Below are 72089 nucleotides of genomic sequence, written 5' to 3'. Positions count from 1 at the left end.
TTTTCTGCCATTTGTATATCTGGTAGTATGTGTGGACATGCATGTTCCACATAGTCCCTCTCAAAATTTTTTTCTTCTGTAAAAACTAATTGGAAATTCTTATTTAGTGCTTCACAAATATCTTTCTCTTGTGTATAAGTGATTCCCTCATCTGTAATTGATTGTATTATATCTTTTACTTTGGTTTTGCTTCAGATATAGCTGTAAAACAGCTTTGGTTGATCACAACTTTTATTTATTATATCCTCCTCAAACTGTTTTTGGGCTTCCCTCCTTATTCTTGTATAATCGTTTCTTGCCTGTTTGTAATTATTATATGCCCTTTCACTATTGTGTCTTCTGTATCTATTCCACAACAAATCTCTTCTTTCTTTTGGTTTTTTACATTCTGTATTGAACCATTTTTGTATTTTCTTATCTGCTTCTTTGTGCTGTGGGATGTACTTCTGGACTCCTATTTCATAAAATTCACAGAATTTTTTATATACTGCATTTAAATCTTGTCCTCTAAGCTCATTTTCCCAATTAACTTCAAAGAAATACTTCTTTAGGTCTTGATAATTTCCCTTTTTATAGTTTAGGCTCTTTTTGTAACTGTCATTGCTGTTTACTATGTCATATGCTATCCTGAAGTTATAATTTAGTACTGCATGATCGCTTTTGCCGAGTGGAGGGTGATATATTAAACTGTCAATATTATTTTCTTGCCTAGTAAATATTGGATCTAGCATTGAAGGTACATCAAGTCCTCTTTTTCTGGTGGTTTCCCTCACATGTTGCGTTAAGAAAAACTCTTGCACGAGATCCAGGAGCTTTTGGTCCCAACAGCTTTCTTGGCTAATTATATCTAGAGTATTCCAATTTATATTTGTATTAAAATCCCCAGTTAGTATAATTCTTTCCGATTTCTCTTCCATTTTTTGTAGTAATGATCTTAAACTCTGAATTGTACTCTCTGCCAGGTCCTCATATTCGTCTCTTTCCCATGTGTTTGATCTGGGTGGCATGTACAAATTGGCTACAATTACTTTACCTTCAGATGTGTTGATCTCTACTACAATCAGTTCTACTTGTGATGGTATATCTAGTTTTATTTCATTGACTTTTAGATTTTTCTTAGTTAATATTATAATTCCTCCTCCTTTTTTAAAATTTCTGTCTCTTCTCCATATATTGTATTCCTCTAAGTTTAGTATGTCATTGGATATCCTTGGTATTAATTTTGTTTCAGCTAGGCATATTATTTGTGGTTCATATTCTCTGACATAATCATTCATCTCCAGTAATTTAGATACCATTCCATCCACATTTGAGTACATCAACTTTATCATCTTGTTTATATACTTGTCATGACATGGTTCTACTACCTTCCTCCTTTTTCTTCCATCCTGTTTGTGTACCACTTTCGTACCTGCAATCCTATTACTGTGTAAAAAAAAATTTTCTTCTCCTCTTCTGATCTTCCCTCATTTTTTGTTTTTGCTTCCTCCCTTTTCTCTTTCAGCAATTCCAGTTCCTCTTGTGTTAGGCATCTTTTTATCCATACATATTTGAACTCCTCTTTTTCCATAAGATTCTTTGCATTTTTAGTATCTCTTCCACAGTGTTTACACTCTGGAAAGTCACCTTTAGAGGTCTTGTCATGCTTTTCTCATATTTCCCTAACCTTTTGTGTTTCTCTGTGTCTTTACTACAGATTTCCTCTGATACTTCTTTCAGTAAGCTCATTACGTTTGCCATCTCCTTTTTGTCTCTTGTGACCTTGTTTTTTACTTCTTCCTCTTCTATACCAGTGATTACTATAGATTTGTTTATATCTACTGAATCTCTGACTAACTTTGGATTGTTTTGGATTATTCTTTTCACTTCCTTTTTAATGCTTTTTTCCTCCACCCTTGTTTCTAAGTCTTTCTTTACTTTCACCAATTCAGCATACTTGGTTTCCACATCATTTTTGTAGCTTTGCACAGCTTCATTCACCTGTGTTATCTTCTCCTCAGTATCACTGCTCTGGTCTATAAGACTACATACTTGCCTAATTGTGTGTGTTCTTACCTAACTACCTAATTGTTCTTACCTAATTGTATCTTTACAGGAATGAGTCAAGCTCGTATTGTCCCGTGTCTTAAACCATATTTATTGTACATATCCTTAAATTTGTGAATTGTTTTGGCACACACTATTTCATTCGGTAGTGCATTCCATTGATCAATTGCTCTGTTTGGGAAACTGAATTTCCTTACGTCTTTATCACCTCTCTTCTTATGCAGTGTTTTGCAGTGTCCTCTTGCTGATGCTTCTCCATATGTTAATTAATCATTTATGTCTATTTTCTCCTTTCCTGATATGCACTTATATAGCATTATCATGTCACCTCTTTTCCTTCTCTCCTGTAGTGTTGGTAGATTCAGTTTATTTAGTCTTTCTTCGTAGCTTAGGTCCCTTAAGCTTGGTATCCATCTTGTAGTGGCCCTTTGAACTTTTTCAATCTTGTCTATGTGCTTTTTGAGATGAGGACTCCAGACTACTGATGCTTATTTCAGGGTTGGTCTAATGAATGATGTTATTATCCTTCTTAGCATGTCTTCATTTATGTATGTGAATGCTATTCTCATATTTGCAAGCAGTGTATACATGTTCCGTACCTTCTCGCTGATGTGGTCAGCCGGAGATAGTCTGTTATTGACAATCACACCTAGGTCTTTCTCTCTTTCTGATGTGTATAGGGTTTTATTTCCTAACTTATAATCCAATCAGGTCTTTTTCCACTTTTACCAAACTTGATTACATGACACTTGTCCACATTGAATTCCATTTGCCATGTACTACTCCATTCATGAAGTTTATTTAATTCTTCTTGTAGCTCTGTACAAGAGTCTGTGTTAGTAATTCTCCTTTGTATTTTTGCATCATCTGCAAACATATTCAGATAGCTGTCATTTCCAGTGTTACTGTTTATATCATTTATATACACTAAAAACATGATTGGTGCCAGCACTGAACCCTGTGGTACTCCACTAGTCACTTCTTTCCATGATGAGTAGTTTCCTCTTAGTACTGTTCTCATTTCTCTTTTTATGAGAAAGTCTTGCATCCAACAAAACAGTTTGCCTCAAATTCCTCCTTGATGGTACAGATTCCATAAAAGTCTTTGGTGTGGTACTGTGTCAAAAGCTTTCTTGAAATCTAAATAGATACTGTCCACCCATCCTTCCCTTTCCTGTATTGTGTTTGTTATTCTGTCATAGTAGCTCAACAGATTAGTAACACATGATATTCCTTTTCTGAAACCAAACTGTCTTTCTGTTATCATACTGTGTTCTTCTAGATGATTTACCCAAGCTTATCTTATAAGCTTTTCTAATACCTTGCTTACAACACTGGTCAGTGATACTGATCGGTAGTTGAGTGGATTTTGTCTATTTCCTTTCTTGAATAAGGAGATAATATTTGCTTTTTTCCAAATATCAGGTAGTTTCCCTTGACTCAAGGATTTCTTGAAAATTAAAAATAATGGTTTACTTAACTCCTTTGCATATTCTCGTAGTACCCAACATGAAATTTCATCTGGACCACTTGCTTTTCCTCTGTCTAAAAAATGAAAAATAATGGTTTACTTAACTCCTTTGCACATTCTCGTAGTACTCAACATGAAATTTCATCAGGACCACTTGCTTTTCCTCTGTCTAATCTACTTAACTCCTCCTGTATTACCTTTTCTGCTATTTGTATATCTTGTAGTATGTGTGGACATGCATGTTCCACATAGTCCCTCTCAAAATTTTTTTCTTCTGTAAAAACTAATTGGAAATTCTTATTTAGTGCTTCACAAATATCTTTCTCTTGTGTATAAGTGATTCCCTCGTCCGTAATTGATTGTATTATATCTTTTACTTTGGTTTTGCTTCAGATATAGCTGTAAAACAGCTTTGGTTGATCACAACTTTTATTTATTATATCCTCCTCAAACTGTTTTTGGGCTTCCCTCCTTATTCTTGTATAATTGTTTTTTGCCTGTTTGTAATTATTATATGCCCTTTCACTATTGTGTATTCTGTATCTATTCCACAACAAATCTCTTCTTTCTTTTGGTTTTTTACATTCTGTATTGAACCATTTTTGTATTTTCTTATCTGCTTTGTGCTGTGGGATGTACTTCTGGACTCCTATTTCATAAAATTCACAGAATTTTTTATATACTGCATTTAAATCTTGTCCTCTAAGCTCATTTTCCCAATTAACTTCAAAGAAATACTTCTTTAGGTCTTGATAATTTCCCTTTTTATAGTTTAGGCTCTTTTTGTAACTGTCATTGCTGTTTACTATGTCATATGCTATCCTGAAGTTATAATTTAGTACTGCATGATCGCTTTTCCCGAGTGGAGGGTGATATATTAAACTGTCAATATCATTTTCTTGCCTATTAAATATTGGATCTAGCATTGAAGGTACATCAAGTCCTCTTTTTCTGGTGGTTTCCCTCACATGTTGCGTTAAGAAAAACTCTTGCACGAGATCCAGGAGCTTTTGGTCCCAGCAGCTTTCTTGGCTAATTATATCTAGAGTATTCCAATTTATATTTGTATTAAAATCCCCAGTTAGTATAATTCTTTCCGATTTCTCTTCCATTTTATGTAGTAATGATCTTAAACTCTGAATTGTACTCTCTGCCAGGTCCTCGTATTCGTCTCTTTCCCATGTGTTTGATCTGGGTGGCATGTACAAATTGGCTACAATTACTTTACCTTCAGATGTGTTGATCTCTACTGCAATCAGTTCTACTTGTGATGGTATATCTAGTTTTATTTCACTGACTTTTAGATTTTTCATAGTTAATATTATAATTCCTCCTCCTTTTTTAAAATTTCTGTCTCTTCTCCATATATTGTATTCCTCTAAGATTAGTATGTCATTGGATATCCTTAGTGTTAATTTTGTTTCATTTAGGCATATTATTTGTGGTTCATTTTCTCTGACATAATCATTCATCTCCAGTAATTTAGATACCATTGCATCCACATTTGAGTACATCAACTTTATCATCTTGTTTATATACTTGTCATGACATGGTTCTACTACCTTCCTCCTTTTTCTTCCATCCTGTTTGTGTACCACTTTCGTACCTGCAATCCTATTACTGTGTAAAAAAAAATTTTCTTCTCCTCTTCTGATCTTCCCTCATTTTTTGTTTTTGCTTCCTCCCTTTTCTCTTTCAGTAATTCCAGTTCCTCTTGTGTTAGGCATCTTTTTATCCATACATATTTAAACTCCTCTTTTTCCATAAGATTCTTTGCATTTTTTAGTATCTCTTCCACAGTGTTTACACTCTGGAAAGTCACCTTTAGAGATCTTGTCTTGCTTTTCTCATATTTCCCTAACCTTTTGTGTTTCTCTGTGTCTTTACTACAGATTTCCTCTGATACTTCTTTCAGTAAGCTCATTACATTTGCCATCTCCTTTTTGTCTCTTGTGACCTTGTTTTTTACTTCTTCCTCTTCTATACCAGTGATTACTATAGATTTGTTTATATCTACTGAATCTCTGACTAACTTTGGATTGTTTTGGATTATTCTTTTCACTTCCTTTTTAATGCTTTTTTCCTCCATCCTTGTTTCTAAGTCTTTCTTTACTTTCACCATTTCAGCATACGTGGTTTCCACATCATTTTTGTAGCTTTGCACAGCTTCATTCACCTGTGTTATCTTCTCCTCAGTATCAGTGCTCTGGTCTGTAAGACTACTTACTTGCCTAATTGTGTGTGTTCTTACCTAATTACCTAATTGTTCTTACCTAATTGTATCTTTACAGGAATGAGTCAAGCTCGTATTGTCCCGTGTCTTAAACCATATTTATTGTACATATCCTTAAATTTGTGAATTGTTTTGGCACACACTATTTCATTCGGTAGTGCATTCCATTGATCAATTGCTCTGTTTGGGAAACTGAATTTCCTTTCGTCTTTATCACCTCTCTTCTTATGCAGTTTTTTGCAGTGTCCTCTTGCTGATGCTTCTCCATATGTTAAGTAATCATTTATGTCTATTTTCTCCTTTCCTGATATGCACTTATATAGCATTATCATGTCACCTCTTTTCCCTCTCTCCTGTAGTGTTGGTAGATTCAGTTTATTTAGTCTTTCTTCATAGCTTAGGTCCCTTAAGCTTGGTATCCATCTTGTAGCGGCCCTTTGAACTTTTTCAATCTTGTCTATATGCTTTTTGAGATGAGGACTCCAGACTATTGGTGCATATTCCAGGGTTGGTGTAATGAATGATGTTATTATCCTTCTTAGCATGTCTTCATTTATGTATGTGAATGCTATTCTCATATTTGCAAGCAGTGTATACATGTTCCGTACCTTCTCGCTGATTTGGTCAGCCAGAGATAGTTTGTTATTTATAATCACACCTAGGTCTTTCTCTCTTTTTGATGTGTATAGGGTTTTATTTCCTAACTTATAATCCAATCAGGTCTTTTTCCACTTTTACCAAACTTGATTACATGACACTTGTCCACATTGAATTCCATTTGCCATGTACTACTCCATTCATGAAGTTTATTTAATTCTTCTTGTAGCTCCCTACAAGAGTCTGTGCTAGTAATTCTCCTTTGTATTTTTGCATCATCTGCAAACATATTCAGATAGCTCTTATTTCCAGTGTTACTGTTTATATCATTTATGTACACTAGAAACATGATTGGTGCCAGCACCGAACCCTGTGGTACTCCACTAGTCACTTCTTTCCATGATGAGTAGTTTCCTCTTAGTACTGTCCTCATTTCTCTTTTTATGAGAAAGTCTTGCATCCAACAAAACAATTTGCCTCGAATTCCTCATTGATGGTACAGCTTCCATATAAGTCTTTGGTGTGGTACTGTGTCAAAAGCTTTCTTGAAATCTAAATAGATACTGTCCACCCATCCTTCCCTTTCCTGTATTGTGTTTGTTACTCTGTCATACCTTTACACACATGAATGTTTTTCTCATGCACCACCTTTTTGTCTAAGTCGTTCCATATATTTAAGAATATACTTAATTGTGATATACACGGAATGTACTATGCTCGTGGGTTTCCGTCGCTGTTTCTCAATAAGTCAAATTTAACTTTAAACTCGTTTAAGTTTCTAGACTGGACGATCTCTTTGTCCAGGCTATTCCATAAGTCTATACTTCTGTAAGGAAAGCTATATTTCTTGATATCCTTCAAGCAGCTTGACTTTTTCAATTTCATTCCATGTCCTCTTGTTGTTCTCTTATCCCATACAAACAGATCTTCTTTGTCAATTTTATCTACTCCCACCATGGTCCTGAACACCGCAATCATGTCTCCCCTCTTTCTCCTTTCCTCTAATGAAGGCAAATCCAGTTTTTCCAGCCTCTCTCTCTGTATGACAGGTCTGTCAGACTGGGGATCATCTTGGTTGCTGTTCTTTGTATTCTCTCAATCTTGTTTATATCTTTCTTTTTGAGTGGGCACCACACTACCGCTGCATATTCTAACCTGGGGCGGATCATGGCCACTATCAATTTTTTCATCATTTCCTCATCCATATAATGAAATGCTACTCTTATGTTAGTCAAGAGCTTATAAGTCTCTCCAACTATCTTGTTAATGTGTTTTTCTGGTGACAAACTATCTTGGACCAGCACCCCCAAATCTTTCTCTTCTCTCCTTTTTGTGATTAATTCATTACCCAAAAAATAATTCAGTGATGGTCTCCTGGTACTTTTACCCATTTCCAATATTTTAAATTTCTTTACATTAAATTTCATTTCCCACGTCCGGCTCCAATTGTATATCCTATCCAAATCCTCCTGCAGTATTTTACAATCCTCCTCAACCTCTATCTTCCTCAAGATCTTTACATCATCAGCAAACAGACTCACATAACTGTTCACTCCATCTACCATATCATTTACGTAAATCAGGAACATTTCTGGCGCCAACACTGAGCCTTGAGGGACTCCACTTGTTACTTCCCTTCATCCAGACATCTTTTCCTTTATTACTGTCCTCATTTGTCTGTCTCTCAAAAAGTCTCTCATCTATTCCAGAAGTTTCCCCTTTAGTCCTCCTATATATTCTAGTTTCCACATTAGTCTCTTATGAGGTACCTTGTCAAAGGCCTTCTCTAAGTCTAAGTACACACAATCCACCCAACCATCTCTCTCCTGTACCACACCAATCGCTCTTGAGTAAAAGCTCAACAAGTTAGAAACACATGACCTTCCACTTCTGAATCCAAACTGACATTCAGCCAAAATATTCATCTCTTCCAGATATTTTATCCATCTTTCTTTCAGGATTCTCTCACACAATTTTGCGACCATGCTGGTTAGAGACACTGGTCTATAATTCTGGGGTTCTTCCCTGTTTCCTCCCTTGTAAATTGGTACCACATTTGCCCTCTTCCATTCTTTTGGCACTTTCCCCTCTTCCAGTGAGCATACAATTAAGCTGTGAATTTTATCCACCAGTTGTTCTCTGCATTCCTCCAGTTCCCAATTAGAAATTCCATCAGGTCCTGGGGCTTTCCTTACATCTTGAGTTTCCAGTAATTTATACACTTCCTGCACCTCCACTTTTATATCTTTCATCACCGGAACATTTCTAATCACTCCCTCCCCTTCCACAAGCTCCTTTTCTTTAGTGAAAACTGACTGGAAACGTTTGTTCATTATTTCTGCTTGCATTGCCGCATCCTTAAAGACCTCTCCATCTACTTTCAGCTTGGTGATTCCTTCCTTTTGTTTCAGTTTGCCATTAACAAATCTATAAAACAGTTTGGGTTTATCCATGCATTTGTCAATTATACCTTTTTCAAAATTCCTTTCTTCTTCCCTACGTATTCTTGTGTATTCGTTTCTTGTTCTTTTATATTCTTCCTTTGTTCTGTCGTTACCTCTCTTTCTCCAATTGTTCCACGCCTTATCTCTCTCTTTTTTGGCTATCATACACCTTCTATTAAACCACTCCTTTTTCCTGTTTTCTTTCCCTCTTACTCTTGGTACAAATTTTTCCACTCCCAAATTATAGAGGTCTAGAAAGATATCCCACTTCCTCTGTATCTCTCTTGTTTCTCTGAATTTTCTCCAATCCGCATTTTCAAAAAAGTTTCTCAATCCTGTAAAATTTGCTTTGCCAAAGTTGTATCTTCCCTGTCTATGAAGCTTGTCTCTTGGCTCGACGTTTCCTATTAACATCTGGAACTCAATGACCACGTGATCACTTTTTCCCAAGGGAGAGAGATATTCCAATGATTCTATTACATCGGGTTCTTTGGTGAACAGTAAATCTAACCTTGCTTGTGTGTCCTCACCTCGAAACCGTGTCTCTTCTTTGACCCACTGCGTCATCACATTATTCATTATTATATTTAATAACATAGAGCCCCATGAATCCTCGCCCCCTCCCGAGTACCATTCCTCCCAGTTCACCTTTTTACAATTAAAGTCACCCACTAAAATTATATTATTGCTTTTCTCAATTATTTTTTGGAAGTAGCTAGCCATATCTGACAACATCTCATGGTATTCGTCATCCTTCCATGCTCTCGTCTTTGGGGGAACATACACTACCGCCATATCTCTCTTAACATTCTCTCCAGTTTCTAATTTCATATATATCACTTCAGCCCTGCCTTCTCCCATTTCCACAGTATCTACATTTATGTTGTTCTTCACTGCTATCATCACTCCTCCTCCCTTTTTTTCTTTTCTGTCTTTTCTCCACAGTTTGTATTTACCATCTCCCAAATGAACATCAATATCTTCTCTTAATTTGGTCTCTACAAAGCACATGACATCAGGTTCATGTTCTCTCAAGAAATCATTAATTTCGATCCTTGTCGATATGAAACCATCAATATTAGTATATATCACCTTCAAATTATTTTTGACATTATTAATACCCTCTTCTCTCCTACTCTCTGTCCGTACCACTTCCTCAACTTCTAATCTTTCACAACCATCCCCCCTAGTTTCCTTCACTTCTATTTCCTTAAATACCATTTCCTTACTTTCATATCCAATACTCTCCAAAAAAAATTATTACGTTCTTCCTCTGTCCTCTTATCATTTTTTTCCTTTACTTCTTCCTTTAATGATTTTAAAACTTCTCTTTCTCCTTCATTCAGATCTTTTCTTATTATAATATTTTCCATCCCCGCCTCTTTGCTTAATTTCCAGGTCACCTTAAGTATCTCATTTATTACACTTTCTGATGTAAACTTGACTCTCATTGGTCTTGTTTCCCCTTTCTTATAAGGCACTATCCTCCTTACTTCCTCAGTTTCTTTTACCCACTTGTCTCCTTCGGGGTCAATCTTGCCTAATATTCCTCTCACCATGTTCGTATCTCTCTCGAGTCTTGCGAACCTAACCTTTTCTTCCTCTTCCCTGTTTCCAAATACTACCACACATCTGTTCCTTTCTACAGTTTCTCTCACAATTTTCTCTTTTTTCTTCAGTATTTTCACTACATTTTCTTCCATTTCTTTCTTGTTCATTTCCCTTTCTTCCTGGATGATCTCTCTTAAGCTGACCACTTCTTTCTGTTCTTCTTCTACGTGTGCCTACTTTGCCTTATGTTCTTCTAATACATTACTCACCTTCTCCGTTTTATTAGTACTCTCTTCAAGTTTCCTCCTCAGTTCAACATTTTCCCTCTTCAAATTCCTAATCTCTTCATTGGCTGTTTCGTTGGACTGGATTAGACTCTGTATGGTGGTTTCCGTATTTCCTGACACATCCTTTATCACTAGAGTCTCTACTTTTTTTTCGAGTTCACTAATCCTCATTATTAATGTTTTCACCAGGTCTATGACATTAGTATTAGCATCAAATCCTTGAAATTCCATTCCCTCATTGTTTACATTTTCAGCCATGTTTAATGTAAAGTACCTAAACAGCTGTTACCGAATAAGCCACAAACATTCATGTATACTATTGCCAACAAATCTTTACCTTTTTGGTAGGCTACTAACTTTCATTATTTTAAAATTAAAGAAAGACCCTAGGAGACAGGACAGACAAAATTCCTGAAACTACTCAAGGTTAGGAGCGATGCCTGGGACGTCCGCTCTCTCCGGCTCCGTGTGTGTGTGTGTGTGTGTGTGTGTGTGTGTGTGTGTGTGTGTTTGCAAAGCAGTGCACCCAACACAGGAGGCCTGACGTGGCCATTGTTAATGTTTTTGTGCATTAATTTCTTGCTGCAACATGTTGATAGTTATATTCTTTTAATATATCTTAATGTTCTTTGTATTAGTAGTGGGACCAAGAGTGTTAAGCATGAAATCAGCTTGAGATGTAACTGCTAGTTAAAAATGACAGGTGGGGTGAGGGGTTGGGTAGGGGTATGGGGGATGGTTGGGAGCTGGGGTAGTGGCGGGTGGAGCTCGTTTCATCCCCCCCTCCCCTCTTCCTGAGTATTCTGAGGTAGGAAGGGGGCACCCCTGGGCAGATATTAGTGAGCGTGAGTGTACCTGTACTGTAACTAATACTGAATAATGTACTTTATGAAATAAAGTCCCAAGTTTGGTACTGTTTCATTTTTTGATCTCCCAGAAAATTTCTAAGAGTAACATTCGATTATCCAGAAAATTCCATATCCGGAATGGAAGAATCCCCATGCATTCCGGTTAATCAAGCTTTCACTGTAGCTATTTATTATACACCACTGATAATAGTAGTAAAACACCACTAGTTATTAAAATATTGATTCTTGAATTCTGATCAGATACAGTGCTACAAGTCAAACATAAATATATCCTCCTCCTTCATCATTTATTATTGATAATTTCCAAATAGAAAGTAGAGTTGTGGAAGCTTTGATATTATTGTCCTTTTGCCTACAGATGTAGATCCATACTTTAGCAAATGTCTGACTGATAGTGTTTTACTGCCTCTAGTTGCTATTTTTTGTGCACAGTTCTTGCCATAGTAGAGTGCCACTGTAAAGATGATCTCGATGCTGTGTGCTTTTGTGTAATGCAGCCAGTCAGCATAGTATAGGTATTCTTTTTTAATGTATGTGTTAATCACTCCTCTGTAATTTAGTCCATCTTTGTATCGCTCCCAACAGTACACTTCTTCACGTTTCCTTGTTCTCGCTGACTACAATGCAATGGGTGGCTCAGAGGTCAGTCTACGAGAAGGAGACCATGTAGACTTAATCAAGGTTGGCTGTGCGGGATGGTGGTATGTAAGAGTTGCTGGGACACCATATGAGGGATGGGCACCTGCAGCATATCTGGAGAGGGTGCTGAAGAAGAGCAGTAGATCCTCACCTTCAGTCAGCAGTCAGGAGTCTTCATCTGGGCTCAAGCATGCCACATCCAGGTAAATTCTTGCTAGATGGAAGGGGGTTAACTGAGAGAAAAAGGGAAAGCAGAATGAGCTACAGTCTTCTACTCACAAACTGTACAGTTAAGAACAACTTGTAGCTGTAAACACTGGTATGGAAGATGCATCCTTCATTTGGAGAGGGAAAAGGAATTTGAAGGCAAGTATAAATGTCATTCATTGTATACAGTAGGTACCCACATTATGCGAGTTCAGAGTACGTGATCCTCGTTGTACGCGAGGACCTATTTTTTTCCCAAATTTTAGTGTATTTTTTAATAGTACGCAAATTGAACTCGTTGTAGGCGAGACAGCAGCGAAGGGTGGCCCAAATCCGGGGTTTACCCTGAGCACGCGACAATGCCATCCCAAGAAGCGCCGACAACCAGTGATAGAGAGTGGAGACTTGTCGATGATGGAGCTCAGCTGGGTACTGTGTGCCCTAGATAAATTCAAGGAAGAATTCAAGAACATTGAACACTGTTGGCTGCGAGTGGAGGAAGTGGTGACTTCACTTTGAAGGGTTTATGAACAAAGTGAGTGCAATAGGTGCGAAAGTGTCGAAAGTGCTCATGATGAGAGTGGTGTGTCAGGTGGTGTGGTGGGTGGTGCACACTAGGGTTCCGAGAAAATTTGCCATCAAGTCAGTTCGCGATCAGACACTAATTAACTTGTTTCCTTCTTGCTGTAGTTGCCTTTGAATACATATTCTAGCATCACCCATAGCTGTCTTCATTAATGATGGCAAATTGTCTTGTTATTGTTGTGTTGGTGAATTGACTTGACGGCAAATTCTTCTGAAACCCTAGCTAGGTGCCTCACCCTGCCTTGGATCCCCTTCTTACCTCCAGTAAGCCTTTTGTCCTCTTGGGTTAAGGTGAGCAGCCATATTCTTGTTGGTTTAGTTAAACCATATCCTTGTTGATCTTAGGTAATATGTCCTAGATAGTTTCCCTGCACAGTACAATACTTAGGTCTGAAAGGAGTCTCAGGGATTGCCCATGAAGGGGGATGCCGCCCTTATGCAATTTTTCTCATAAGTTTATGTATTCATAGTACATGAATTCCTAGTACGCGACGACCTCTGCCACCCATATACTCGCGTACTGTGGGTACCTACTGTAATTATGTATGGGCAACCTCCAGTATCCAAATGACTGATATCCAAATTATCGCCAACCTGAATTGCTATTTTTTAAAAATCAGTATTTTCATATAACCTAGTTCCAGTACAAAAAATACTGCAGTGAGAGATTTTTTTCAACTGTTACAAACTACTAGTCTAAAGGTGAATGTAGGGAAGAGTAAAGTGATGGTCTTTGAGAGAGGTGAAGTCAGTGAATGTACAGCGAGGTTGAATGGTGAGGAATTGGAAAATGTGAGTACGCTTAAGTACTTGGGTAGTGTGATGAGTAAGGATGGAGGTCTGGAGGGTGAAGTGCTTGAAAGAGTACAGCAGGGAAGAAATGTTGCTGGTTCTTTGAAAGCAGTGATAAGAAACAGGGAAGTGAGCATGGAAGTGAAAAAGTTATTACATCACAGTATTGTGATACCAACTCTAATGTACGGAAGTGAAGCTTGGACATTGTTGGAAGGACACAAGTCAAGAGTGAGAGCAGTGGAAATGAGTTATTTAAGAGGAGCCTGTGGAGTCATATGGAGAGACAGGCTGATGAATGAGGATATAAAGGAGTGTTGTGGTGTGGATGTAGATGTGATAGGAAGCATTATGAGGGACACACTGAGGTGGTTTGGCCATGTGGAGAGGATGGAGGGTGAAAGACTGACGAAGAGAGTGTATGTGAGTGAGGTGGAGGGGGAAAGAGGGAGGGGGAGGCCGAGGGTGAGATGGAGGGATGGGGTGGAGAGGTATATGAGAGAGGGGGGGTGTGAGTTGGGAGCAGGGCAGTGAAATGGCGGGGGACAGGGCGACTTGGAGGTGATTTGTTTGTGGTCACCCCAAATGGGATTGAGGCATCTGGCAATAGATAGATAGATAGACAAACTACTAGACACAAAGAAATGCCCAGCCAACACTGTAGAAAGTGTCCTTGTACTGTTATAGTATATGATAGCTGTACATCCAGATTCATATGTGCCCATCATGCTCCATTTGTTTATCATCCTCAGTACACCACTTGCCTCCTTCACGCATCCACAGGGTTGGAGAATGTAAATGCATGAGTGGAACAGTTGACTACCAATATGACAACGCCAGAAGGAGGCGTATCAGTGACAGGGTCAAATGTTTTATCTGGCCTTGTTTGTACTAGCCCTTTTAATATCTTAATATCCTGGGCAGCCGAATCTTCCACAGGATTACCCTCTAATTTTTAACAGTATTGTTGCGTCTCTGTCCCACACTGCCACAAGCTCCAACAGCAGTAGTTCATTATAGGAAGGACATTGCCGAGTGAGATGTTCTTCCTATGGTCAGCCTTTCGATGTACAGCACACAAGATCAGCTCAGGTGTCGTGAATAAACACTGGCTTCTTAAGTTCACTGTCGTTATATTCCCAGTAATTACGCATAATGCTTTCCAACTTCACTGTTTTCACAAGCATTGAAGATACACAAACTGCACCAACACTTCACTGTCTGCCAACAACACTTCACTATTTTCACAAGTACCACTGATATACAAACTGCGCTGACACTGCACTACACTCAAACTGAACTGAAAACTGACTGAAACTCCTCTAGTCTCTTCCCCATCCCTATATAAGGTTCCTGTATTCCAAAATGTTCTACACTTCTCCACATTTCTTGTGCATTCCTGAAGGGGACAGCGGTTACAACATTTACCATCTCGGAGACATCTAAAACATGGCAGAGTTTTCTTACACTGCATAACACTCTAAATTCTTTAGCATACACATGTAAATTAAATTACATAATTTAACAGGCAATCACATAAATAAAACATTATAGAGAAACAGAGCACAAAAATTAATGAACAACTTACAAAATAACTACGCATACAAACAGCAGGCTAACTGGCAACTCTGACATGTAGTGGAACTATGGCAAACATATGGAGTTCTCCAGAACAATCTAGCTAGCAATCCAGCTTCTCAACACTACCCCTTCCCTAATCCTTTTGTTGACCTGACAAAACTACACAATGTATACAAACTTAGTCCTCAATCCGAACTAAACATTTAATTATACACAAAGTAATCCTTAAACTTATCAGGTCTTCTCCTGTGCCGTTTCCGATGATGCCTCTGCTCTTCCACACAGTCCGCTTCTCGTGGAATGTCTTGGTCCTCTTCCTGATGCACTTCTTCTTCTGGGAAACTTTCACCATCCTCTTGGACTTAAGCTCCTTGGTCCTCCTCTACGTCCTTCGCTGCGGGTGACCACTATCCCACAGAGACATCCTAGCTGTACTCTCCTGGCCCATGGTACTGCCACAGACAATTCACGTGTACCACCTTTGGGCAAGACTTCTTGCCTCCCCGAATCCGATATGTTACATCCATCCCACGGGCTCTGCAGCTTCGGTGACTGTCCCTTCTTCCACTGAGGATTGTATAACCAAACTCTGTCACCATCCTTGATGCTTACCTCACTTGCCTTGGCATCATACTTGCACTTCATCACTTCTCCTAAACTCTTAAGGGCTCCTCGCACTGGATGATGTACCTCAGCTACCCTTTCCTGAAGATGCTTTGCACAGCTGGAGGTGTCTGTAGGCAACTTTTCACCAGGTGGTCTTCCTATAATTAGCAAGTCAATGGATAAGCATAACTCTTAACCCAACATCAGTTTTGCAGGGGTGTAGTCAGTAGACTCATGGGATGCATACTGATATGCCATCAACAGTGCAGGTAATTTCTGGTCCCATTCCATTTGTCCCTCTATGCAGTACTTGGCCAGTTCTTGTCCCAGAGTCCAGTTGAATTTCTCCACCATCCCATCTGACTGTGGCCTTAATGGGGTCCTCCTGGTCTTCTTGATCCCCAGTAACTTGCAGCACTCACAGAACACAGAAAACTCAAAGTTTCTACCCTGGTCTGAATGTAGCTCCTGTGGCATCCCAAAACGACAGAAAAACTGGTCAGTCAGCACCTGAGCATCAGTCACAGCCTCTTGATCAGTGATAGCATAGGACATCTGGCCACTTTGTGAAGTAGTCCATGGCAACACATATGTACTGCTTTCCTTTTTCAGTGAGTGGCAGAGATCCAGCAATGTCCACTGTGACGTTTTCCATCAGTGAACCCACTTGGTACAACTGAAGAAGGGTGCAACCACGTTTCTTGGGTCCCTTCTTGGCACAGCATACATCAGAGTACCAACACCATTCTTCAACATCCTGATGCATGCCAAGCTAGTAGAGCCTCTCTTGCAGCCGGCTTAGAGTTTTCTTCACTCCCAGGTGCCCACTAAGTGGTCTGGTTATGAGACTCATTCAAGATCCCAGACCTCATTTTCTTCGGAACAACCAGTGCCAATATTTGCTGAGGCCATCAGGTGTCTCCCACTGATGCTTCAGTAGTCCTTTGTTCAAACGAAGAAGGTTCCACTGACCCCAGTAGCTCTTGGTTGCAGGGCTGAATCTAGAAACCTCATCCCAAGATGGTTGCACTTTGCTTTGCTGCAGCCACTCTAGCTCTGGTTGTAAATCTGCATCCTCTTCAGGTCTTCTTCATCTGACGCTGGCCCTGTCACAGCAGTACAGCAGCATTTCTTACCAAAATTCCCATTCCTACTACTCTGCTTGCCATCTGTTCTTCTGTCTTCTTGCACATTATTCATCAAGGTTTTCCTGCATTTCCTCGATGGTGGGGCTTCTTGGGAAAAACTGGCTGGTTGTTGCACGGAGAGAGCATTATAGCCGGTTGTTGAATGAGAAGTTTGACTAGGTCAGGGAAGGTTTGGAATCAACAGATCCAGTGTTTGGCCCTTGGCCTTTGATTGACTCTGCTAATGTGAGTGAGGCAATAGGCAGGATGCTGGTGGGAAAGGCAGCAGGTGTATCTGGGTTGACTGCCGAAATGTTGAAGGCCTCAGGGGATATAGGGGTAAGGTTAGTCACTGACCTGGTAAATATGATTATATATGAGTGTGTTGTCCCAGGTGATTGGCTGAAGAGTGTAATTGTACATGTGTACAAAGGGAAGGACGATGCTTGTAGATCAGATAATGAAGGTAATCGAGAGTGTTCTAGAAGGTATGATTTGAGAAAGAGTGAATATTGATGAGATGCAGTTTGGATTTATGCCAGGCAGGGGGACCACTGATGCCATATTCATTGTTCAACAGCTTCAGGAAAAATATATTGGAAAGAAAAGGGATCTGTGTTTTGTTTTTGTTGATTTGGAAAAGGCCTTTGACAGAGTCCCTAGAGAGATGGTGAAGTGGGCAATGAGAAAGCTGGGGTTAGAGGAGTGGCTGTTGAGGGTGGTTATGGCCATGTATGTGGGTGCTGGCACCCAGGTAAGAGTGAATGGAGATTTGAGTGATGAGTTTTCCATGAATGTTGGCATGCATCAGGGGTCAATTTTGAGTCCCATGTTGTTCATCTTGGTACATGAAGCCTTCTCACATGACTTCAGAAATGGACTCCCATGGGAGATGTTGTATGCTGATGGTTTGGTGTTGATTGCAAAGAATGAAAGGGAGGCAGAGGAAAGATTTTGGAAGTGGAAAGATGGTACGGGGCACAAGGGCTTAATATCTAGGGTTGGTGGCAGTACAGTCAGAATAGAGGGTGAGTGGCCATGTGCAATTTGCCACAAGAGCGTGAGAAGTAATTCCATCTCGTGCAATGTTTGTGATAAATGGGTGCACAAGAAATGTAGTGATATTAGAGGTAGACTCCGAGATAATGCTGATTTTATGTGTGCGGCATGTCGGGGAGACCAGATGGAGATTGTCAGGTGTGAAAGGATTGAACTTGCTGGTGAGTCTCTTGAGTGCGTGGAAGAGTTTTGTTATTTGGGAGACATGTTATGTGCTGGAGGTGGGGCTGGACCTAGCTCTGTGGCTAGAGTGAGAAGTGGTTGGAAGAAGTTCAGGGAGCTGTTGCCTCTCTTGACATTGAGAGGACTCTCCCTATGTGCTAAGGAGTCTTTGTATGCAGCACATGTTAGGAGTGTGATACTGTATGGTAATGAGACGTGGGCAGTAAAGGAGGAGGATATACGCAGGCTCAAACATACAGAAATGACAATGATTAGGTGGATGTGCAGTGTGTCCTTGCATGCAGGGCCTGGGGGGGGGCTGGGTTTACAATGGAAGAGTTGAGAGGTAGGATGGGACTGGAATGTGTTGGTGATGTAATGAGGTGAGGTAGATTAAGATGGCATGGGCATGTGGAGAAGACAGGGGATGATAATTGGGTGCAGAAGGTGAGAAATGTTATTACTGGGGGTGGGGTTGTGAGGGGCAGCCGGAGAGAGACGTGGGATGAGGTCATTAGGTGTGACCTCAGGGTGAAGGGACTGAACAGGCAGGCTGCCATAGATTGAGCAGCATGGAGAGCTGCCATTAGGTGACCAAGGCCGACACATGCAAGCATGTTGAAACCTTCAAAAACTAAATGAAACAATCCTTCTCATTTGAACACTCATAACTGAGGTGTCCCACCTCACTGCATGCCCAACACCTGTTTGTTACAATTGTGGATTTCCTTGCACTGTTCCGTTCTTGCTCCTTTTTCCATTTGTAACACCTTCCTGTGTCCCAGCTTCCTGCAGAACCAGCAACCTCCTCCAGTCTTCTCCTGTTCTCTCTTCCACTTGTTGCAGTCCACTTTTCGATGTCCTGACTTCTCACAGGACCAGCAGCTTCCTCTGATTTTCGGTTCCCTCATCCACTTGTAGCAGTCCTCTTTTCTGTGTCCTGGTTTTTCACAGTACCAGCACCTTCCTTCAAAATTTTCCACTTCACGTACCTGCGCCTTTCTTGCCTTGAATCCTGCACTACGACCAGCCTGAAAAGTGGATGTACTGGATGATGTAGGACTCATATTCTAGAGCCCTGGCTAGTGCTTCTTGCATGCTTCTTGGTTGTGCCTGCTTCACTTGCGCTATCAGCTCTGCACTGTCAAGAGCATCAATGAACTGGTCCCTCAGAAGAATAGCCAACAGGTTAGGTGCTGCTCCAGGGTATGCCGTGTATACCATACTGTATAGGTCATGAGCAAGCTGCTGTAGGGATTCGCCTTGAGCCCGTACACGGCTCCGAAATCTTGCTCTGTAAGCCTCAGTCTGGTCTGGTACATGGTCCCATACCAGCACTCCTGTGGGAAATATTTTCCCTCAGAGCAGTTGCGCTCTCTACTTTTAAAATAGTCGTCCCTGGTTAGAGAGCAGAGGAAAACCTGAGATCGTTAATACCTATTCAAGCGGTTTTGTAGCAGCCGTGGCTCCGAAGGGTCGGAGGATCGAATCCGCCCAAGGGTCATTGGTAGACATCAGGAAGGTCATCCGGTCATAAAATGCTACACGCTCCAGTCCAAAAGTCCTCTACCCAGGGGCAACGCCTTAGCCTTTCGGGGATACCTGGGGCAAAACCAATTTTTTTTTTTTTTTTTTTTTATAACCCAGAAATTACTTTCTCTTTAATAATTCTTATTATTAATAAATTAAGTGCTACTGCGTCTAACCCTCATGGACAGTTATCTTGTAAATACATGTAATTACTTAGAAAGTTCCATTGACCTAAACTGCATCTGCACGTTAGACTATATGTCCTGAGGATAAAAAGGCCCTTAGATAAAAAGCAGGTGTAGGTTTAACATATTTACATAGTTAAAGGGAATATTTGGTTTGGCTTTAGTTTAATTAAACCTAAGATTAATTAGTTAGATTCACCCTATATATATATCAAGATGTAACCTAACTGTATTTAGCATTGTAATTAATTAATAGTTGGCACCTTCAAATCCTATGAGGGAGAAAGAAGCTTGCCATGTTGCTCACTCTGCTCCTAGAACTCGTTGAATTAGCACGCTGTAAATACGCACCTTAAGGACGCTTGACAGCCCAAGTAACCGACATAAACGCCAGGCTCGACATCATCTGCTGTCCAACTCTTTACCGCCTGGGGGAGGCGGTGGCTGAATCGGTAGAGAGGCGGCCTGCAGTCCTGATGGACCCAGGTTCGATTCCCGGCTGGGGCAGGGAACAGTTTAAGGATTTGAATTTCATAAAAGCACACTTTCCTGATCTACCAGATGACCCGCCGACATGTCATAAAAGTACCCCCGCTAATACCAATACACCAGTCCTGTATGAGACAGCCCTAGCATGTATTCAATATGGACGGTGGGTGTTAGCGCCGAAGTGGTGACATGTGGAGGTGTAGGAGGACTGCTGGGCCTTGGGATAGGCTACTGCCCTCGAGATATAGGCCCTGAAGCCTTTGCCCAGAGTTGGACCAAAAAAAAAAAAAAAAAAAAAAAAAAAAAAATCTCTCTATCTATAGCCGGATGCCTTAATCCCCAAAAGGGTGGCTGCAGACAAAACACTTCCAAGTCACTCTGTCATCCACCATTTGACTGCCCTCCCCCCAACTCACTCCCCCCTCCCTCTCCCTCCCTCCACCTCACCTACGTACACCCTCTTTGTCAGTCTTTTATTCTCCATTCTCTCCACATGTCCAAACCACCTCAGTGTATTTTTCCTAATCTCATCCACATCCACCCCACAACGTTCCTTCACATCTTCATTTGTCAACCTGTCTCTCCATGTCACTCCACATGCTCCTCTCAAATATCTCATTTCCACTGCTCTCACTCTTGACTTGTTCCCCTCTTGCAAGGTCCACGCCTCGCTTCCATACGTCAGGGTAGGGATCACAATACTGTACTATCATTCAGTGACTTCTTAACTTCCATACTCTCCTCACTGTTTCTCATCACTGCTTTCAGTTAACCAACAACCTTCCTTCCCTGCTGTACCCTTTCACTCACTTCATCCCCCAAAGTTCCTTCCTTACTCATCACACTACCCAAGTACTGTACTTGAATGCACTCACATTCTCCATATCCTCACCATCCAACCTCACTGTACATTCTGTGACTTCATTCCTCTCAAACACCATAACTTTACTCTTGTTTACATTAACTTTCAGATTCCTCTTCCTACACACTGTCCCAAATTCATTCACCAAATCTTGCAACTCCCATTCATCTTTACTCAACAATACTGTATCATCAGCAAACAGCAACACCGGAATCTTCCAAATCTCACCCTCATTCATTAGAGCCACCCCTACATCCACTGCCCTACCTTGCACCTCCTTTACAACCCCATCCATATATATATTAAACAGCCATGGAGACATCACACAACCTTGTTTCAGTCCCACATTGAGATCAAAGAACTCACTTAGCTCACCATCCACTTGCACCGTAGCCCTAGCTCCTTCGTACATACTCTTCACAGCACTCAACAATTTCCTCTCCACTCCATATATTCTTAATACCTTCCACATACTTTGCCTATCTATAATTGTCATAAGCTTTCTCCAAGCCCATGAAGGCAGCAAACACTTTCTTTCCCTCCTCTAGATACTTCTTCACTAAACATCTTAGAACAAATATCTGATCTACACACCCTTTTCCCTTCCTAAATCCCCCTTGTTCTTCTCCAACTAGCTCCTCAGTCATATGCCTAACCCTATCAATGAGTATTCTACCATATATTTTTCCAGTCACACTAAGAAGGTATATACCCCTGTGGTTACCACATACTTCTCTCTCCCCTTTTCCTTTGTATAAAGGAACAGTTATACCTGATTTCCAATCCTCTGGAACCCTTCCCTCTTCCCAAGCCAATCTACACAACTTCCATATCTACTCCACAACAATCTCACCCCTATACCTCAGCATTTCACCACACACTCTATCAATTCCTGGGGCCTTTCCCATCTTAATCTTCATTGCTTCCACTTTTGCCCTACTGATCTCTTCCTCCTTCCTCTCATCTCTTCTTCTCCCAGCCATTCCCCAACCACATACTCACACTGCTCTCACTCTCTACATTTAACAAATCCTCAAAGTGCTTCTTCCATGTCCTCAATTTCTCTCTCTTTTCCACCATAAATCTATTATTCCCATCTTCACTCCCCTACTATTTCCCCTTTTACACTGCCTTACTTTCTTTACCTCCTTCCAAAACAATTTTTTACTCTCTCTCCATTTCACACTCAGATTCCTCCCAAATTCTTCATCCACTTTCTCCTTACTCTCCTTTACCAGTCTTGTCACCTCCCTTCTCCTGCTCACATATACCTCTCTCTTCTCTCTCTCATCTTCTCCCTACCTCTACTCGCTAGCTATTCATTATATGCCTTCTTCTTTTGTTCCACAGCTCATTTCACCTCATCATTCCACCATGCTGTCCCTTGCACACCCCTGCATCTCCTCCTCACTCCACAAACCACCTCACACGCTGCGCCTATCTCTTCCGTGAATATCTTACATACGTCTTCCACCCCTTCCATCTGCTGTAACTCATACCTTCCCAATCATTCTTCCATTATGCTCATATACTCTGCTATTTTCTCACTGTCTTGCAACTTTTTCACTCTTCTCACAGGAGCTGTTTCCTCCTATCTTCCCTTTCGTCTCTTCACCCATTTTCTTTGCAGCTTTACCTTGGCCATCACTAAGTGATGGGTGGATGACTCCATTCCCCCACCCTCTCTACACTCTTGCATCCGACACTTGTCTTCTCATTCGCTCATCCACACACACGTAGTCTATCATTGCCTTTCGTTCAACAAGTTCACCATCCATCCTCCTCATTACTCTCCATGTATACCTGTGGATCATCTTATGCCGAAAGTAGGCGTTAGCTATTGCCAACCCCTTACCAACACAGATGTCCACCAAAGCACTACCATTCCCATCTACTTCAGCTGACACACCCACTGACCAACCACTCCATCCACTCGTACATTCCTAACTTTGCCATTCATGTCTCCAATCAAAAACACTCTCTCGCTCCTCTCAAATTTGTCCATACATGCTTCTACACTCACCCAAAACTCATCTTTCACTCTTGCCACTCAGTCCTCTGTCAGCGCATTCGCACATACAGTCGCCCATGCTTGTATACCTACTTTCATCCTCACCCATACAATCCTTGCATCCACTGTTCCATACTCTCTTATATTCTTCTTCCACTTCTTGCATATCATCAGACATACTCCCACTCTTGCCCTCTCATTCTCATTAACTCCCGCACATATACCTAAACCATATTCCCACTCTCACCCTTTCACATGACCATTTAGTTTGTCAATCCACGTATATCCACTCTTGCATCCTCAAGCACCTGAACAATCTTTCTCTCTTTCACTTCATCATTCACTTCTCTCACATTCCATGTCCCCACCATCAGAATGTCCTTTGTCCGTTCCTTAGTTGTCAACGTATGGTCCGTCCTGGTCCGAGGTGCTTTATTTGCTTGTTTAGTTAGTTCATTTTACGAGGTGGGGCACTAACCCACCACCAACCCTTGTAGTCGCCTCGTACAACAACCAGGGATACTGGGGGAGTATTCTTGAAATCCCCCTACCCCCAGGGGGGCTGAGTAACCTCTACGAATTGGCCAATTCTATGGGGAATTAGCTAGGAGATAGGAGATAGGAGAATAATAACTAGGTGAGTTGGAATATCAGTTACACCTGATCCTCCTAAGAGACTTACGTGAATTTACTTAAGGTTTTCTTAGATTAAAACACATCAGACAAAGGAGTGTATAAGAATTTTCTGATGCATCTTTGGTGTCTCGAGTGAGGATACTGACTTGAATAAATAAAATTTCTGACATTTTGGATAGCAGATGTGTGCAGAAGCATTGAATGTTTTTAAGGTTGTGTAAATTGGGCATAGCCTACTACCACGTTCTACTACCACGTTCGGTACAAGTGGATGATGTGGAAATATGTATATAATGAGCTCCGGGTGGAAGGGCAAGTTCCTTTTCCGATGATGAGAGGCTAAATGCCGTATTAGTTTGGGAGCATGACCATACTATCCTTTTCCTGGGAAGAAATTATATCAATGAAGAGGTGGAAGTTAATGAAGTTGTGGAAAACATTCTTGCCGTGGTAGGAGCCATAGAAGGTTCATGTAAATCCTTGGTAGCCATAACCTTTCTTGAGCCTAGAAACCTACCATATGGCTCTCCAGTTTGCTATGGTACATATAAATTAATTAGTAGAGCTGTGAACAGGAAGTTGCAACAAATTAGGAAGGGGAGGGATTACATCCTCTTTAATGCCAAGCCTTTCCAAACAACATTGAAAGCAGATGGCATACACTGGAACTGTCATGGCAGAGAAGTGGTTCTGCAGAAATTTATATATTATATATAGAACTCAAGAAAGGACAGTTCTATGCTATACAAGGTATGGGTGGGCCTATGGTATACTAGGAGATAAATATTTTGAGCTTGGGGAATATGAGTATTTTAGAAATTGAGTGTGGGGATAAAATATAACCCTAGACGTTTAACAACCCATGGGGGATAGCCTTTATATTGCGGACCTAATCCTTACACTCTTCAAAATTTAAATAATTAGATAATTACTGAGCTGGGGTAAATATGTGGTTGAAATTAATGGTTAAATTATTAAATTAGAAATCAGTCAACATGTCTAGTTTCCTTGTTGCAGAGATCTTCTAGTAGTAAGGCAGGATGGGTAACAAGAGCCATAAATGATAGCAAACAATCATTAGATGAAATACCTCTGTCCAGGGAGAAATTAAATAGTCTCCTGAATATACTTAAAGACTGATGGACTAAGTATGAAGATTATATATATTTAGAAGCGGCCATAGTAAGAGCTGATGATAAGGATCTCTTAGAGTCAGAGACTGCAAAATTTGAACGTAAATTAGAAGAATATTTGACCATAGTGAAGTTACTAGAGTCAAATTTGGCAGAGACTGCCGCGGAAATACAAGTTGTGGAACAGCGGAGTAAAGTTGTTCATTCATTTATTGCCAGACGCCATGTATCCCAAACGGGGTGACCAAGGGCTTAGAGTTAATAAGTGTTCCCTGGCGGTCACCCATCCAAGTACTAACCAGACCCAACGTTGCTTAACTTCGCTGATCGGACGGGAAGCGGTGTACTCAACGTGGTACTACCACAAATTACGCTTGATGGGGAGCAAAATTGGAAATCCTTTTGGGACCAGTTCAGATACTTAGTTCATGATAGAACAGATCTCCCTAATGTGAGCAAACTCACATATCTGTTGGGACAGCTCAAGGGAATGCCTTGTAAGCTGATAAAAGAATTACCAGTGGAAGAAAACAGTTATGGGGTGGCCTTGACTATCCTTAGACAAAACTATGAATACAGGAAGCAAATTATCACCCAATTACTGAAGGCTGTAATTGAATTACCCATACCTAAACACGATTTTGATTCCTTGCAAAATTTTAGAAATGCAATGAGTTGTAATTTAAAGGCCTTAGATACTTACGAAGATATTAAGGCATCAGATTGGGTGCTTTCAAGAATTGTGTCCTTAAAGCTTCTACCAAAAACCAAGGATGCCTTGTATGGTAGGTACTAAAAGGATAATTTCTCCTGTGAAGAGATTGAGGAAGGCTTGATGCAACTCTGTAAACATTTGCAAGGAATAAAACAGAAGACTGAAATAAAGTAAAACCCGCCAACCAGCTGGTTGGGAAACCTAAGTCAGAAATGGCTAAGTATGTGCCTAAAGAAGAGGTAGGTACTTTCCTTAGCTCTTTAAAAGCCGAGGATAAAATATTAAAGACAAGGAATAGACAAGCTGATGAAATTAAGGAAGTAAAACATTCCATGGTAAGGGACAGGAAAGTTTGTGCATTTTGTGCTGAGCAACATTCCAGTGCACCTCGTCAACATTATCCTGATTATGCTTCTAGGGTAGGAAAGCTTCAGGAACTGAGATGTTGTATAATCTGTATGAATTCCGAATACACTTCCGCGGACTGCAAGACAAAATTAAATCTTTGTTTAACCCTAAAACGCGGCCATGGACAGCCGACCCCCCCCGTGTGGCAAGTTGGATCGCGGTCTGAGTACCTGTAGGAAAATATTAGCCAAATATCAGAGATTAACCCTAGAACATTATACTTGGTATGGCAGATAGTACTTACATTCAGCTTTCTCCAGAGACAGGTGTTGAGCCTTCATGGACTACCCAAGGACTTGTGGAGACTTGCAAAGTTGGGTAACAAAATCTTCACTTTCACACCTTCAGCAACCCGGTTTCCCCTCTACCACAGCCTCATTCTGTCACAGTAAACTTTATACTGCAACGTACAGGTAGTTTGGAATCCGTATTTGTACAATAAGCACTGAAAATAAGGCTACAATCAACAGATCGTATGGCCGACATGCAGCGCGGCAGCGGTCTTCCCGCCACTCAACAAACATTTCCATTTTCACAGCTAAAAACACGTTTACTACATTATTTTCAATCATAGTACTTCCCAAAAGGCCACCGCGGCGCGCTTTTATTCTGTCTTACGCCCGTCACTTTATCCTCGTTCCTGTCGGCCGCTCGCACTGACTCGGAAGAGCTAGAACTCGCCATGTTGTCACTTTGAAAGCCTGCGGTAAACTGATGCTAAACAGGGGAAAACCGCGCGAAAAAAAGCTAGTGTGACAACTGGTTAGCATAAACTGCTTGTGAGAGGAGAGCGCAGATTTACAGTTCTGAGCAGTCAGTGCGCTGCCATATATCACAGCCAGGCTGGCCGGGCCGTGGGGGGGGGGGGAACGCGATACTTGGCAACAACGGAGGTCAGTAGTACAAAGGTCAAGTATGCTAATTGTAGCTAAAGGGTGGCGGTACTGATAGACAATACCAGCTGGAACATCCTTGCCCGCGTTTATTCAAAATTAACTCAAATCGCAAACGTGATGATCCGCCGTTATGTCCTTTTTGGCAATCGACGATCTGCGTTTAAAGGGTTAAATGTAAAAGGGATGAACATCATAGTGCTCTATGCCCAAGGATGAAAAATGAAGTTCCTACACCTGCAAGTGTCAATATGACAATTGCTAAAGGGAATACTCCAGCACTAATACCAGCTGCAGTTCCAATAGCAGATGTGAAGGTAGTGATTGAGAATAGAAACCTATTAGCATGTACTCTTTTTGATACGGGTGCTAAGAAAACCTTCATTTCTGCTGACATTGTGGAGAAATTAAAGTTACCTGTTACTGGCAAGGTAAATCTAGCCATTACAGGATTCTTAACTACAAAGGATGCTCAGTCTTTTGATTTAGTTAGACCTGAAATACAACTAGGCAGATATAAGTGCCGTATAACAGCAGCTGTACTGGATAACATGGAGACAAGTATATATATATATAGAAGGACTGAAGGAAACCTCTGATCATCTACAAAGCTCAGGGATAAATTTGGCTAAACGAAATGTAGAATCAGATACTGTGGTCCCATAAAAATGATAATTGGTTCTGATTACTGTGGGAGATTCCTACATAGGACTTTCAAGAAAAATAAAGTACAGTTGTTCAAGAGTCCAGGAGGTACGGTAACCTTTTTATGGGTCGGTTACCTTTTCCAAAACAAGTTAAAGGAGAGGCCAAACTAGTAGACTCAGTCTTTGTTACCCCCACACAGTCATTAATGGTAGATAAAATAGGTGCAGAACTAGAACCTACTCAGATAAATGACTTGGATGAAAATATTGAACCTGTACACAAATTGTGGGACCTGACAGTGTAGGAATGCACTCTGAGGAACCAACCCCTGAAGACAAAATAACTTTGGATTTGTATAACCAGTCTGTGGAACTTAAGGATGGACAGTATTGGGTAGGATTACCATGGAAACTAAACCATTCAGAGTTACCAACAAATTACCAAGCAGCTAAGGCTCAGTTAAATTCTCTTCTAAGAAAGTTGAGAGATAAACCAGAACATCTAACCCTATATGGTAATATTATAAAGGATCAGTTGAAGAATAAATTTATAGAAGAGGTTGAATTCCCTGTTAACCACAAAGAAGGACATTATTTGCCACATCATGCTGTAAGCAAGGATTCAGTAACTACTCCCATAAGGATAGTTTTCAATTGTAGCAGTAAAGCGTCCAAGGGATCAGCTAGCTTGAACGATTGCTTATACTCTGGACCTACACTAACAGAGAAGCTAGGGAATGTGTTACTAATAATTAGAGAAAAACCTTATGCTAATACAGCAGACATTAGTAAGGCTTTTCTCAGAATAGGACTGAGAGAGGAGAATAGGAAATTTACAAAATTCCTCTGGCCTCAAGATCCTCAAAAGGAGGATAGTCCATTGAAAACTTACTGTCTCCGATCGGTGCTCTTTGGCTCTTGTTTTAGTCTTTTCCTACTTTGCAACACTTTAACCCCTTAACCGCGGGGCGTCACTTGCGTGATGCTCGGGAGCAAGGGATCATACTGCGGGGCATCACTTTTGTGATTCTGTGTTATTTTGAATTCACTCGGGCTTTCAACTGGTGGCTTGTATCATCTATCAGTACTACCAGCGTCCAGCTATACTCAGTTCTGCGAATGTCATCTGTACTCCCATCCACTGTTGACAATTTAGCCATTTTCCCCTATCCTTGACTCTCCTCCTTATCTCCCCTCCATTACCCTCTCCTCCCACCTGCCCAGCTGCACTGTGCTACGCAAATCCTGGATGGATTTTTCCACTCATTTTATCCATTGAAATGTGTCCTATGCCCTATTCTTATACAAAATAATATATCAAAGAAAGAGAAAAGGTAATTGATCTGGATTGGGCTAATTATCACCTGGCAACACCCCACATGCACTTGTTTGCTAATTTTCCCTGTTTATTTCCCCTTGAAATATGCTGTATGACCTATTTTCGTAATAAAAATATATATAAGAAAGGAGGGGAGAAAGTGATATTTACATTCACCTGGAACTAACTAAGTTATTATGTATTGTCTACATTTGCTGCCAATCATTTCATAGCATATAAATTAGCAGCTGTCACCACTCTGACATTGTCAACCCTTCCCTGCCCATAATACGCCACATCATTCAGTTTACTGTCGTCTTTCAAGGTGGAACCACGTCGGATTCGCGCCTGTCCAACTTTAGCCCCTTGCAAGGGACCTGTGGCCTCTACCCATACTAAACCTCGTGTGGGAAGGGGTAAAGGGCTAAGTGACTGCTGTGGAACATGAACTGGCTATTTTATCACTGATAATGATGGAAAGTGACTACGATCTTTCTGGTGACTCTAAAACAGTGCAAGTGGAAATGTAAATAATGTGTAAATAGCAAGTGAAAGCGATGAATGTAAATATAATTGAACAGTGGAAAATAGTTTTATAAGTTACTGCAAGTGACAGTGCATAACATAGTGTAAATAAAATAGAAATGTAACTAATGTAAATAAAATAGAGAATGTAAATAAAATCGTAAATAATTACTGTAGTAATATACGAATACGAGTATAAATACTTGGAGTAATGAAAGTGAAAGTACGCTAGTTTACTGAACGAGAAAGTGAATGCCTGGCGTGAAAATAAACTACTAGTACTGAAAGAAACTTATGGACAAATATTGTATATATAAATAAGTGTAATAAAGTACTAGGAATATAAAGTATGAATGTGTTTATAAATAATAAATGACAGCTCCGCCTCAGAATACCATCGGTGAATGAGCGCGGGTGGAAAGCTCCTGTGCACTTGTAATTTACATTGCTCTCACAATTTTTTTTTTTTTTTTTGAATAAGGATTCCAAACTACTTGAAATTCATAGAATAGTGTTTGTAATTATAGTATCAGGCAGTGGTAACCATACAGTAGTATGGGTTATCGGAAAGTGTAAAGTGGAGACTTTGTTACTCAACTTCAGAAGTCTCTACAAGTCCTACGTTAGTCGACGAAGGCTCAAGAAACATCCCAGGAGAAAGCTGAAGATATGTGCCGATTGCTTATGTAATTATAATATTCTAGGACTAATAACTGATTTTTGGCAAATATTTTCAAAAAGTCAGTTGGAGCACGATTATCCCCGTGGTACGCGCATGGCACACTCCCAACATCCCCACAGTAAAGGGGTTAAATCATCATTTTGAAAATGCCAAATGCCCAGTAATAGGACAGGCTTTTTACATGGATAATTTGCAAGGTGTTGCTGATACAGAGTCGGAAGCATTGAAGGCTTATGAAGTAGCCAATTCCAAATGTGGGAAGGCAAATTTGCCATTACAGAGCTGGAATACAAATTCACCGCTTTTGAGGAATAAAATACAAGAGGACTATCCTGATTCTGAGATTCCCATAATTCAAAATGTGTTGGGTCTTAACTGGGATACAATAGCTGATGTAATAAGTTTGAAACCAATTACGTTCTCTGCTGTCACTCTCACCAAGAAGTCCTTGTTAAGTCAGGTCCCCACGTTATTTGACCGATTAGGTTTGGTCAGTCCTATAGTTATTAGGGGCAAATGTTTAGTGCAGGAGGCTTGGCAAGAAAAGTTAGACTGGGACAAGGAATCAGGTGAGACATATGTTGAACAGTGGGAACAGATTAGAAAGGAGTTTGAAACCACATCAGGCATATGTATTCCTAGGGAAATAAACAGTAATGAGAAGTCACACTTACACATATTTTGTGATGCTTCTCAAAAGGCATATGGAGCAGTAACTTATTATGCAACAGGAGAGGATAGTAAGATTATTATGTCCAAAGCCAGAGTTGTGCCAATTAAGGGAAGAACCCTACCTCAAATGGAATTGGCTTCCATAGAAGTAGGAACTAAATTGGCCAGGTATATAACCACTACTCTTAATACTCAATTTGAGGATATTTATATATGGACTGACAGTGAGATTTGCCCTTACTGGATAGGAAAGGAAGACAATAAAATTCCTTTCACTGACAATAGAGTGAAGACTATCAAAGAATTGTCTTCCAAATATAAATTCATGCATGTATCCTCTAAACAAAACCCGGCTGATCTGCTCTCGAGAGGTTCGACTGTAAAGAGATTGATCAAAGATACCTTGTCGTTTAAAGATTCTAAATGGTTACTCACTAAAGCAGTGATTTTCAACCAGTGTGCTGCGGCACACTGGTGTGCCGTGAAGCAACTGCAGGTGTGCCGTGGGAATTGGGGAAGGAAGATTGATCCTCCCTCAAACAATGTGCACATGGCAAATGTGACATCTATGAGTATGACACTATCATGTGTCATGGCTTAATGACAATGAATTTAATTAATTGTGAATTTATATTATACCCTATTTGTGGGGGGCATATCATACTGTATGTACGAACTGGTAACCCTTATTCCGCCGGGCCTACGGGCTAACGGATTTTCTCAGCCAGATGGGCCTTCACCACAGCGGCACTTTGACGCGCTGCCCGGTGCCCCTCTTCCTTGTATACGTCTTAAAAGTAAAGATCAGGAGATATGGATAGATTTGTAATTAAGAAACGAACGTTAGAAGATGAGGGCAGTGAAGCTAGTGTAGCCGGAACTAGTTCTGGAAGGAAGACAATTAGGACAGACAGTATTACTTCCAAATCAGTTGTGCGACAGTCTAAAGAAGACTACTTGTCCTTCGGATTCACTTCATCTAGAGAAGAGGAACCACGTCCTGTCTGTGTTGTTTGTGGCGAAAGACTAGCGAATCAAGCGATGGTTCCAAGTAAACTTAAAAGACATCTTCAGACAAAGCACTCTCATTTATGTGAGAAATCAACTGAATATTTTAAAAGGCTTATCACTGACCAAACACTCCAGTCTCAACAAATCACCAGAATCACGACTGTATCTGCCAAAGCTCAAGAAGCAAGTTATGCTGTTGCAGAAATAGTTGCCAAAAAAATGAAATCACATACAATTGCAGTCAGTAATATTACCAGCATGTAGCAAAATGTGAACATCATGTTTGGTGAAAAATGTGAAAAAGAGATTTTGAAAATCCCAATGTCAGATAACACCATCAGTCGTCACATTTCTGATATGTCTCAAGACGTTGAGTCACAAGTCATAGCTCGTATCAAAGAAGTGAGAATTTTTGCTATCCAGTTGGATGAGTCAACTGACATCACTGGAAAAGCTCAACTTTACCATTTATCAGGTTTGTTTGTAATGACGACATAATTGAACAATTTTTATTTTCCAAACCACTTCCAGAAACAACACGAGGTCAAGATATTTTCGAGGTGGTTGACAGCTATTTCAGCTCAAATAATTTGTCATGGAAATCATGCATGAGTATCTGCACAAATGGTGCCGCTTCCATGTCAGGGAGCATAAAAAGATTAATTGCACTTCCAAAACAGAAAAACCCTGGCATTGTTTTTACACAATGTTTCCTGCATAGAGGGGCCCTTATTTCAAAATCATTAGTTCCTGAATTGCAGCAAGTATTAGATGAGACAATCAGAATAGTTAACTATATCAAAAGTAGACCATTAAAATCAAGGCTTTTTTCAAGTTTTTGTTCTGCCATGGAATCTGCTCACACACAACTGCTACTGCACACAGAAGTGAGGTGGCTATCTCGAGGGTGAGTTCTTTCAAGGTTTTATGAACTAAGAGAGGATCTTCTTATATTTTTAACTTCAGAAGGGTCTCAACTGGCTGACCTACTTAGTGATGAAACCTGGTGCAATAAAGTGGCACGCCTAGCTGACATTTTTCAAGCACTGAACACTCTCAATAAGAGTATGCAGGGAAAGAACAAAAACATTCTTACTTGTACAGATAAAATTTATGCATTTAAGGAAAACCTAACGTTGTGGGGATCCAGAATAAAAAAAGAGAAAGTTGAAATGTTTGAATTAACAAAAGATTGCAGACTGGACAAAAATCTTCTTCCGTTGATTCAACAAAGCATGTCGCTACTGAGTAAGAACATTGAAAAGTATTTTCCATCACTTGAGATATTGTGCTTGGACTGGGTAAGAAATCCGTTTGTGGCAAGTACGTACGAGTCATCAGAGCTAACAGTTAGCGAAGAGGATGAGCTGACAGAAATGAGGAATGACAGAGCACTAAAACTAAAGCATGAATCCACAAACATGACTACTTTCTGATTGTCCCTTCGAGACGAATACCCTACCATTACTAAGAAAGCAGTTGGAGCTCTTCTTCCTTTCTCAACTTCCTATCTGTGTGAGGCTGGCTTCTCTGCAATGAACACAGTAAAAAACAAGAACAGGTCGCGGCTTCAGATACTGGAGGTGGACTTGAGGGTATGCCTCTCCACCATTCGACCTCGGATGAGGCACATTATGAAACAACACCAAGGTCAAATTTCCTATTGATATCTGTATGTATGGAGAAGGCTTTTATTTTTAGTCATGTTTTTACTTAAATGAAATCAATATCTTCAGCTTTAAATTTTCATGTACATTTCTAATGGCTAGTAACTTTATCAAGGACATCATGTTTCATTTCCCACTGATATTTCTGTTTGAATTGGCCTTTTATTTTTAGTGGTTATTGTGCTCGAATAAAATTAGTATCTTTAGTTTCAAATCTTCATTTTATTTCTAATGGCTAGTAACTTTATCAAGGCATCATGTTTTATTTCCCAATGGTATTTGTATCCATGAAAAGGCCATTTATTTTTACACATGCTAGTGCTTGAATAAAATCACTATCTTGTGTTTTAAATCTTCATAATTTTTATTGTGTTTGATAGCTGGTAACTTTGTCAAGGACATCATAATTCACTGTAATTTTGGAGTGATAAATATGCAGAAGAAAGTGATATTTTGAAAACCATGATAATCCATAAAAAATAATAATGAACAGCCTAAATGGCTCACTTGGTAAGCTGCTGTACTCACGCAGTTATAAGTGCTAGTTCGAATCCTCGCAATAACCCCCTGGGGGTAGGGGGGTTTCAAGAATACTCCCCCAGTATCCCTGCTTGTCGTACGAGGCGACTAAAAGGGTTGGCGGTGGGTTAGTGCCCCACCCCGTAAAAAGAACTAACTAAAAAAGCAAATAAAGCGCCTCGGACCCGGACGGACCATACGTTGACGACTAAGGAACGGACAAAGGACATTCTGAGGGTAGGAACATGGAATGTGAGAGGAGTGAATGATGAAGTGAAAGAGAGAGAGATTGTCCAGGTGCTTTAGGATGCAAAAGTGGATATATGTGGATTGACTGAAACTAAATGGTAAGGTGAAAGGATGAGAGAATGGGAATACGGTGTAGGTATATGTGCGGGAGTCAGTGAGAACGAGAGGGCAAGAGAGGGAGTATGTCTGATGATAAGCAAGAAGTGGAAGGAGAATATAAGAGAGTATGGAACAGTGGGTGCAAGGATTGTATGGGTGAGGATGAAAGTAGGTATACAAGCATGGGCGATTGTATGTGTGTATGCTCCAACAGAGGATCGAGTGGCAAGAGTGAAAGATGAGTTTTGGGCGAGAGTAGAAGCATGTATGGACAAATTTGAGAGGAGCGAGAGAGTGCTGTTGATTGGAGACATGAATGGCAAAGTTGGGAATGTACGAGTGGATGGAGTGGTTGGTCAGTGGGGTGTGCCAGCTGAAGTAGATGGGAATGGTAGTGCTTTGGTGGACATCTGTGCTGGTAAGGGGTTGGCAATAGCCAACACCTACTTTTGTCATAAGATGATCCACCGGTATACATGGAGAGTAATGAGGAGGATGGATGGTGAACTTGTTGAACGAAAGGCAATGATAGACTACGTGTGTGTGTGTGGATGAGCGAATGAGAAGACAAGTGTTGGATGCAAGGGTGTGGAGAGGGTGGGGGAATGGAGTCTCGGACCATCACTTAGTGATGGCCAAGGTAGAGCTGCAAAGAAAGTGGTTGAGGAGACGAAGGGGAAGACAGGAGGAAGCAGCTCCTGTGAGAAGAGTGGAGAAATTGCAAGATAGTGAGAAAATGACAGAGTATAAGAGCATAGTGGAAGAAAGATTGGGAAGGTATGAGCTAGAGCAGATGGAAGGGGTGGAAGACGTATGTAAGATATTCACGGAAGAGATAAGTGCAGCGTGTGAGGCGGTTTGTGGAGTGAGGAGGAGATGCAAGGGTGTGCAAGGGACAGCATGGTGGAATGATGAGGTGAAACGAGCTGTGGAACAAAAGAAGAAGGCATATGGTGAATGGTTGGCGAGCAGAGGTAGGGGAGAAGATGAGAGAGAGAAGAGAGAGGTATATGTGAGCAGGAGAAGGGAGGTTAAGAGACTGGTGAAGGAGAGTAAGAAGAAAGTGGATGAAGAGTTTGGGAGGAATCTGAGTGTGAAATGGAGAGAGAGTAAAAAATTGTTTTGGAAGGAGGTAAAGAAAGTAAGGCAGTGTGAAAGGGGAAATAGTAGGGGAGTGAAAGATAGGAATAATAGATTGTTGGTGGAGAAGAGAGAGAAATTGAGGAGATGGAAGGAGCACTTTGAGGATTTGTTGAATGTAGAGAGTGAGAGGAGTGTGAGTATAAGTGGTTGGGGAATGGCTGGGAGAAGAAGAGATGAGAGGAGGGAGGAAAAGATCAGTAGGTCAGAAGTAGTGGAAGCGATGAAGAAGATTAAGCTGGGAGAGGCCCCAGGAATTGATGGACTGTGTGGTGAAATGCTTAGGTATGGGGGTGAGATTGTTGTGGAGTGGATATGGAAGTTGTGTAGATTGGCTTGGGAAGAGGGAAGGGTTCCAGAGGACTGGAAATCAGGTATAATTGTTCCTCTGTACAAAGGAAAAGGGGAGAGAGAAGTATGTGGTAACCATAGGGGTATTTGCCTTCTTAGTGTGACTGGTAAAATATATGGTAGAATACTCATTGATAGGGTTAGGCATATGACAGAGGAGCTAGTTGGAGAAGAACAAGGGGGATTTAGGAAGGGAAAAGGGTGTGTAGATCAGATATTTGTTCTAAGATGTTTAGTGAAGTATCTAGAGAAGGGAAGGACTTGGAGAAAGGACTTGGAGAAAGCTTATGACAGAATAGATAGGCAAGGTATGTGGAAGGTATTAAGAATATATGGAGTAGAGGGGAAATTGTTGAGTGCTGTGAAGAGTATGTACGAGGGAGCTAGGGCTACGGTGCGATTGGATGGTGAGCTGAGTGAGTTCTTTGATCTCAATATGGGACTGAAACAGGGGTGTGTGATGTCTCCATGGCTGTTTAATATATATATGGATGGGGTTGTAAAGGAGGTGCAAGGTAGGGCAGTGGATGTGGGGGTGGCCCTAATGAATGAGGGTGAGATTTGGAAGCTTCCGGTGTTGCTGTTTGCTGATGATACAGTATTGTTGAGTGAAGATGAATGGGAGTTGCAAGGTCTGGTGAATGAATTTGGGACAGTGTGTAGGAGAAGGAAGCTGAAAGTTAATGTAAACAAAAGTAAAGTTCTGGTGTTTGAGAGGAATGAAGTTACAGAGTGTGCAGTGAGGTTGGATGGTGAGGATATGGAGAATGTGAGTGCATTCAAGTACTTGGGTAGTGTGATGAATAAGGATGGAACTTTGGGGGATGAAGTACGTGAAAGGGTACAGCAGGGAAGAAAGGTTGTTGGTACACTGAAAGCAGTGATGAGAAATAGGGAGGTGAGTATGGAAGTTAAGAAGTCACTGCATGATGGTATTGTGATCCCTACCCTGACGTATGGAAGCGAGGCGTGGACCTTGCAAGAGGGGAACAAGTCAAGAGTGAGAGCAGTGGAAATGAGTTACTTGAGAGGAGCATGTGGAGTGACGTGGAGGGACAGGTTGACGAATGAAGAAGTGAAGGAACGTTGTGGGGTAGATGTGGATGTGGTTGAAAAGATTAGGAGAAATACACTGAGGTGGTTTGGACATGTGGAGAGAATGGAGAATGAAAGACTGACCAAGAGGGTGTATGTAGGTGAGGTGGAGGGAGGGAGAGGGAGGGGTAGACCGAGGATGAGGTGGAGGGATGGAGTTGAAAGGTATATGAGGGGGGGGGTGAGTTGGGGGGAGGGGAGTCAAATGGTGGGTGACAGAGTGACTTGGAGGCGTTTTGTCTGTGGCCATCCTTTGCGGGATTAGGGCGTCGGGCTATAGATAGATAGATAGAATTAACATGCTTGACGTATGAAGGTCATTAGTTCTACTTTGAAATACTGATGGTGTGCCTCGCCCATTTTACGCCTGGCTTGGTGGGCCGTGAGAGAAAAAAGGTTGAAAACCACTGCACTAAAGATTGGCCGGAGCAGAAACAGTATAGTATTGCGGAAGTTGGTTATGTAAATTTGGATCCTGTAGTACCAGAACCATAAGTAATTGACATCACCCGATACTTATCAATAAGACTACTTATTAATACTGCTAAATTAGTTGTTGAATTTTTGAATAAGAAAGTGGGGTTTCAGAAGTTAGATCCCATGGCATATTGGCTGACAAGGATACAAAGGAAGTATTACGGAGAGATATATGACCTTATAGGCCAAGGCACTGGGAACAAAAATAAGCTGATAAGAGATTTAGGCTTGTTCTTAGACAGAAAGGTTCTAATTAGATGCCGGGGCCGAATAGTAAAGGCTGATTTGCCTCTCCAAACTAGACATCCCATATTATTTTCTAAGAAGGGATATTTTGTACAGTTAATTGTAAAGGAAGCCCATGATTTGACTCTTCACGGAGGTGTGCCGCAGACTTTGACCCGAATCCAGGAAAGGTATTGGATCCCTAAGAGTAGACAGGTCATAAAGAAATATACCAAAGGTTGCATCACATGTAGGAGGTATGAACAATGACCATATGACTATCCAGGACCACCTGCCTTACCAGGGGATAGGGTAAATGTGAGTCGGCCCTTCAAGGTAACTGGAGTGGATTACACAGGGGCTATAACTGTTACTGGCGAGGGAACTCCCCATGAGGTTTATATATGTCTATTTACTTGCACCTACACAAGGGCAGTCCATCTAGAAATGGCAGAAGATCTGAGTTCAGACATTCCTGAACATATTTAGAAGATTTGCCGCTAGAAGGTCTTGTCCTAACAAATTAATAAGCAACAACAGAACCAAGTACGTTGGAGCAGCACCTCTACTTTTGAACATAATGAATGACCCAAAGGTTAAGTCGGCGCTGGGAATCCAAAATTGTACCTGGCAGTTCATAGCTCCAAGAGCACCATGGCAAAATGGATTTACCGAATGAATGATTGGTATTGTGAAGAACTGCCTAAGGAAAACATAACACAGAGCTCAGATCATAAGAGAAGAGTTAAGAACAGTGATAACTGAAAATGAAACTACAGTAGGATTAATAATGGACCCCTAACCTATTTAGATGACACTGGCGTTTCAATTGAGGCCTTGACACCAGCTCATATGTTATATGGCAGGAAGCTCCATCTGGTGCCTTGTGTGGATATCCAAAAAGAAGTAAATGATCCTACCATAGAAAATAATGAAATAGGACAACATCTGCGGGAAGGATATCAATGCCTGAAAGGGGTATTGGATACTTGGAATGGACATTGGAGCGTAGAGTATCTTTTGAGCCTACGAGAAAGATTTTATGGGGCTCAGGCTGCCAGTAACGAGTCTGCTATAAACATAGGAGATGTGGCCTTGGCGAAGACAAAACAACCATGATCCCAGTGGCCATTAGCTAAGGTGATCTCCATGCAGCCAGACTCAGAGGGGGTGCTGAGACTCGTAAAAAATAAAATGTAGGGGACATACCAACATAAAAACTTGATAAACTGGTACCCCTTGAGTTAGCGGCTACCTCGGATACTGGGCATGGTGGAGATCAAATGGGTCAAGATTCGCGACCTAGAAGGGCCGCAACACAGGGTTCTCGAGACCAATGGAGAGAACTCCTGGCCCCAAAGCTGTGGGAAATATTTTCCCTAAGAGCAGTTGCGCTTTCTGCTTTTAAAATAGTCGTCCCTGGTTAGAGAGCAGAAGACAACCTGAGATCGTTAATACCTATTCAAGTGGTTTTTATAACCAAGAAATTACATTCTCTCTAATAATTCTTATTATTAATAAATTAAGTGCTACTGCGTCTAGCCCTCGTGGACAACTATCTTGTAAATACATGTTATTACTTGGAAAGTTCCATTGACCTAAACTGCGTCTGCACGTTAGACGATGTATTCTGAGGACAAAAAGGCCCTTAGATAAAAAGCAGGTTTAGGTTTAACATATTTACATAGATAAAGGGAATAATTGGTTTGGCTTTAGTTTAATTAAAACTAAGATTAATTAGATTCATCCTGTATATATCATGATGTAATCTAATTGTATTTAGCATTGTAATTAATTAATAGTTGGCACCTTCAAATCCTATGAGGGAGAAAGAAGATTGCCGTGTTGCTCACTCTGCTCCTAGAACTCGTTGAATTAGCATGCTGTAAATACGCACCTTAAGGATGCTTGACAGCCTGAGCAACCGACCTAAACGCCAGGCTCGTCGTCATCTGCTGTCCGACTCTTTCTAGCTGAGTAACTTTTACAAATTGGCCAGTTCTATAAGGAATTAGCTAGGAGATAGGAGATAGGAGAATAATAACTATGTGAGTTGGAGTATCAGTTACACCTAATCCTCCTAAGAGACTTATGTGAATTTACTTAAGGTCGTCTTAGATTAAAACACGTCAGACAAAGGAGTGTATAAGAATTTTCTGACACATTTTTGGTGTCTCGAGTGAGGATAACGACTTGAATGAATAAAATTTCTGACAGCTCCAGTACTTATACTAAGGACTGATAACTGTTCCTCTCCTCTACTGACATCTGGCACAGAATTTCCATTGCAGCACCCTTAAGGCTAGTAGCAAGCTGCACTGCCCTCTGCCTATCATCCCAAACATTCTGATCAGCAAGTAACTCAAACTGTGCACGGTAAGCTTCCCCATATACTCTGCCATCAAATTCCTGAGGTTTCCTTTTAATTGAATCCCCATTATAGCCATGCACTTCACTGGTTTGGGGCCTAAAATCTGGGGCATCATAGTTAAGTCCAGAACTGAAAATTTCTACATTCTGATTATTCAGCTCTGTAATGCTACCTTTAGATGCCTGGGATTTGTTAAGATCCACCATACACTGTCATTTTTCATATGCTCCCCGTACACTTATCTGAGGCTCAGCAGTACATTATTTCTCTACAACCTCAATTCTCTCACAAATTATCATCAGATGGCCATCTACATGCTTAAACTGGTCATCTACATGCTTCAGCTGGTCATCTACATGCTGTCTGCACTCTACCACATTATTGCTTACCTCATACTTCCGCTGCTCTAGCTTGGCATCTATTTCCTCCTTAAGCTGTTGCTGTTCTTCCTTCATTCCCCCATGAAAGCATCTAGTTGTCTTTGCATCCTCAGCTGTAATTCCCTCTGTTGCTCCTACAGTGCCTCTTGAAGTTGTTCAAGTAATTCTTTTTGTTCTTCATGTTGTGTCTCTAGTTGTTCACTTTGTGCTTGCAGTTGTTGTTTGAGTTCTTTATATCCTTCATTCTTTGCCTGTAATTGTTCTTTGAATTCTTTCTGTCCTTCATTCCATGCCTGTAATTGTTTTTTGAGCTCTTTCTGTTCTTCATTCTGTGCCTATAATTGTTCTTTGAGTTCTTTCTGACGTTCATTCTGTGCTTGTACTTGGACACTTTGTGCTTGTAAATGCCTGTAGTCCTTCATTCTGCGCTTGTAGTTGGACACTTTGTGCTTGCAGTAGCTTCATGATTGCAGCCAAAGACTCCTCGTCCTCCTGCCCAGCTCAGGATCTTGTCTTCACACCCCCTTGCTCCATGTCGAAGTTTGACTCACTGCAGCACTTAATCCACACTCCCGACACCAGTGTTACGTCCCCGTTCCACACTGCCACAGGCTCCAACAGCAGTAGTTCAGTGTAGGAAGGATATTGCCCAGTGAGTTGTTCTTCCTGTGGTCAGCCTTTCAGTGGACACCACACTGGCTCAGCTCAGGCATTGTGAATAAACACTGGCTTCTTAAGTTCACTGTCTTTATTTTCCAAATAATTACACTTAATGCGCCTCCAGGGGGTGGCGGTGGCCCAATCGGTAGAGAGGTGGCCTGCAGTCCTAACGGACCCAGGTTTGAATCCCGGCTGGGGCAGGGAACAGTTTAAGGATTTGAATTTCAGTAAATCAGGCTTTACTGATCTACCAGAAGACCCGCTGACATGTCATAAAAATACCCCCGCTAATACCAATATACCAGTCCTGTATGAGACAGCCCTAGCATGTATTCAATATGGATGGTGGGTGTTAGCGCTGAAGTGGTGACATGTAGAGGTGTATGGTATGTAGGAGGACTGCTGGGCCTTGATAGCAGGCTGTGAAGCCTATGTTGAGAGTCGGACCAAAAAAAAAAAAAAAAAAAGCTTCACTTCACTTCACTCTTATCACAAGCACCGAAGATACACAGACTGCACTAACATTTCACTCTCTGCCAACAACACATCACTATTTTCACAAATACCGATGATATACAAACTGCACTGACACTGCACTACACTCAAACTGAACTGAAAACTGACTGAAACTCCTCTAGTTTCTTCTCCATCCTTAAATAAACTTCCTATATTCCAAAGTGTTCTACATTTCTCCACATTTCTCATGCATTTCTGAAAGGGGCAACAGTTACAACAGTTACCAACTTGAAAACATGGTAAGAGTTTTCTTACACTGCATAACACTCTAAATTATTTAGCATACAAACTTAAATTAAATTACATAACTTAACAAGCAGTCCCATAAATAAAACCTCATAGAGACAAAGAACACAAAAATTAATGTACAACTTACAAAATAACTACACTCACAAACAGCAGGCTAACTGGCAAGTCTGACGCATAGCGGAACGACGGCAAACATCGGGAATTCTCCAGAACAATCTAGCTAACAATCCAGCTTCTTGCCTTCATGCTTTCCTCGTCCTTCTGCCTGTGGGCAACTCTACACTGAGTGACAAGCCGAATGGTTTCCTGTACACCAGGAAACCATTTACTACGCTCGGTGGTAACCATATAACCAAATTATGGTGCCTGGTGGTTTTGTGGGTAATTAAGGTGCTCCAATTGGTGTGAGCCTGTGTAGGTTTATATCCAAGGGTTGGTTGGGGTTAATTGCTCATGTAATGCCACTCAGGGATGAGTGAGGCTTGTAACTCTTCAATGTCAGGACCAACTTGCCTAGCCTGGCTTCCTACGCTCCTCATTGGGTGACATAGGATTGCATGGACAGATCCAGCTCAATCCTGCATCATCTTTAAACATGCTTGGTGTTTCATTCTCTTGGGATTTATATTGGAAAGATCATATTACCGCAATTGTAAAATCTGCATCCATGATATTAGGTGTCCTAAGCCTACTCTGTGCCTTCTTTACCCCTGCACAATTGTTGACTTTATACATGGGGTTTATTCGTCCATGTGTAGCGTACATGTCACGTGTGGAGAGGCTCCCCACGTATGGCTCTTCTCAACAAGGTGGAGTCAAAGGCTTTTTATCTCATTAACTCTCCTCCTCATACTGGTTTCCTTCAACCTCTGTCTCTTGGCTGCACTGCTGCATCTTTATCTCTTTTCTGTCACTAATTAAATGGTCGCTGGTCCTCTGAACTGTGTGCTTGCATGTCTTCACCACTATGGCGGGTGTGTAGCACCCGTCTAGCAACAAACTCTCATCCCATTTCTGTTCAGCTCTCTAATGCAAGAGTTAACCGTTATTCTAAGTCATTCATGTATGCAACAGGTCAGCTGTGAAACTGTCTCCCTGTGTCTGTATTTCATACTGTCTATGATTTCCAGTCTTTCAAATGCAGTGTGTCCAGGCATCTCGAAATGAACGGATCTTGAATTTGGCTCTCTGTTATCATTTTTTTTTTTTACAGGATTAATTTGTGGGCTCCTGGTCTTTAGTTCTTTCTTCCTTGCATTAAGAAAAAAAAAAAAAAATCTGATGAGTTTTGTTGATTCATGCGGGCTGATGATAATGATACTTGGCCGGATAGTGCTAAACACTCAAGGAGGAACCTCCAAATTGCAGACAAGCACAGGTGCTCTGCAGACCACCACTGTAAACATCCCTTTAGGTCAAGATGTTTCAAAACACCAGTTCATCAGGTGAGGCTGTTCCTGCTTCTGAAACATCATTGATGAGGTTTGGCAGGGCTAATGAGTTCTTTAATGGCCAAGGACTTCTTTTCTTCATTAGAAAAGGCTCTTGACACAAAGATCCTGGACATCTGTCCAAACAAAAAGCTTGGCCTCCTTGCTGTAGCCACTAGCCTTAATATTAACGATGCAAAACTTCATGAAATAATTCAGATTAACAAGCTTGGTGACTGGGACATGTGTGTTTCTCTTCCCATGAACAAAAGTTTGCATTTTGGCGTAATCAGTATCCTTGATTCGATAAGCCAGGAGGACATTGTGGAAGGGCTTAAGGACTGGAGGTTCAGTCAGTAAGACGGTTCAAGAGGAAGGTCGATGGTGAGCTAGTTGACACCCCAAGTGTTCTGATAACATTTCTCAAAGAACTACTCCACAATATCACTCTCTGGAAGCAGATATTGCAGGTAAAACAATACATCAGACCCCCTAAAAGTTGCAGGAAATGTAAAAGAATAGGACATGTAATAAATGCCTGCTGTGCAAGGGTGATCTGTTGTGCAATGTGGCAAACAACATCCAACAAAGGGATTTACAGCTACTGTTCTCAAATGTCCAAATTGCTTTGAAGGTCATCCATCTACTTCTAAGAAATATCCAAGTTCCTGGAAGCTAATTATACCACAAAGGTAGTAAGGATGGGCAAAAATCCATATAGTGAGGCACTAAAATATTACAGGGTAATCCAATCTGTGAATCAGACTGCAGTGTCTCACACTCAGCTGACACAGGAGAAAAGTTTCCCATCACATTGAATCTATTTATCTTAGCCCACCAGAACTAGGTCTAGGCATTCTATGGCACCGCTACCTACTGACTTCCATCATTCCACCACATCACGGACACCACTAAAACACCATTCAGCACTAGCAAGACATGCGGAAGTAAACACTCAAGTGACTACTCTCATTTCATCCTCTAGTGTAGATGATCAAATTCAGGTACAGTAAGTCCTCCCATTCAGCATCTCCAGGACCAAGCAGATGCTGAAAGAGCAGAAACTGCTGGATGACTGGGAAAACCTGCCAGAAAGTTTCTAGCAATCATGGTCGTTCACCCCAATGCAATCACAGTGTCTAGCAAGTATTACTGGTCAACCCTAAGCACTAAATATTTAATAAACAACTTATATTTAATGTATTTAATGGTACAATACACATGAACTTACCTTAACCTAGGTGTACCTGTATTTACATATGTATAGTCATGGCCATAAATAATCACCTATCCTCCTGAACCCCGTGCCTCAGACTGGCTCGTTTATGCGCGGCATGTCACACTGGAGTAAGAGGGGCTGAGAGGGAGGGGCCAGAGAGAGAAGGGAAGGTGGGTGGGGGGACGAATGATGGTGCTGGGGTGGAGTGAGGGAGGGGAGGGAGGGGAGGTAAGGAAAGGAGAATGAAATGTGAAGTTGTGGCCACATAATTTGTCAACTTTTTTTCATTCAGGGCATCATATAAAGGTGTTACTATTTTGTAGATAAAGCTGCATTACACCTTGTATAGTGGCGGCAGATAACAAGCTTTAGATAGGTGGTGATATCAAGGGCTGGCTTGTGAGAGAAGTATACTGACATGACAGAAAATATAAGTAAAAATAATACCCTCGCGGTATACACCCCCTCTATACAGTCACCATCATATCAATTCAGTAATTATTTAATGACATCTGTATATGAAAGGCTATTTAAAATAATTGTGGATAAAAGGTAAATAAATCTGATGTCTTTGTCCATTGGTGGATATGATAAGGGTATCTCTCATAATCTGTTAGAGGGAAAATGAAACAAAATCCTACCCAAACTCCCAAAATATATCTGTGTTAAAGTTTATTGACACTGGTCAAGCCAAACCAACCAGGAATGCCTTAGTAAGTAGTCCAGTGGCCTCCTGCCTTAAAAACTTCATGCAGGCTTCGTGGCACCGGTGAAACAATGTTGTTGATGGTTTGCTGGTTTCGTCTGAACAGCTCCCACTCGTCTGTGTGCCGGAGGTAGGCCCATGCCCTCTTGTTCTCTGGCTTCCTTGCATTGACAAAATCTGGGCCCACACAATCTCGATGGCTCTGCACTAATATTTGATCTGTCACGGCAGTATATTTCTCTCATGAGCCAGCCCTTGATATCACCACCTATCTAAAGTTTGTTATCTGATGCCGCTATACAAGGTGTAATGCAACTTTATCTACCAATTAGTAACACCTTTATATGATGCCCTGAACGAAAGAAAATAGACACATTATGTGGCCACAACTTCACATTTCATTCTCCCTCCCTTACCTCCCCTCCCTCACTTCACCCTGCACCATCGCTCGTCCCCCCACCCACCCTCCCTTCTCTCTCTAGCCCCTTCCTCTCAGCCCCTCTTACTCCAGTGTGACTTGCCATGCATAAATGATCCAGCCTGAGGCACGGGGTACAGAAGGATAGGTGATTATTTATGACCACGACTGAATGTGATGTAGTTTCTTGGAGTTTTACTGCTGGGAAGATCCCTCAGCAGTAGAGAGTCCTGCAACAGGATGGGAGGGATCCTCAACCGGCAAGGAGTCCTCGAAGGGCTCAGGTTCAGTGACCTCCTCTCCCTCAAGGTCAACAACCTCCATTGGATTGATCAGGTGTGGGGATGTAGCAGAAGCTTCAGAGGTTTTTGCTGGCATTGGTCATAGAGCATTTGATGATGAGGCTCTTTTGCCAGCTTGAGTGATGCTGCCCATTTTTTTTTTTGGAACTCCTGGTATAGCTGGTGAAACTGCATCACTCTGGCGGTGGTGTAGTGAGAAGACCTCTCAGTGAACCCCAGGAATGTCTCATAGCCCTCTGCTGCTGCCTTCCAAGAGACACTCCCAGGCTCGTCCTCCTCCTTATCACTGCTGTGATCGTCCCTAGTCCCCAGAGCCATGGGATTCATTACATTCATTACATCTGGTCGTATGTCTGCTCCTTCACCACTGGTGCATTGTTGTCACTCTCCACCCACACAGCAATTTCATCCTGTGAGAGGGTGCTCAAGACATTGGATGGTGAGGCATCCTGAACTGTTTTTCTGATGGATTGGTAGTCACTGGTATGCTTGTCACCAAAGCCATCAAACTCCTCTTCTTCCTCATCCTCATGGCCTTAATTTCCTCCAACACCTTTGCAACATGACATTCTTAATATCTCTCCATGCAAGGGCAGCCATGTAGATTGCATCCTTGATATTGAACCCCTTTTGGAAATTGGAAACAGAAGCAGAGGAATGCAATAGTTGTCACGTAAATGATGTATGGTACGAAGACAAACTTTTGTATCACTCGCTGGTCCATAGGCTGTATGAGGGACATAACATTTGATGGTAAGTACACTACAGAAATGTTCCCGTTGATCAGTTTGCATGCAGGAGGATGTGCTTGGCAGTTAACAAGTGGGAGGACAGCCTTTGAGTCAGTAGGAAGACCTTCCTTCTCCAAATTCATCTTTGGTATCGGGACAAAGTAATGGTGGAACCAGTGTGAGAAGGCAGCTGCAGTCATCCAATCATTGCCTTGTGCATTGTACCATACAGGCAAATGCTCCACATTTTTCAAGGCCTTTGGTTTCTTGAATTTACCCACAATGAACAGTTTCAGCTTGTGGGTTCCCAAGGCATTTGTACACACTAACACTGTTATCCAGTCTTCGTTCCATCTGAACCCCTTAGCAGTCTTTTCATCAGCTCCTGCCAAGGTTTTTTCTGGTACACTTTTAAAAAATAGGCCTGTTTCGTTGGCATTGTGTATTTGGCAAGGCAGCAGATCATGTTTGTAAATGAGGTCCGAGAATGTGTGGCTATAATGTTCTGTGGTGTTGGCATCAGCAGACTGAGATTTACCACTATCATCCAGCTGCCTGATGCCATGGCGCTGCTTGAAATCCCTCAGCCAACCATCTTAGAAAGCACATTTTCTGTTTTGTTCATTTCCTCATAAAACATTTTTGTTTTCTCTGTGACAGGCTTGTCCTCAGACTGCATGCCAACAAACCACTTGTACAACAGTAGATCTAGCTCCTCTAACTTTGGTTTCTTCACAATTCTTCATTCTCTGGATGTTCCTTGTGATACAGACTTAAACAGATCAGGCTTCTGTTTCTTAAGGTTGTATATAGTGGAAGAGCTCACACCGAAACCTTCCATTATCTTCTTCCAAGGAGCACCCACCTCCAATTTTTTCAATAATTCAGTCTTCTTGGTGATAGCCAACACCTTATGGGTGCATTTTTTCAAAACACCAGTAGGCTTTCCACTAGTAGTGGCCATAGTGCAACACGAGAACAAGAGGATTACTGTAAAATAGCAAGACAGAGTTTCCAAGCTTCAAAAGGTCGCAGACACAAAGCAAGACACTTGTGAGTCACGAAGGCTGTTGACACATGCATTGTTGGCAAGCAGAAATCTTCAAAAGCGCTAAGCTCAACTTTAAAATGCGCTAAGCTGTAGGTGAACTGTTCAGACTTTCACACTAAATTGGACTTCAAAACGTGATTGGTATAGAGGAAAATCTAATATTTATTGGCACAAAATTATTATGAAAAGTGCTAGATCTAGTGCCAGCAGCACCAAATTGGCAACTATGGGCGCACGGCATCGGTACCAGTATGGGTGCCAGCAGCGAGCTGGTGACCCTGTCGCTGGTGCTGATCGGCTCAGCATATGTGGGGGAAGTGCAGAGAACTTTCATAATGGGACTGTTTATGAAAACCTATGAAAGACAGGAAATGCTGTAAGACCAGATGCCGAATGAGAGTACTTTTACTGTATTGGCTTCACTTGTATATCAGCTAATGTCAAAAATCGCCTCTACCAGAGCAGCTCATACAGCTGGCTCCTGAATCCCACAGACCATTGCAGTTGCCACACAAGCACTATCAGCACCAATGGAATCCACTTAACCCTTACACCCCGGGCATGTTTCCCAATGTTTTGCGTCTCCCGCGGGGTTATTTGGGCTCCAACAGACTCTCAAAAAATATTTGCCAAAAATCAGTTATTAGTCCTAGAATATTAAAATTATATATGCATATGGCACATACCTTCAGCTTTCTCCTGGGATGTTTGTTGAGCCTTCATCGATTACCATAGGACTTGTGGAGACCTCTGAAGTTGGGTAACGAAGTCTCCACTTTACACTTTCTGACAACCCGTAATATGATTACCACAGCCAGATATTAACACTATAAACACTACTCTATGATTATCAAGTAGTTTGGGATCCATACTCCAAATAAAAACCACTCTGAAAGCAATGAAAATTACAAGCGCATATGACCTTCCCACTTGCGCGAGTTCGCTGTTGGTATTCTGTCATTTATTATTCATAAAACCCCTCACACTTTATATTTCTATTACTATATAACACTTATATATATCTACAGTCTTTATCCATAAGTTTCTTTCAGTAGTATTAATTTATTGTCACTGTAGGGATACAATTTCTTTCAGTAAAATACATAGCATTCACTTTCTCGTCCTGTATACTAGCATTGAGAGTGAATGTCACTTTCACCTTCACTCTCATAACTCATAGTATTCAGCCATGCTTGAGTGAAACTTTCACTTTCATTACTCCTAGGGTATATACTCGTATTCTTATAATACTACTCATTTACATTTCTATTTTTACGTTATTTACATTTCTATTTTATTTACACTGTGTTATGCACTGTCACTTGAAGTAACTTATAAGACTATTTTCCACTGTTCACGTATATTTACATTCATCACTTTCACATGCTGTTTACACATTATTTACACACTATTTACAATTCCACTTGCACTGTTTTACTCAATAGAAAGATCGGAGTCACTCTTTTATCAATTGTCAGCCCTTTACCTCTTTCCACACGAGGTTTAGTAGGGGGTAAAGGTCATAGGGCCCTTTGCATGGGGGTGAAAAGTGCCTGAAGTTAGCAGGAGCAAACAGACGTACCTTCACATTGGAAGATGAGAGTGAACTGATAAGGGTGGGCCGGGGTGGTGGCCTACCTAGGGAAATGCATTACTGCCAACGTTAGCCTCTTGACAACAGCTAATATATAGCAGTGAAATGATTGGCAGGAAATCTAGATAATACATTATAAATTAGGTAGTTCCAGGTGAATGTAAATATCACTTAGGCTTCTTCCTTCCCTCCTTCTATGTATATTTATTACGAAAATAGATTATATGGCATATTTCAAGGTGAAATAAACAGCGAAAATTAGCGAACGAGTGCACGTGAGGTGTTGTCAGGTGATAATTAGCCAATTCCAGGTGTATGGCACTCTCACTTACCTTATTTCTTTCTTGTATATATTATTTGGTATAAGAATAGGGCATAGGGCTTATTTCAGTGGATGAAATCAGTGAAAAATTCCAGGGAAGATTTACTTAGCGTAGCACGGCCGGGCAGGTGAGAGGATAGGGTAATGGAGGGGGGTTAGGGAGGGGAGTCAAGAACAGGGAGAAATGGCTAAATTGTCAACAATGGATGGGAGTACAGATGAGATTAGGAGTGCTGACTAGTGTTGGACATTGGCAGTACTGATAGATGATACAAGCCACCACTTGAAAGCCCGGGTGAATTCAAAATAACACAGAATCACAAAAGTGACGCCCCGCGGTATGATTCCTTGCTCCCAAGCGTCACGAAAGTGACGCCCCGTGTTAAGGGGTTAATGAGGCTTTACCTAATACAGATGCTACGGACACTGATGACAATGGTCCCAGCATTAAACCCTATCCCCAGACACCTCACCATTAGTGCAGAGAAACAGTCCAAAATCCCAAGGCTAAACAGTACAGTCGCCACCCATAATATGAACCACATCACAGATGGAGACCCATCACCAAAGGCAGCCAGTAAAACTGACTTTGACCTGCCAATTTGGCAACCAAGCTCCAGTACAGTATCTTCACCCCTGAAAGCTCCTGATACCAGGAGATCATCTATTCAGAGTCCTTCACCTTAGCATACCTTATGTACTTAACGATCCATCCAATGCAATGATCCAAGAGATTAGCTTCTCTAGAGAGAAGGTGGTGAAGTGGGCAATGAGAAAGCTTGGCTTGGAGGAGTGGCTGGTTAGGGTGGTTATGGCTATGTATGTGGGTGCTCGCACCCAGGTAAGAGTGAATGGAGATTTGAGTGATGAGTTTTCTGTGAATGCTGGTGTGCATCAGGGGTCAATTTTGAGTCCTGTGTTGTTTATCATGATACTTGAAGCCCTCTTACGTGACTTTAGTCCTATGTTGTTTATCATGATACTTGAAGCCCTCTCACGTGACTTTAGAAATGGACTCCCGTGGGTGATGTTGTATGCTGATGATTTGGTGTTGATTGCAGAGAACGAAATGGAGATGGAGGAAAGGTTTAGGAAGTGGAGAGATGGTATGGGGCACAAGGGCTTAAGAGTAAATGCAGATAAAACAAAAGTGATTATATCTATGGTTGGTGGCGGTACTGTCAAAGACAAGGGAGAGTGGCCATGTGCAGTTTGCCACAAGGGCGTGGGAAGTAATTCCATCTTGTGCAGTGTTTATGATAAATGGGTGCACAAGATATGTAGTGGTATCAAAGGTAGACTCCGAGATAATGCTGATTTTATGTGTATGGCATGTCGGGGAGAGCAGGTGGAGATTGTCAGGTGTGAAAAGATTGAACTTGCTGGTGAATCTCTTGAGTGTGTGGAAGAGTTTTGTTATTTGGGAGACATGTTGTGTGCTGGAGGTCGGGCTGGAGCTAGCTCTGTGGCTAGGGTGAGAAGTGGTTGGAAGAAGTTCATGGAGCTCTTGCCTCTTCTGACTTTGAGAGGACTCTCCCTACATGCTAAGAGGACTTTGTATGCAGCATGTGTTAGGAGTGTAATGCTGTATGATAGTGAGACCTGGGCAGTAAAGGAGATGGATATTCGCTGGCTCAAACGTACAGAAATGACAATGATTAGGAGGATGTGCAGTGTGTCCCTGTGTGCAAGGTCTGGGGAGGCTGGGTTTACAGTGGAAGATTTGAGAGGTAGGATGGAGTGTATTTATGTTGTGATGAGGAGAGGTAGATTGAGATGGTTTGGACATGTGGAGAGGATGGGGGATGATAATTGGCTGAGGAAGGTGAGAAGTGTTAATATTTTGGGGTGAGGTTATGAGGGGTAGACCAAGAAAGACATAGGACGAGGTCATTAAGTGTGACCTCAGGGTTAAGGGACTGAACAGGGAGGCTGCAATGGATTGTGCAGCATGGAGAGCTGCCATTAGGTGACCAAGGCTGATGCATGCAAGCATGTTGGAGCCTTTAAAAACGAAACAAAACAAAACAAGAGACCAGACAAACTCAGCCCCAAGATTCTGATACTGGCTCCATGCCCAAGCTAACCATCAAAACCAAGCCCCCTAAAAAAAAAAAGTACTGTATCATTGAGGCAACCCCTTATTATTGCCGCTTGAAATGCTGATAATTTTATATTTTTTTTTTAATGCAAGGAAGAAGGAACCAAAGGCTGAGCCTGCAAAACAGTTCCTTCCAAGGAAAAAAACAAAAAAAACAAAAGAGAGCCAAATTCAAGATCCGTTCATTTTGAGATGCCTGGACACACTGTGTTTGAAAGACTGGAGATCATAGGAAGTAGGAAATACAGACAGAGGGAGACAGTTCCAGAGTTGACCTGTTGCATAATTGAAGGACTAGGAGTAACGGTTAACTCTTGCATGAGAGAAGTGGACAGAAAAGGGATGAGAGTTTGTTGCTAGATGGGTGTTACGCACTCGTCGCAAAGGTGGAGGGATGCAAGCAAACAGTTCAGAGGTGCAGTGACCATTGAAGTAGCGACAGAAAAGAAATAAAGAGGCAACAGTGCGGTGAAGAGACAGAGGCTGAAGGGAGCCAGTAAGAGGAGGAGAGTTGATGAGACGAAAAGCCTTTGACTCCACCCTATTGAGAAGAGCTGTATGTGGGGAACCTCCCCACACATGAAAGTTGCACTCTAAACAGGGGCGAATAAAATCCGTGTATAAAGCCAACAACTGTGCAGGGGTAAAGAAGGCACGGAGTTGGCTTAGCACACCTAATCTCTTGGAGGCAGATATTACAAGAGATGCAACATGATCTTTCCAAGATAAGTCCCGAGTGAATGAAACCCTAAGCAGGTTTAAGGATAATGCAGGATTGAGCTGGATGTTATTAAACATTAGTAGATACTCCTGTGGAAGATTTTGATGGGTTGATAGGTGTAAGAAGTGAGTCTTGGATGCATTAAAAACAACAAGATTATTTTTACCCCTGTCAGAGATATGAGCCAAGACAGACATTAGGTGTGCCATAGCCTCATCCCTTGTTTGTAACTGCTGAGATGGACGTTGCAGAAACCGAATGAAAAGGTGAAGGATGGAATCATCGGCGTATGAGTGGGTAGGGTTAGATGTACGGCTTAGAAGATCATTGATAAATAAAAGAAAGAGAGTTGGTGATAGGACAGAGCCCTGAGGAACAACACTGTTGATAGATCTAGGAGAAGAATGATGGCCTTCTACAACAACGGCTATAGAATGACCAGAAAGGAAGCTATAGATGAAGGCACAGATAGAAGGATAGAAACTGTAAGAGGGCAGTTTGGAAATTAAAGATTTATGCTAGACTCGATCGAAAGCCTTTGAGTTGTCAAGTGCAATGGCAAAGCTTTCACCAAAGTCCTGAAAGGAGGATGACCAGGAGTCTGAAAGGTAGGTGACAAGATCGCCAGTGGAGCTTCCCTGACAGAGCCCATACTGACGATCGGAAAGAAGGTTGTGATAGGAAAGATGCATTAAAATTTTTTTTGTTAAGAATAGACTCAAAAACTTTTGAGACACAGGATGTTAAAGCAATTGGATGATAGTTACAGGGTTGGGAGTGGTCACCCTTCTTTGGGACTGGCTGAATGAGAGCAAACTTCCAGAAGAACTGAAAAATTACGACCTAAAAAAAAAAAAAAATACTGTAATATTAACTGAAGCTTGGCTATCCCATAAATACAACCCCAGATTTCAGAGTTATAACATCCAATGAAAGGACTGAAAGAATAGGCCTGGTGGTGGTATCATACTTTTGACCAAACAGTCACCTACTGCTCAACCAGTAACTCTCAACCCATACCCAAATGGAAATCTGGAAATATAAGCAAAAGTGATCCCCTATGACTCAAACCATCTTTCTGTCATTGGTGTCTACAACCCAGGGGGCTATATCCACCAACCAGAGTTAGATTTCCTTATTTCCCAGCTCCCCTCACCTTTACTGTTTATTGGTGATCTTAATACAAATCACCCATCATGGAGCCATGGCATGCAGAACATAGCAGGAATGGATTATTTAACTTCTTTAATACCAGTGATTACTCTTACTTTTGAATCCATGTATCCCCACATACTATATACAGTATGCATGAATTATACATCTACAGTTGACCTTTGTTTTAGAACTGCAGCCATCTTCCCATAATTACTGTCAACAGTCAGACCAGACCTTGATAGTGATCACTTGCCTCTTATAATGGCATTTAATAACTTTATACCACTACAACATCTTGTCTGTATGCCAAAATGGAAATTGTCACCCAATTTTGATTGGAAAGTCTGGATATCGTCAGTCATTCTTCCACAGTTACCAAGCAACATGGATGACCCAAACCTCAACAGTGCATTAATTGGCACAATGATCAACACAACCTCCAAACTCTTCCACTATGTAATGGGTCAACCCTCCCCTGAAGCCCTGGTGGAATGAAGAGTGCTAAGAGGCAGAGGCTATCCATCGCAGAGCTGTTTAGGCTGAACACCAGCATAAATCACTGCAGAACTGGATTAAAATTAAAACGGCGACTGCAAATGCTAAAAAGTTATAAACAGAGCATGGTGATCATCATGATGGTCCTACTGCAGCAAAATAATCCCTTTCACTTCAGCAGCTTCATTATGGCACACATTTAAAAGTGTTACTGGACGACCTTCCTTTCCCTCAGACCCCAAAATAGTAAATGGCAACTAATGTCACACACCAGAGGAATGAGCTGATGCCATAGCAGGACATAGACAGACCATACAACCCTCAGCACCTGTCCGTCCACATGATACTCATATTCATGAAGTCCTTGAAGCTGCAAAATTACAGCACACCCCAATGAACCATTCATTCACATGGGATGAAATCATCATGGCACTTGACCACATCCCACTTGACAAGGCAGCTAGGGAAGATCGGATACCTTATTACTTTATTAAATACCTCCCTCGTTCATTTTACCACCTATTACTGCAACAAATTAATACCTCCTGGGTACATGTCCTGCCACCTTCTTCTTGGTCAAAGGGAATTGTTCTCCCTTTGTGCATGCCAGGCAAGGACCCTTCCAATGCTTCATCATATAGACCTATAATGCTCCTCTCAACACCAAGTAAACTCATGGAAACAATGGTTCATAAAAGATTACAGTGGTTCCTGGAGAGCCACTCCCTAATCCCACTCAAGCAGGCTTCAGGCCCATGTGCTCAGCTGTTGACCATGCTTTAAACCTGGAACAAAAAATTTATCAATCACTTTCCCTGAAGAAGACACGTGTACAGTAATTCATCAGTTATACGATGTATATAGAGCCATAGGGCATGTCTGGGTAATTGCTCCGTCTAGATAACGGTCTTCTCCCCTGGCCCCCCTTCATACATAACCTAGCTTTGAAAGCCAGTGTAAAGGGCCACTACAGTGTATCATACAACACTTGTTCCTGTTGTTTAACATTACTCTGGTCATGAAGACCTATAAACCACAGCGAAACATTTGCCATGGTCAATCAGACCTATCACCCACAGACAAGCAATCACCACTGGATAAACTGCCTAGCCAGACAGGGTGGCGCCACTGGGTTATTCCCGCCTGGCTGGGCAGAACTGTTCACTCGACCATAATTTCCACCCAGTTGCAAGCATTTTGTGTGGATATTATGAAAAATGTACAAATAATGGTTCTGAACACAGCGTCTGGGTAATGGATTGTCCAGGTAATGGCTGTCCGGATAATTGAGAGATTACTGTAGTGGTATTTTTGGACCTATCAGCAGCATTTGATTGTCCTACATCTATCCTTTCCACTCAGACTTGCAAACCTTGGAATCTGTCTACAGGCATTCCTATCCAAAAGGACAAGTCATGTGTTTCTCCAAGGCCATTTCTCCAGGGAAATCTAGTGCAAGGGTGTCCCACAGGACTCATCTCTAAATCCCACTCTTTTTTCATCTTGTTTGTTGGACCAACCAGACTTATTCCTGTGCACATCATAGCCTTTGTTGATTACCTAACCTTTTACTATTCTGATAAAATGTATGCCAGGCAGAACAGACAACACCCATACCCTGTTATCCGGCGCATTGATAACCGGCACTTTCTTAGACCGAATACAAGAAATAGGGGAACGTTCCCACAATCCAAACAATTTGAATGTCTGTCGTCTCGCTAGTCCAACGCCCCGCCTCTCCAGTCTGACACCTCGCCTCTCCCAGTCCTCCCTTCCTCCCTCCATCCCATCTCTTTTCCCCCCCCCCATTCCTCCTCTCCCCCCCCCATCCTTCCTCTATAGATCTCCCACCACACTCAGCACTTCCAGGAATGTGTCCCTTCAACCCACCCCTGGTTGTCTCCCTCTCCATCCACCCCACCTTCCCCCACCCCCACTTGACTCCCATGTGTGTGTGTGTGTGTGTGTTCTTACCTAATTGTATCTTTACAGGAATGAGTCAAGCTCGTATTGTCCCGTGTCTTAGACCATATTTATCGTACATATCCTTAAATTTGTGAATTGTTTTGGCACACACTATTTCATTCGGTAGTGCATTCCATTGATCAATTGCTCTGTTTGGGAAACTGAATTTCCTTACGTCTTTATCACCTCTCTTCTTATGCAGTTTTTTGCAGTGTCCTCTTGCTGATGCTTCTCCATATGTTAAGTAATCATTTATGTCTATTTTCTCCTTTCCTGATATGCACTTATATAGCATTATCATGTCACCTCTTTTCCTTCTCTCTTGTAGTGTTGGTAGATTCAGTTTATTTAGTCTTTCTTCATAGCTTATGTCCCTTAAGCTTGGTATCCATCTTGTAGCGGCCCTTTGAACTTTTTCAATCTTGTCTATATGCTTTTTGAGATGAGGACTCCAGACTATTGATGCATATTCCAGGGTTGGTCTAATGAATGATGTTATTATCCTTCTTAGCATGTCTTCATTTATGTATGTGAATGCTATTCTCATATTTGCAAGCAGTGTATACATGTTCCGTACCTTCTCGCTGATGTGGTCAGCCGGAGATAGTCTGTTATTGATAATCACACCTAGGTCTTTCTCTCTTTCTGATGTGTATAGGGTTTTATTTCCTAACTTATAAACCCAATCAGGTCTTTTTCCACTTTTACCAAACTTGATTACATGACACTTGTCCACGTTAAATTCCATTTGCCATGTACTACTCCATTCATGAAGTTTATTTAATTCTTCTTGTAGCTCCCTACAAGAGTCTGTGCTAGTAATTCTCCTTTGTATTTTTGCATCATCTGCAAACATATTCAGATAGCTCTCATTTCCAGTGTTACTGTTTATATCATTTATGTACACTAGAAACATGATTGGTGCCAGCACCGAACCCTGTAGTACTCCACTAGTCACTTCTTTCCATGATGAGTAGTTTCCTCCTAGTACTGTCCTCATTTCTCTTTTTATGAGAAAGTCTTGGATCCAACAAAACAGTTTGCCTCGAATTCTTCCGTGATTGGTATGGTACTGTGTCAAAGGCTTTCTTGAAATCTAAATAGATACTGTCCACCCATCCTTCACTTTCCTGTATTGTGTTTGTTACTCTGTCATAGTAGCTCAACAGATTAGTAACACATGATTTTCCTTTTCTGAAACCAAACTATCTTTCTGTTATCATACTGTTTTCTTCTAGATGATTTACCCAAGCTTTTCTTATTTATAAGCTTTTCTAATACCTTGCTTACAACACTGGTCAGTGATACTGGTCGGTAGTTGAGAGGATTTTGTCTATTTCCTTTCTTGAATAAGGGGACTATATTTGCTTTTTTCCAAATATCAGGTAGTTTCCCTTGACTCAAGAATTTCTTGAAAATTAAAAATAATGGTTTACTTAACTCCTTTGCACATTCTCGTAACACCCAACATGAAATTTCATCAGGACCACTTGCTTTTCCTCTGTTTAATCTACTTAACTCCTCCTGTATTACTTTTTCTGCTATTTGTATATCTGGTAGTATGTGTGGACATGCGTGTTCCACATATTCCCTCTCAAAATTTTTTTCTTCTGTAAAAACTAATTGGAAATTCTTATTTAGTGCTTCACAAATATCTTTCTCTTGTGTATAAGTGATTCCCTCGTCCGTGATGGATTGTATTATATCTTTTACTTTGGTTTTGCTTCTGATATAGCTGTAAAACAGCTTTGGTTGATCACTACTTTTATTTATTATATCCTCCTCAAACTGTTTTTGGGCTTCCCTCCTTATTCTTGTATAGTCGTTTCTTGCCTGTTTGTAATTATTATACGCCCTTTCATTATTGTGTCTTCTGTATCTATTCCACAACAAATCTCTTCTTTCTTTTGATTTTTTACATTCTGTATTGAACCATTTCTGTATTTTCTCATCTGCTTCTTTGTGCTGTGGGATGTACTTCTGGACTCCTATTTCATAAAATTCACAAAAATTTTCATATACAGCATTTAAATCTTGTCCTCTAAGCTCATTTTCCCAATCAACTTCTAAGAAATACTTCTTTAGGTCTTGATAATTTCCCTTTTTATAGTTTAGTCTCTTTTTGTAACTGTCATTTGCTGTTTACTATGTCATATGCTATCCTGAAGTTATAATTTAGTACTGCATGATCGCTTTTGCCGAGTGGAGGGTGATATATTAAACTGTCAATGTCATTTTCTTGCCTAGTAAATATTAGATCTAGCACTGAAGGTACATCAAGTCCTCTTTTTCTAGTGGTTTTCCTCACATGTTGAGTTAAGAAAAACTCTTGTACGAGATCCAGGAGCTTTTGGTCCCAACAGCTTTCTTGGCTATTTATATCTAGAGTATTCCAATTTATATTTGTATTGAAATCCCCAGTTAGTATAATTCTTTCCGATTTCTCTTCCATTTTATGTAGCAAGGATCTTATACTCTGAATTGTACTCTCTGCCAGGTCCTCATATTCGTCTCTTTCCCATGTGTTTGATCTGGGTGGCATATACAAATTGGCTACAATGACTTTACCTTCAGATGTGTCGATCTCTACTGCAATCAGTTCTACTTGTGATGGTATATCTAGGTTTATTTCCTTGACTTTTAGATTTTTCTCAGTTAATATTATAATTCCTCCTCCTTTTTTTAAATTTCTGTCTCTTCTCCATATATTGTATTCCTCTAAGTTTAGTATGTCATTGGATATCCTTTATGTTAATTTTGTCTCAGTTAGGCATATTATTTGTGGTTCATTTTCTCTGACAATCATTCATCTCTAGTAATTTAGATACCATTCCATCCACATTTGAGTACATCAACTTTATCATCTTGTTTATATACTTGTCATGACATGGTTCTACTAACTTCCTCCTTTTTCTTCCATCCTGTTTGTGTACCACTTTCATACCTGCAATCCTATTACTTTGTAAAAAAATTTCTTCTTGTCCTCCTTTGATCTTCCCTCATTTTTTGTTTTTGCTTCCTCCCTTTTCTCTTTCAGTAATTCCAGTTCCTCTTGTGTTAGGCATCTTTTTATCCATACATTTTTGAACTCCTCTTTTTCCATAAGATTCTTTGCATTTTTTAGTATCTCTTCCACAGTGTTTACACTCTGGAAAGTCACCTTTAGAGGTCTTGTCTTGCTTTTCTCGTATTTCCCTAACCTTTTGTTTTCCTCTATGTCTTTACTACAGATTTCCTCTGATACTTCTTTCAGTAAGCTCATTACATTTGCCATCTCCTTTTTGTCTCTAATGATTTTGTTTTTAATTTCTTCCTCTTCTATACCAGTGATTACTATTGATTTATTTATTTCTACTGAATCTCTGACTAACTTTGGATTGTTTTGGATTATTCTTTTCACTTCCTTTTTAATGTTTTTTTCCTCCACCCTTGTTTCTAAGTCTTTCTTTACTTTCACCATTTCAGCATACGTGGTTTCTACATCATTTTTGTAGCTTTGCACAGCTTCATTCACCTGTGTTATCTTCTCCTCAGTATCACTGCTCTGGTCCATAAGACTGCTTGCTTGTCTAATTGTCTCCGTGTCATTTTTTAACTCTTCCATAACACTCTCGTGACTAACTACTGTACTTCCCATTTCACTCACTTTCTTCCTAAGCGTATTCAATTCCACTGTTAGTTCACTGATGGCTGTGTCTTTCTTATTGGCCTCCCTTCCCAGTTTTTCTATCTCTTCCTTTTGCAAGTGCATTTGCTTCTTTATTTCATCAATTTCATTTTTGAAAGCCATTTCTAGTTTGTGTACACGTTCAACCAGTCTATTGTGAGTCTCCACTTCAACCAGTTCTTGGTAGAAATCATCATTTTGCTTTTTACTTTTATCCCTTTTCTTTTCCAAATTTGTTTGACTGAAGTATGGATCCATTTTATAATAGTAAATGAACAGATGTGTGTACTTACAAAGTATGCACGCTTTCCCCGTGTTGCTGTAGTATAAACAAACCCAGCTGACTCAACGCATCTTGGTTCTTTTTTGTTTGAACCAGTCTTATTTAAACTTATTATTTCTTTTCCTTTTAATAATGAAAAATCATTTAGTCTAACCTGGCACAGAGCTTGACTCATTCAAAGATACTTATTTAGGTAATGCCTCTGGCCGTGTTGAGCTGGTATGGAGCGCCGGTAACGGACGTCTTCCTCCGACGATGCCGTGTGTGTGTGTGTGTGTGAGAGTGGTGAGTGAGTGATAGTGATCAGTGAGTGAGAGAGAGTGGTGTGTGAGTGAGTGAGAGAGTGATTGAGAGTGAGTGAGTGAGTAAGACTAGGGGGGGAGTGGGTAGGAGGGCTGTTTGTTTTTCTTGCCTCCTTCTCTGTGCCCCCGCCTTCCCCCACCACTGCTTGTCTCCTTCCGCCACCCATGCTTGTCTCCCCATCCCCCCACCTTCCTTCACCCTTGCTTTGTACACTGCCAGCAGCCTGCCTGGCTGTTTAGTTGTCCTGAAGTGGTGTTGAACATCGCATGTCCCACCCCTCTCCCCTTCTGCATGTGATGTTTGATGTGCCACTGTTTAGCAACAGTATTGTTTATGAGGATAATAACATTACCTATGGTGTTTCTGTGTCAGTTTCTATTGATTAAGGTATATGAGAGTTTGGGTTTGGATCTGGAACACAGCTTTGGCTTTTCTTCAGTATCGTATGGGGAAAATTGCTTCAATATCCGACGTACTTGCTGACCGAGCACTCCCACTTGTACACAACACTGCCGGATATTGGGGTAGGGGTGTACTCAAACAGCACTCAGTGTCATTAATCGTTGGACGGCAACATGGAACCTTAAGATAAACCCGTCCAAGACAGTCTTCAAGGTTTACACTCATGGTAGACATCATCATCAAAATGTCTTGTTCCTTAACAATGTTAATATAACACAAACCCAGACACACAAATCCAGTACCTTGGAATTGTCTTTGACACTCCACACCTGATATGGAAACCACACATTGACATGCTTTGCAATATTTCACATTCGCACCTGAACATTATGAGGGTTCTAACTGGTATGTCATGGGATGCACATCCAGAATGTCCTAGAAACTTTTACGTGACCTACATCAGGAGTATATTGGATTATTGCTCCCAGACATTTACATCTGCTGCCCAAACAGCCCTTTTTTGCACAACCTGGATGTTGTTCAGAATTCTGCCATGAGAATCATCACTGGGGCCTTATGTTCCTCCCTAGTAACTGGCCTTAGCAGTGAAACTAACCTCTTCCTTCTCCAAGTACGTCAGAAATTGTTATGTACTTCATACTTTGCTGCAACATATAATGCCCCTGCATCTCATCCTTAATCACCCCACTCATACAATATTCCCATCCATCCAGAGACACCAAGATAACGTAAGATCCCTTACAGGGAGTGGATTGATAGTGACATCTGTTGACACGCACCATCTTCCTCAACAGCATAAGAACTCCTGTAGTTCCATGGATTTCACTTTAGGATTGTAGGTCTGTGGAAATCATACTGAACCCAGTGCAAGCTGTCAAGAAGCAGGACAACCCACTCCTGATCAAGATGGAGGTCTTAAAGATCCCTGACTCTTTAACCATAGATCCACTTGTATTTATACTGATGGGTCTGTTACCTCCTCTGCCCCCTCAGCCTCCGTATCAGCAGCAGTGTGGATCCCAAAGTTCCACCTTAAGTGGGGATGGAAATTACTCAGACAAGCCTCCATTTTTACAGCAAAGGTTTTTGGCCTTCTAAAAGCCTTGGAAACATTATTTACACTTCTAGTAGGCAATTATATGTTGTGCTGTGACTCACACATAGCTCAGCAAGCCTCCAGTTACAGCTGTACATCATATAAAGAATTAGTGAACTCGATATTAGATCTGTTGATGAACCCTGCAAAAAAGGGCTACTTAGTCTCGTTCATATGGGTTCCTAGTCACACAGGTCTTTTACATAATGAAATTGGTCCTGCAGTTGAGGCAGGAGCTGAAGGTCTAGGAGGCTTGGAAGGTGGGAAGCCCAGACGAAGGCAAGGTTGTCCAGAAGTTGATGCTTCTTTCTGGGGAGGAAGGGAAGCCATGCACTCTTCCTCGGCATGAAGTCCATCATCATACCAGTCACTCTGAAAGTGACTGGTTGACTGCCTTTAACACCACGCACGGGAGCCTGCATGCATGGGGTATGGATGAACATCTCGGATGAGGAGGAGAGATGGGCTAACACCCCTCCCACCATAGTATGAGACTCTTCTCCACCTGCATCACTTTCATCCCCATCTAAATCTAACTGGTCACCCAGAGCAGCATCTGTTGGCCGTGGATCCCGATGCATAGGAGACCTTTGGATCCACCTTCTGAGCAGGTCGCCCTGAGGAGGATACAGGTACACTGGGTGCAGCAGAGTCCCGGCAGAGAGGGTTAAGGTCTTTAATTTGCTGCTGATAATCTTCAAATATCAGGGTCCCTTCATGGTACTTGTCATGAAGCCGTGACACCTTCTGGTACACCTGGCAAGATTGGGAGGTTACCCGGTTCACCCCCCCACAAAAGTAGCATTTGGCACTGTTTGTACACTGCACTTTTCTGTCTGACATAGGATGGAAACCACTACAATTGCCACACCTTACTTTGTTCGTGCTGATGTAATTGTGTAATTATCAGTGGAAATGTAAATGCGGAGTGATTAAAAAGTCACATGAAAAGCTCTCAATGGCCACTGGACATAACTCCACATAACCTATGTGTCCTCGCTGTCTGAATGCTGTTACAGGTATTGTCCTGCTGTGTTTAATTTTGACTGGATTTGTACTTGGAGGTGACTTGTCATACATGAGTAACTATATATGGCCACTTGAGATAACTGCACATAACCCACATGGTATTGATTTTTCTCTGAATTATGTTCCAGGTACTGTGCTGCTTAAAGTGTATAAAAAGTTTATTATAAATGGATATGTGCACACAAGAGTCAACCTCTATGGCCACTTGACAACCTGGTATAACTTGTTGGTTGGTGGGGGGTGGTCACCATCCACTCACTCAATGTAGTGGTGCTATCAGGTGACTGCCCTTTTTGATATTCCTTCCTTCCTCTTCTGCCTTTCTTTCCTTCTTTCTTTCCTCTTCCTTCTGTCTCATGGTGACTCTACACAGAGTGACAAGCCAAACAGTTTCTGTACACCAGGAAACCATTTACCGCACTGGGTGGTAACCATGTAATCAAACTATGGCACTTGGTGGTTTACTGGGTAATTAAGGCAGTCCATCCAGATTGAGCCTGTGTAGGTTTATATCCAAGGAGTGGCTGGGGTTTATTGCTTATGTAATACCACTTAGTTATGAATGAGGTTTGTCACTCTCATATTAAATGCCAGGACTAACTTGCCTTGTCCCAGGCTCCTGTGCTCCTCATGGAGCAATGCAGGATTAGATGATGTATGTGTGTGTATAACATAACTACAGTACCTTGGTATCTCGGAAATCATTGTGTGTTACCTTTACTTGGCATAACCCCTTTGGATACTGGGGGTTGCCTGTTCTGCCTCCAGTTCATTAACTTTACCCATCAACCTACCATGCTTTTTTGTTGCTGTTTCACTAACTTCCTTTTATCCTCTTCAACAGCTTCTACCTTCTCAACACTCCCATCTTGCTTGATTATCCTTTAAACTATGACATCTGTCTATCAATCTATCTATCTATTGCCAGACGCCTCAATCCTGTTTGGGGTGGCCACAAACAAATCGCCTCCACGTCGCTGTGTCCCCTGCCATTTCACTGCCCCGCTCCCAACTCACACCCCCCTCTCTCATATACCTCTCCACCCCATCCCTCCATCTCATCCTCGGCCTCCCCCTCCCTCTTCCCCTCTCCACCTCACTCACATACATTCTCTTCGTCAGTCTTTCACCCTCCATCCTCTTCACATGGCCAAACCACCTCAGTGTATTCCTCCTAACGCTTCCTAACACATCCACATCCACACCACAACGCTTCTTTATATCCTCATTTGTCAGCCTGTCTCTCCATGTGACTCCACAGGCTCCTCTTAAATAACTCATTTCCACTGCTCTCACTCTTGACTTGTGTCCTTCCAGCAACGTCCAAGCTTCATTACCATACGTTAGAGTTGGTATCACAATACTGTCATGTAGTAACTTTATCACTTCCATGCTCACTTCCCTGTTTCTTATCACTGCTTTCAAGGAACCAGCAACCTTTCTTCCCTGCTGTACCCTTTCAAGCACTTCACCCTCCAAACCTCCATCCTTACCCATCACACTACCCAAGTACTTAAACATACTCACATTTTCCAATTCCTCCCCATCCAATCTCGCTGTACATTCACTGACTTCACCTCTCTCAAAGACCATCACTTTACTCTTCCCTACATTCACCTTTAGATTCCGTTTCTTACACACTCTCCCAAACTCATCCACCAAGCCTTGCAGCTCTCCTTCGTCTTCACTCAACAACACAGTATCATCTGCAAACAACAGTACAGAGAGTTTCCAAACACTACCCTCTCTCACCAGGGCCACTCCAACATCCACTACCCTACCTTGTACCTCTTTTATTACCCCATCCACATACAGATTGAACAACCATGAAGACATGACACATCCCTATTTCAATCCAACCTTCAAAGAGAAAAATTCACTCAGTTCACCTTCCACACACACTGCAGCCTTAGCACCATCATACATACTCTTCACAGCATTCAGCAACTTCCCATCTACTCCACATATTCTTAATACTTTCCACAATCCTTGTCTATCCACCCTGTCATATGCTTTCTCCAAATCCTTGAAAGCCGCATACAACTTCTTTCCCTTCTCTAGAAACTTTTCCACTAAAGATCTAAGAATGAATATCTTATCTACACAACCTCTTCCCTTCCTAAAGCCTCCCTGTTCTTCTCCAACTAATTCCTCTGTTCTTTCTCTAACTCTGTCAATAAGTATCCTACCATACACTTTTCCTATTATACTAAGAAGACGGATGCCTCTATGATTACCACACACTTCTTTTTCCCCTTTTCCTTTGTACAAGGGAATAATTATACCTGACTTCCAATCCTCTGGGACTCTACCTTCCTCCCAGGCCAATCTACTTATTTTCCCCATCCATTCTGCTACTATCTCTCCCCCATACTTCAGCATTTCACCACACACTCCATCAATTTCTGGGGCTTTCACCAATTTAACTTTCTTCATTGCTTCCACAACTTCTATCCTACTGATTTCTTCCTGTCTTCTCACCTCCCTCCTTCTCCCAGCCATTCCCCAGCCACTTATACTCGCATTACTTCCATCCTCTAAGTTCAACAATTCCTTAAAATGTTCTCTCCATCTGCTCACTTTTTCTTCCTTCTCCACTAGTAATCTACCATTTTTATGTTTCACTCCCCTGCTAACTTCACTCCCACCCTGTCTTACTCTTTTCATCTCTTTCCAGAACATTTTCATACAGTCCCTCCACTTTACACTCAAGTTCCTTCCAAATTTCTTCTTACTCTCTTACTAATCTTTTCACCTCTCTCTTTCTTTCTACATATAACTCTCTCTTCCGCCTCTCAACCTCTTCCACGCCCCTATTTCTCATCCATTCATTGTATGCTTTCTTCTTTTGTGCCACAGCTTGTCTCACCTCTTCATTCCACCACGCTGTTCCTTGCATTCCCCTCCGTCTTCTCTTCATCCCACACACCACATCACATACTGCACGTATTTCTTCTGTAAATATCCTGCACACACCTTCCACGTCCCCCATCTGCTCCAATTCATATTTGCCCAATCGTTCCTCCACTTCTCTCTTATACTCTGCCTTTTTCTCATCCTCTTGTAACCTTTCCACTCTCCTTACAAATACTTCTTCTTCCCGTCCTTCCCGTCTTCTATTTCTCCAATCTAATTGGATCTTGATTCTGGCCATCACCAAGTAGTGGTCAGAAAGTCCACTTCCCCAACCTCTATAAGCTCTTGCATCCATTACACATTTTCGCATCCATTCATCCACAAACACATAATCAATCATTGCCTTCCTTTCATTCAGTTCACCACCCACCCTTCTCATCACTCGCCATGTACAGTATACCTGTGGATCATTTTGTGCCTGAAGAGGGTATTGGCTATCACCAACCCCCTCCCAGCACAAATGTCCACTAATGTACTGCCATTCTCATCTATCTCAGCAGGCACACCCCACTCACCAACTATTCCATCCACCTTCGCATTCCCTACTTTACCATTCATATCACTGATCAAAAACACTCTCTCATTCCTTCCAGACTTTTCCATGCACACTTCCACATTTGTCCAGAACTCTTCTCTCACTCTGCTTGCATGATCTTGCATTGGTGCATACACACACACAATCGCCCACATTTGTATTCCAACTTTCAACCTTACCCACACAATCCTTGACCCAACTGATCCATACTCTCTTATGCTCTTCTTCCATCTTTTACTCACAACTATACATACTCCTTCTTTTGCCCTCTCATTCTCACCCACTCCTGCACATATGCCGCATCCGTACTCCCATTCTCTCACACTCTCACCTCTCCATTTCATTTCAGTTATTCCGCATACATCAACTTTCTCACCGTCAAGCACCTGGACAATCTCCCTCTCTTTCACCTCATCATTCGGTCCCTTTACATTCCAAGTTCCGATTACCATGTCCTTTGTCCGGTCCTTGATCGTCATCTTTTGGTCAGTCCTTGTCCGAGGCTTCTTGTTTGTCTTTTTAGTTAGTTGTTTTCCGGGGAGGGGCACTAACCCTCCGCCAACCCTTTTAGTCGCCTTTTACGACAAGCAGGGATACTGGGGGAGTATTCTTGAAAACCCCCCCTGCCCCCAGGGTAGTCTCACAACCTACTTTCCATTACTTTAACATTCCTCTCTCAGTCACTTATCACACACACATTAAGTCAATCACTCCACCTGGCATTGTCTTTTCCATGCTGTATGTATGTCTTTGTATCAGTCTGAGTTGAATAATTAATTTGTGTTGATTAATTGGGTCATTCCATCGTGAGAAATGTTACATTCAGGGACAAGTTATTGATCCACTCTGACTTGTATTTTCTTATGTAGGCAGTAGAAATAAATGCCATTTGCAAGGTATACTACCAACACCTCACACTACATTATGCCATTATGAGATTGTTCATATGTTTTTATTCTGATTTTATATAGATTTTTAAAAGTGGCGTAAGAAACGTTACTGCGATGCCACCCCACTTTTACTTTGCACGAATATTTTCAATAACTCTGTGATTTTACTGGTTCAGTCAAGAAGTGCTTTATATCAGTAATATGTCAGTGAATGAGGATCATAACCATACCCAGCAAATTCTATTTCTCCTAATAATTTTGGTACTGTTAAGGAAAATGTGACCGTGAGACACGTTATAGGAAAAGTGAGAAACGTTACTTGTGCGATTTTTGTTTTTCATATAATTACACAATCATCTCTTATGAACGTTACAGTAATTGCAAGTATCACAAAACAATGTAAATCATGTATTAATGTGAAACACATGATAAATTAACCAAAACATGATTCTTGTAAAGCAGGGTTGGGGGTGATGCAGCAGAAAAGAACAATGTAATTTTGAATATTATGAACATAAATTACCTTATAACATGTAGGTAACCCTACAACCAGTAATTGATGTGAAAGTTACCTGATAAACCTACCTGTATATCACACTAGTGATATTAACAACACAAAAATTAAAGATCAACTACTTGCTCATCGAAGATGGAAAATTCATCTTTTTAGACTAATTGATTGAGGAAGGAAAGTTCACCCCTTTGGAGTTGGCAATACCTGCACAACCATATCCTCTGAGATCTCATCTCTGTCCAGGTTGTCAGGAAAATGAAACTGGCTATCACCCATTCTGTCAGTGCCTCTTTTTTTTTAATAATTAACTTAAGGTGTCTGGCTCTGAAACTGATTCTACCACTGCAATATAATGCTTTGACAGCTTCTTGGTAGTGTGATGAACTAGTACTTAGTTACCTGGGGATGGTTTTTGTGTTGCCTCAGTATCAGCAGTACTCTGTGACTCAGGCTGGTACATGAATGACTCTGACATTTCTGCAAGAGATGGTGTACTTTCTCTATCACTGCTAGTACTGGAGTCAGATTGTGGGTCATAGCCAGTCTCCGTCAGATTGTGGGTCATAGCCAGTCTGCTGAAGATAGCAGTGCTTAAAAGGTGTTGGGTATGCAGTCAAATGATTCAGTGCTACTTTATAGTGGCCAAGAGGTTTTATTAACCTGCACTGTTGAATGGATTTTGCTGCCTTACTGTTTTTCCAGATCTCTACATATTTTGACTTCTCAGTGTTTATATATTCAATAGACTCATACATTAGTTCAGTTTTATCTGTTATTTGTTCAGCCTCCTCATAAAATTCTACAGCAGACCTTACTGTACAGCAGCCTTGCAAAACTCGCCTGTAGACATTCCATTTTAGTAAAACCCCAATCCCATCATGAGGGCCCATGCCATGATAACTTTCTTGAAAGTTCCATTCAGCAGTGCAGTTGTGGATGTCTTTGTAAAAGGTTAGAGCTGCCACAGAATACCTTTTCTTGAAGTGGGCTGCTGCCCCGTCAATCCACAATGATACATGTATAAAATGAATACCAGCAGAAATCAAATAATCAGCTGGAGTCATTGGAGACATGATGGTAAAGCACACTCACTAGGTACCAGGCAAAATTAATTTACTGTCTGGGAAGAATAAAAACTTAAAGGTAACATACTAAATTACAAAAACGGGGGTTTTATCATTGGACTTCAGTGCAGCTACTTTGATTTTTTGTTCAAAGATGTGCGTGAGAAACGTTACATCATTTTCCGGTAATGTTCCTCACAGAGGGAATGTAACGTGTGTGACGGACCTTATGGCTTACCAGGGTTTGTTTCAAAGTATCCCAATGTTACATTACTATAGCCTTGGGATGTCTGTTTATAATGTAAGGTTATGTTGGTACAGTAATCTCCAGTTTGTTAGCTGTGTATGGGAAAAATGGGGAAAAAACGTGAGACATGTTACTCCTGGAATACTGTACCGGTACGTCCATTTAAAGGTCATGCTAGATTCTGCATATGTAAACAACTGTAGTGTCAATCACAACTCAGATAGACACATTTTCAATAAAATACAATGTCAGCATTCCAGACAATAATATCTCTGGTCAATGATGTTATGAAAATTGCTAAATTCATCATTGATCTTTCTTTGGTTACATAATTTGACAATTTTTTATGCAGCTTCCTTAGTTGACAGTTTAGGCTCTGTCTCTCATCAGATTCATAAAATTCAATGATTAAGCTTTAAAATAATGTATAATTTATATACTCTTAAACAATTCTGATTTTGACACAAAAGGTTGACATCTTCGTGGAATGACCCAGTTTATAAGTACTGCCTAGAGAAATTTGAAGGTACTGATGATGAATGGATATGTAATTGATTTATTTTCTTTTCCCATATTAGAATACACACACATTACACATATTGTTGTGTAATATGTGTGTATTCTACCCACATATTACACAACAATAAATTGGTTTAATGAAAGGTGGCCATACACTGCTTTATTTTGAGCACTGATTTGATATTTTTTCCTTTCAGATCATCTGTTGCATCATTGTCAGCCAAGTCGGAGGAGGTGAACATATTGTAAAAGGAAGAAACCACCAAAAGAAAGTTCTAGTAGCTTGTGGAAAGACCAGATTAGTTAATAATTTACTGACAGTTGAATGGTCAGTGCCTCCAAAATGTCACACACATATACACATATGTTATTGTACAGTGTTTTCATGTTCATGCTGTTTTAGATTATGATTTATTCATATGAGATGACTAGTTGTTAGTAGATTTTGTGGGTTGCAAGTGAGCAGGACTCGTCTTGAAATTCACAAATTTGTTACGTGAGACTTGGAAGAGATTGACCATTCACAGCTCAATGTAATCTAGATTCTGACAGGACAATTGTACTCTTGTAATCCATGGATGATCATGTGTGTTAGCTTGATATTTCAAGCTGTAAATCCTGCATGTTTCATCAGTAAAACTGGCTTTGTCTCAGTACCAAATGTTAATGATCTCTATTTATTATCTTCAGGTAGTTATGAAAGTACTGTATCTAGAAATCCAAAAAGTCATATGCAGGTGATCCCCTACTTACGAATGAGTAATATTCTGAGAAACTTCTTGGAAGTTTATTTTTTCGTAGGTAAAAAATACATTCAGTACACCCAACCAATCAAACATCATAGCCTAACCAAGCCTACCAAGCCTTTTAAATGTGTTTAGAACACTTATATTAGCCTACAGTTGGGCAAAATCATTAACTCACAGACTATCTTATAATAGTGTTGAATATCACATGTAATTTATTGAATATTTTACTCGATGTACAAATTCGTAAAGTCGAAAAATCGTAGGTCGACCGTTCATAAGGAGGGGACCACCTGTATTTAGTCCACTAGCTACTACATTTGTGTATTCATAGTGTAAAGAAATGATAGTCCTAAGAAACTTCAGAGCATATGCATTTATACCAGTCATTGTGTAAATTAGTAAAGTATATATACATTTGAAGCATCACATTTTGAGAATATTTGAAAAATTTCTGTGTATCTGATGAATATGAAAAACAAAGACAAATTAATTATTAAAGTGTCTCAGGAGAACTGCAAGCACAAATATACACAATGTTGACAGTGATAATTCCACCTTCCTCATTTTGCCAGCTGCTAGTGCAAGTGATAGACTGGGATTTATACAAATTCGTGGACTTCCATTCTTATAAGTTTCAGTACAGTTTAGCCAAATGTTGTTGTCTATAGCATGTCACTGTACCACACTTTGCAGTTCCTCTATGAAGCTTGTAGCATGTATAGGTAGCATCAATAGTTGCTAGATTTGATACCTGCTTCCAAGTTCCAGTTAATCCTCTATACTGTATAAAAAATTCAGTTTAACTTTGTTGTACACTCTCTCCCTGTTTCTCTCCATTAGGGAGATTGCATGTCTGCTGCCTTTTTCTGACCTACAGAACAGTGCAGTCTGAAGTCATATCCTTAGATCTTTCCTGTTACAGTAGGATAGACTGTTTCTTATCTATCCTAGCTGTCAGCTGTTGTCATTTGCTGCACCCAAATTGGCTCTTACTTACCTTACATATAACATTTCAACTTGATGAGCATCTACCCTGCTTTTCCTATAGTCATTTTTCATCTCTGAATGCATTTCAGTATTGATCCCGCAAGTAATCAGAGTATCCAAGGATCCATCAATATGCTTGTTACATGTATATATGTTCAGATATTATTATTATTAAAACTATAGAGGATGTGGGTATACCTTTGTAAAAGACATTCTACTGGCATAGTTGGTTTTGCATTTTTTATTTTTAATTATCATTTTGTTTTCATGTCACTCTTGAAACTGTACACTTCCAGCATTCAAAAATTGCAGTATTAGTAATTGCATTTATCCCTTGGTAACTTGACATATTGTACTTTCCATCACATTATGAATGACTTGAGTGTTAATTTAATGAATAAGTTAGCCTAGAACAAAGTCAAAGACACTGGTCTTCATTGAATGTTAGTATTTTACTGTATTTCTGTTTTCAGTATGTAGGACCACAAGAACTGCTCTGCAGTGATTTTGTCATTTCATTCTGTAGCTCTGCACATACTTCATTTTGCAGTATTTTGATTCAGAGTTTGCATCAACTTTTTTTTTTTTTTAATTATTTTTTTTATATATTTTTTTAAAAATACACTTTCAGGTCAGTGCCTGACATAATTTAATTTGTGTATAGAAGTTACATTAACATTTACAGT

General features: G+C 41.0%; 2 protein-coding genes and 1 pseudogene across 2 annotated transcripts in view; 2 read left to right on the top strand and 1 right to left on the bottom strand.

Annotated features, from left to right (window-relative positions):
• Positions 1-15706, top strand: part of LOC145401055 (guanine nucleotide exchange factor DBS-like) — a 1269176-nt gene extending 1253470 nt beyond the window's left edge. Inside the window, exons 25-27 of the mRNA XM_080273428.1 lie at positions 10629-10640; positions 12084-12340; positions 15541-15706. Of these exons, the coding sequence (XP_080129554.1) occupies positions 10629-10640; positions 12084-12340; positions 15541-15706 (435 nt within the window). The remainder of the gene's footprint in view (positions 1-10628; positions 10641-12083; positions 12341-15540) is intronic.
• Positions 15707-25351: 9645 nt separating this feature from the next.
• On the bottom strand, positions 25352-25471 carry LOC145401123 (5S ribosomal RNA; annotated as a pseudogene).
• Positions 25472-32252: 6781 nt separating this feature from the next.
• On the top strand, positions 32253-39178 carry LOC145401053 (uncharacterized). The gene is made up of 4 exons (XM_080273426.1): positions 32253-32448; positions 33423-33568; positions 34021-34023; positions 39044-39178. The coding sequence occupies exons 1-4, from the start codon at positions 32253-32255 to the stop codon at positions 39176-39178; spliced, it is 480 nt and encodes a 159-aa protein (XP_080129552.1).
• The last annotated feature ends 32911 nt before the right edge of the window (positions 39179-72089 follow it).

Source organism: Coenobita brevimanus, chromosome 54, assembly GCF_032717465.1.
Source record: "Coenobita brevimanus isolate Jiangsu-jjx chromosome 54, ASM3271746v2, whole genome shotgun sequence".
NCBI classification, from domain to species: Eukaryota; Metazoa; Arthropoda; class Malacostraca; order Decapoda; family Coenobitidae; genus Coenobita; species Coenobita brevimanus.
Note: the sequence above shows the minus strand (reverse complement) of the source record. Positions and strands in the feature narration are given on the sequence as shown.

What these genes read in the sequence shown, in the direction of transcription:
- LOC145401053 (XM_080273426.1), top strand. Translation starts at nt 32,253, where the DNA reads ATGTTTGGTGAAAAATGTGAAAAAGAGATTTTGAAAATCCCAATGTCA. An exon ending in TCAACTTTACCATTTATCAG is followed by an intron (nt 32,449 to 33,422) that starts GTTTGTTTGTAA and finishes TGTCCCTTCGAG; the next exon opens with ACGAATACCCTACCATTACT.